General features: G+C 48.4%; 3 protein-coding genes across 4 annotated transcripts; 2 read left to right on the top strand and 1 right to left on the bottom strand.

Annotated features, from left to right (window-relative positions):
- The first annotated feature begins 1,324 nt into the window (after window positions 1–1,324).
- Window positions 1,325–12,543, top strand: LOC144938619 (elongation factor 1-alpha 1-like). Its single transcript, XM_078866606.1, has 7 exons — window positions 1,325–1,377; window positions 2,689–2,926; window positions 3,980–4,159; window positions 6,710–7,006; window positions 7,701–7,851; window positions 11,145–11,636; window positions 12,143–12,543. Exons 2-7 carry the CDS (start codon window positions 2,783–2,785, stop codon window positions 12,265–12,267), a joined length of 1,389 nt encoding a protein of 462 aa, XP_078722732.1. The 5' UTR covers window positions 1,325–1,377; window positions 2,689–2,782; the 3' UTR covers window positions 12,268–12,543.
- Window positions 12,544–15,201: 2,658 nt separating this feature from the next.
- LOC144938620 (D-beta-hydroxybutyrate dehydrogenase, mitochondrial-like) lies at window positions 15,202–21,315 on the bottom strand. The gene is made up of 5 exons (XM_078866607.1): window positions 21,054–21,315; window positions 19,305–19,511; window positions 18,712–18,864; window positions 16,791–16,924; window positions 15,202–16,278 (listed from the first exon to the last, which is right to left on the bottom strand). The coding sequence occupies exons 1-5, from the start codon at window positions 21,313–21,315 to the stop codon at window positions 15,880–15,882; spliced, it is 1,155 nt and encodes a 384-aa protein (XP_078722733.1). The 3' UTR covers window positions 15,202–15,879.
- Window positions 21,316–29,668: 8,353 nt separating this feature from the next.
- On the top strand, window positions 29,669–53,335 carry VCPIP1 (valosin containing protein interacting protein 1). 2 transcript variants are annotated; one of them, XM_078866369.1, is made up of 10 exons: window positions 29,669–30,065; window positions 39,154–39,471; window positions 40,455–40,607; window positions 41,051–41,294; window positions 43,245–44,865; window positions 45,883–46,184; window positions 47,555–47,641; window positions 48,590–48,782; window positions 49,129–49,409; window positions 49,875–53,335. In XM_078866369.1, the coding sequence occupies exons 1-10, from the start codon at window positions 29,886–29,888 to the stop codon at window positions 50,585–50,587; spliced, it is 4,092 nt and encodes a 1,363-aa protein (XP_078722495.1). In that variant the 5' UTR covers window positions 29,669–29,885; the 3' UTR covers window positions 50,588–53,335. The 2 variants fall into 2 exon arrangements, with proteins under 2 accessions (XP_078722495.1, XP_078722494.1); XM_078866368.1 differs by having other exon boundaries at window positions 29,670–30,065; window positions 39,151–39,471.
- Window positions 53,336–68,234: the final 14,899 nt, after the last annotated feature.

Genomic DNA, 68,234 nt, shown 5'->3' on the forward strand with positions numbered 1-68,234 from the left:
TCTCTTGATTCTAAATATCTTGATTCTAAATCTCTTGATTCTAAATCTCTTGATTCTAAATCTCTTGATTTTAAATCTCTTGATTCTAAATCTCTCGATTCTAAATCTCTCGATTCTAAATCTCTCGATTTTAAATCTCTATTCTAAATCTCTAGATTATAAAGCTCTCGATTATAAATCTCTATTCAAAATCTACTTATTTCCCTCATTAAAATGCAAATCAATTTATAACATTTTTGACATGCGTTTTTCTGGATTTTTTTGTTGCTATTCTGTCTCTCACTGTTCAAATAAACCTACCATTAAAATTATAGACTGATCATTTCTTTGTCAGTGGGCAAACGTACAAAATCAGCAGTAGATTAAATTATTGTTTCCCTCACTGTAGTAATGTGTAGTAGTGTATAGTAGTGTATAGTGTAGTGTATAGTGTAGTAGTGTATAGTGTAGTGTATAGTAATGTGTAGTAGTGTATAGTAATGTATAGTAGTATAGTGTAGTACTGCTGGAGTCTGTAGCCAGGTAAATGGAGGTGTGGGACCGCCACTACTCAACTCCCTGCCGCCGCAACCCTCCCCAGGACAAAGCGGACCGAGTCGCGAACGCACCGAACGTGCCGAGTCTACGAGCCCCGCGTGTGCGCGCGCAGGCGCGTGAACCAGTTGACAATCAGCCCAACAAAGCGACAAACAATGACGCTAAACAATGAAGCTAGACAATGAAATCGAGACAGGTGAAATGACCCCCACCCGCCCCCTCCTCCACAATCGTACCCAATCAATCCATCCAATCGCCGCGGGGTGGCGAATGCCCAACACGCACAATGCGTCTGCAGAAAGCGCCAATTGCGTAACTCTACTTGTCATTCATCGTTATGGAGGCAAGTTGTTGAACTTCTTTCGCACCGTACGTAGCCAACCGCGCCGATCGGAGGGTGCTGGATCATCATCAATCATTAGTAGCACACAGAGACAAATATCCCCCATCCCCCACCCGTATAGCCCTAACATACTGTTGGGGCAAGTGCTGTGAGCGAACACGTATTTAGGACCGGTACAGCATGCCCGAGTGGCGACGTTTACACAACGCACCAGGTACTTATTTGAGGCTGAGTCGACCTAGTGGAGGCCCAAGACCTGTTCAGATAGTCGTCACCGGCGTTGGTCGTGAGCGTAACCACTGCGCCAATGCTCCCCACAAACGCACACGTGCTTTCACAATTAAGTAAAAATTACCAGCAACGTGGTCTCGTGACGTCGCTCATTAACTCGTTAGGCGGGCGCTGTCCGTGATTGTTAACAGGTGAGGATTTCTATTTAAGAGTCCAGGGACCGCGGCAGAGTGAGGTTTGTGCCGGAAACCTCTCTGCGCTGAAAGGTGAGTGGGCTTTTTTTTGGAGGGGGTGTGAGGTTTACGCCGCTTGTGTTGTTCTGAGTGCAGTAGTAAGGTCTTCCTAGCTACACCTTAAATCATAATCGTGGACATTTCTACGGCAACTAATTTCAAGGCAAGCCATTTCAAGAAATATACATTTTTAGCACAATAAATACAACCGGTCCCACTCGCTATTCATTGTTGCATGGCTGATGGAGATGAACAACCCATGGTCTTTCGTTTTAGAGGTGTTTGAGCCAGGCGATTGCGGTAGTAGTAGCGGCGTCACGATGCCTTTCCTTTGTACGACGCTGGTAGTATCGGAGTCGTTGTTCCCACGGTCAATTCTAGGTGACCGCAGACGCACGAGTTTGATTATTTTCCATTCGTGCATCAAGTCCCACCTGGAGACGGTATGATTTTTTTTACTTGTCTATTTTCTAATCGATTAAAAACGAGCACTGGGATTTCATCCGAAATCGCCTGGAACTCTGCATCGGCAAGGCCACATCCATCCCAGAAGCCGACAACGATAGTCCCTTATCTTCACCTTTACAAACCTCCTCCGTAGGCTTCTAGGCAAGACGTGGTACAATTTTAATGTACCGTAGCGTTATTTAACGTGTGCGCTGATAAAAACACATTAAGCAAGCCGATAGCAGCGTTCCGAAAAACATCCGGGTGAGAAATTAAGCCACCACACCCTACCTTTGGACGCAGCAATGTAACGAGGATGTACTCGTTGTTATTCGTGTGAGATGCGTTTATTTTTCCTGCTCGCAGATTTCTGACTTGGTCGATTGTGTTGGGGCTTTCCCGTGTGGCGGATTTTCTTTACCCAGAAGGACATGCACCTCCCATGCTGCACACTTGTGTATTTTTTTTAAGTGCTAAAGTGGTTTAAGATTACTATTATCCATCTTCGATCACTGTAATCTATAGATTATTAACTTTTCCCGGAAATTTTAAATAATAAGGCAACGGAGTAGCAGACTCGTTAGCCATGGTCGAGCCACTGCTAGATGTCTCAATGGGCTGTCCCCGTCTGCAACCGTGTTGCGTTCCTTTCGTGCTGCTCTAAATGGACTTCTTGGATGTGCGCGCACACACGTAATGCGATCACTTTAACACTGCAGTCTTTAAAGGAACAAAATGTAACAGGCGACGTTTCTGGCATTGGCCCTTCATGTGCTATGAAGAATAATCCATTGCCTGAAACGTCAACTATCATATGTATATTTTAAAAATACGGCCACAGTCTTATTCACGAATGTTGTTGTCATTCCAAATGTTTCGCCAAATAACTCTGAAAAGAGCCCTCCATCCATAGCGAGTCGTAGCTACTACACCCGCCGGGAGCAGCAAGTAAACCCCTTTCTGTGAAACGTTCGATTGACCTGACCGAGCGATGGGGAAGGAAAAGATTCACATCAACATCGTGGTGATCGGCCACGTGGACTCGGGCAAGTCCACGAGCACCGGTCACCTGATCTACAAATGCGGAGGCATTGACAAGAGGACCATTGAGAAGTTTGAAAAGGAGGCTGCGGAGGTGAGCAAAGGAGCCACTCGCTACGCATTTGTGTTGGTTCGTCCTCTGCTTTAAGTCGGAGGGGTGGCTGTGTATGTACGGTGAACGTGTTTATGCGCGCACCGTACAGAGCCAACCTCGCTAATCGAAGGTGCGGGGGGGGGGGAAGGACAAAAAAACTAAACGCAAAGCAGGTATAACTTCGATTTAAAGCTTTCGTGACGGCAGGGATTCATCATCTTGGTTCTTTCGGTAAAGTCACGTAGAAGGGAAATAATAAAATAATAAAATAAAACATAATAAAATAATCTAAAATAATAAAATAATGTAATTTTAGATTGTATTGTTATATTTTTATTATTATTAAAATAATAATATGAAATAATTAAATAATATACTTATACATTTTATTGTGTTTTATTTTTATTATTTTATTATTTCCCTTCTACGTGACTTTACCGAAAGAACCAAGAAGACAGGTGTAACTTTTTTTAAGTGCTTATCTCCAGTGGCGCGATTGCGCAAGAGGAACGCTCGCAACAATGAATGGAGCGCGGTGCGACTTAAACACGGCACTGTGGCACTGGGGAGCACGGGTGGTGCATCTGTCGGTCCACACGTGTGACCGGTTCTGTCCCGTGACGACTTCCTTTGTCGGCAAGAACTCCACCATTTGAAGTTGGTTATGATCGCCGGCGTTAACGGCGTACTGATACTGTAGATGTTTTGGGTTCACTCGCAAACGCCCACAAGCGGGGTATGCTGTAATAAATAATTGGCACGTTTTGTCTACGTGACAAACCGCATTTATTAGCTGTGTATGGTGGCGGTGGTTATATTTACGCGACCTAACCCCAAAAAAACCGCTTGCTAATATTAATCACGAAATCCGCCTACATTTTTAAACCGCGCAATCCACACTTCATAGTCGCACGCTACCACCACGACGTTGTGTTACCTGGTGCGGCGTGTACGATTTTAATGGTACACACAGCGGTGGCTTTGAGGCTTGGAATTTGGGTGGGGCCCTGATGAATGAACAAGCCCCCCCCCCATGCCCTGCTGATGTGGCAGATGGGCAAGGGCTCGTTCAAGTACGCGTGGGTGCTGGACAAGCTGAAGGCGGAGCGCGAGCGTGGCATCACCATCGACATCTCCCTCTGGAAGTTCGAGACGTCCAAATATTACGTGACCATCATCGACGCCCCGGGTCACCGCGACTTCATCAAAAACATGATCACCGGCACCTCGCAGGTGCGCTGCCACGGGATGGAATCGCTACGATGCATTAAATCCACCTGTGCGGCGTTTTAAATAGTCTGGTCTTGTCCACGTGGAGGTTTCTCCAGGCACACTCGGTGTTTCTCTGGCATGCCAGTTCATGGTATTTGGCTAAATCATCCCAACGCAGAGTTCCCTTGCTTGGACGCATTGATGAGGGCATGACTATTTCTGACTTAAGTGGTTGGTGTTCATAGCCATATGTGGTGCTGGCTACCCACAACCCGCGTGTGACGTGCCGGCCTTCGTACGTGTTCGTTAACAGCACCTTGCCCCAACAGTCTGGTAAAAGTCTATTGGGGCTATTGGGTATCTCTTTGCCGTCTGTCACAAAAATACAACTGGCATAATGCCCCCCCCCCCCACAACGAGCCTGTTAATCAATGACGCGAAAGTGGAGGTTTTGACGCATTGCCTCGTCTCGCTGCAGTTTAAACCCAACGACCTAATGTTTCCTTGGCCTCACGTGAGTGATGGGTGAACTGGTTTTGGCTACCTCTATAACCCCCCGCCCCTCCTTCAGAAACTCTTGCTGAACAGCATGGTCAAGTATGGTCAAACCACCTCTAATAGGCTAGCTTTAGGGGGATGGGAGGGAGGAGCCCTTAATTTGTAAGTTTTTCAATTTACAATTTCATTATTAATCGTACAAGATTCCGTAGCCCGAACAGGCTACACAGCCCTGTGACCTATGAATGAAAGGTGATTTGTAAGTATAAATTATAATGTATTTCTAGAGGGCCCATGAGCCAAGTCTACTACCTAGGGTGTCGCCAAAGGCAGTGTCTTACCAGGGGCAAAAACAACTTCATCATTTTGTAAGCTTCATATTTATCACCACTTCCTTGGATGTTTCCTAAAACATAAATTTCTCGCAAAACTCCATTAACCAGCAATGTTACTACCATTACGCTTAGTCGATCTTTTCTATTAAAGGGCTACAACGGTCACGGCTATCGTACATATTGCTAGTTTAGAGACCAAATGTAAAAAAAATATATTTACATTTTTGGGATTCGCCAACGTGTTTTTTAGGCCAATGGCTCAGAACCAAGTGGTAGTCTGTCTTTAAAGGCCATGCTTCTACCTCTGCAAGGGATCCGCGTTTTAACTTTATGAGAAGCGTGGACTAACTGGCTCGAGACGGATGTGATTTCTGAGAGGAGAACCTCCTTCACCAGAACTTTGCTTCATGCCGTGCCACTCACAATCGAACCGTGAATGTACAACCCTCTTGGCGGTGGAAAGTAGGAGCTAAAAAAACTGGGCTTTTTACCTTGTGAGATGAGAAAAAAGTTGGGTATTTAGCAATTTGTTTTACCTTCCCAATACTATGCACTCCCTTTGTGGTGCCGTTATAAGTTGTAATGTGCTGACCCGCCCCTACTGGACATCTGAGAAAAGGGCTTCATAACTAATTGGATTCCTCCTCCCGGTTACAAATAGTGTAATTTGTATCGGTCTTCAATCAAGTATTTATTTCTAGAGCACTCTTGTGCAAAAGATGCAATTCAGTGCTGTACAAATAAACTAAAACATGGTTAAAAGACTAGGTCGGAGCAACAATTAAAGAAATTTCCATACAAAACAGAAGTGCATTATAATAAATTGTTCATACAGGGGTTTTTGATTAGATCGCATAAATAGATGTGTCGTTAAATCCGCTGACACGTAACTAGTAAGGGTTGTCACGTAAACGGAACGTGACCAATTCATCACTAGTACAGCACTAACTGGTGTGTTGGAGTGCCAAGCCACAACATTTACAATCAGAGTGGTTTAGCCATGTTTAAGTACAGAGTTGGCCTGATAACTTTAATCTAAATTGTCTTATGGTTGTTATTGTTTGCCTTGCATACCACTGCGATTTTTGCGCACAGCGTTGATATACAGTTTTCTGGAAGACCTTGCTGTTTTTTCTTGAATTTTTCAGTTGCACGTCGTCACTAAGATGCTCTTTATTCGTGTGTTTTGTTGCGGTTGCACCCGAGTCAAGAGCCACATAGCTCACGTGGCTATACCTAAATGAGTACGACGTTTCGCCAGCAGTTACAAAAAGCTTCATCAGGCGACAGGCATGTGTGGATAATTCCACCCGATTCGTTCCAAATCTAATAAATTGCTATCGAATGCATATTTTTAAAAAAACGCACTAAAGAATCTTAAGTAAAAGCAAGTTTTTTTTTATTAATTTCGCTTGCTTACGACCGTGCACATCTTTCGGACGTTTTTTAATCCACTTCCCGTGATCCAATCGAGCTGACATTGTGCACACACTCGTTGTGCGTGACAATTAATGTAAAAATAATTATATGTAATTACCAATTGCTTAATGGTGGCAGGCAATCATCTGACCCATAGGTGGCAGCCATCTCAAGCCAGAGGACGAGAGGACTCTAGCCGCCACGCATATAAAGGATTTATAATGAAAAACTTTGTTTTTACGGGTTTACTTATTTTAAGTACGTTTATTAGATTTGACCAAAAATTGCTCGCGGTGCGTGCGCTCTCGCGAGGCGGCAGGCGGACTGTGCGGTGCTCGTTGTGGCTGCCGGCGTGGGCGAGTTCGAGGCGGGCATCTCCAAGAACGGTCAGACTCGCGAGCACGCGCTGCTCGCCTTCACGCTCGGGGTGAAGCAGCTGATCGTGGGCGTCAACAAGATGGACTCGACGGAGCCGCCGTTCAGCAGCGGGCGCTTCGACGAGATCGTCAAGGAAGTGAGCTCGTACATCAAGAAGATCGGCTACAACCCGGCGGCGGTCGCCTTCGTGCCCATCTCCGGCTGGCACGGCGACAACATGCTGGAGTCGAGCAAGAACGTACGTCGTGGGGGGGGGGGGGGGGATGGGTGGGGAGCCGTTTTGTGGAGGGAGGTAGTGGTGGTACTGTGGCGGACCAATGGGGGGGCCTTAACGGCAATTGAAATTAAGTGTTTTTTAGGGGGCAAAATGGAAGGAACCAGAAACAGGAAAACCGAACCGATTGGCTTGACTTGTATAAGAGACTGATCACAGGAAGGATGTTCACGACTTGAGCATATTGGCATCAGACATGCAGACTTTTGATTCCTTGCAGAAGATTTCTAATTTGGTGTTTGGAACATCTTAACACCTATTTTACCTCCAGAAAGGGGTAAACCCTATCCGAATGAAAATAATAATTTAACTTTACAAAGTGCCCTTCAACAATCCTTCTCGGAGCGCTATGCATGTCAATGTGGAAAATGGTGACCAACCAATGAAAGAATTGACACTAATACCTGAAAATAGCCATGTTTTAAACGGGTACGTTTTTAGTCGCGATTTAAAGATTTGTAAGTCTCGAAGGGCAAAGAGTTCCAGAGTTTAGGTGCCGCAATTGCGAAGGTGGCACGATTGACCCCGAGCGTGAAGCCCCAGACCGTGGCACGGTGAGCAATGCACAATGTGAAGATCTTAATGATCTTGACGGCAAAGGTGCCCCTCCCCACCCCTCTTACCCCCTGGTGTCTGCCCATCACCGGCTTGCGCGCAGATGCCCTGGTTCAAGGGCTGGAAGGTGACGCGCAAGGAGGGCAACGCGACCGGCACCACCCTGCTGGAAGCCCTCGACTCCATCCTGCCCCCGTCGCGTCCCACCGACAAACCTCTGCGCCTACCGCTGCAGGACGTCTACAAGATCGGCGGTGGGTGGCGTGGGTTTATTTGGGAGATCGGGCGAGTTGGGTTGGGAGAGAGGTGTGGTGAACTCGCTTGTACGTATGGGAGTGTTCATTCGTCGTCTGTAACCTCAAGTAATTATTCTAACTGGTGTAGTGTCAGCACTGGGGAGACGAAGGTGAAGATGCGATGTTGCCCCCCTGCCCACCATCGCCACCTCGTGTACCGTGCATACCTTCATAGGTGTTTGCTAACAGCACTTTCCCCAAAAGTCTCCGGCTATATGGGAGATACTGTTTGGTTCTTTCGGTAAAGTCACGTAGATAGAATAATAAAAAATTAAATAACAAATCACGACGCTTCGATCGCAACACAAGCGGTCGTCCTCGGGTGGAAAAAAATTATCCAGCATTGGAACTGCTTCCTGGTTCAGCATTTATTATTTTCTTTTTCTACCTACGTGACTTGACCATAACCAAACGGCATGGATTCCTGAAGTCACGAAAGCTTCAAATCAAGATTATATGGGAGATCTTTGTCTTTCTAATTAGTCATGAGCATTGAGGTGAGATTTGAAGTTGCGTTGTGGTGATGAGATTGCAAGAGGTGAACCTTGGCAGCACTGGCGGAGCCAGTGGGGGGGGGTGGCACGTGCCCCCCCCAATGATCTGATCAAAATCCCTAATTTCGATCGGATCATTGGCGTTTCTTAGTAATAAATCGGCATTTTGCGACCCCCCCACCCCCCACTGCCACTGTAGCATTATTATGTGCCAGGGACTGAGATGGGACAATAGTCTAAGTCCATAATTGGCAATAAGTAACGGCAAGGCAGTTATAAGTGACTCAGAATTCTGCGCAGTTGCGTAAATGGCACACGACTTCCCCGAAGGCATTCCCCTTCAGCGAGCGCGATGCCGATCGCACAGCGCGGTTCGAATTCGACCCTCGATTGATGGCTGCACCATGACCGCACACGCGTCGAATAAAAAGCAAGGGACAACTCCTTACTTGCTAACAACTCCGTACTAACAACTATCATTTTTCATTGCTGGAGGGGTTGCCCCCCCCTCTACATGAAAATCCTGGCTCCGCCATTGCTTGGCGGTCATGGTAATTGGCACCATTAAGATTATTGGTTCCACGAACTTTGCACCTTTTACTCGGCAAATGTCCAAGAAGTTCGATGAGACTGCTGATTTTACGCTTGACCCACTGCTCATTGTGCTAGTAGGAGTGGGGGGGGGCGTGAGTGACCGTAACTTCACGCTGGTCAGTGGGTCGTAATGGGCTTGCCGAAATCTACTTAATTGCTCTCGCCACTGTCGTCTTGTGTGGCCAATTATTGTTTAATTATAATTCAACTTTCAGATATTCGTGGCGACAACTGCACCAATTTGCCCACTACCCCAATGTTATCTAATGTTGCACAATTCAAGTAGCGTTTTGCCTCTGGTATTTACTGCTCTTGGCTGCTATCCACTTTTTATTGTGCTTTTTTAAGCCTTTATGCTTGGTTTACATTTTTTAAAAGTTGTGAAACAGCTGTAGTGTTTATCGGTGGATATGGAGAAGGGGGGTGGTGTTGTTTTGACACGCTTGCGCCCGCTCTTAATAGTTACTCGGAAAATGTTTACTACCAATTTGGGAACCTGGTGGTATCGTGGGCCATAGAATTGTCTACTGGTGACTTTTGGGGAGAGACTGCCAGTAGACACAGCCTTGCATCCCTTGGTTTCTCAATTGTAAAAAAAATGTTTCGTGAACAGAAACATACGCTTCATTTAAAGTAGTTGTACTTTCGTACTCGTGCTTAATTTGTTTAGATTTGCCGTCTAAAAATCTTGCGTCTTTCACCCCCCGGAGGGTGCGAGACATGTCGGGTTAAGGGCCCACTGCTCAAAATCCAATCTACGGTGCAACCAAAAAAAATCTAGTTGTAGCCTACTACGCATTGTGTGCGTGTTTTTAAAAACATCCTCTGCACATGTCGGAAAAGTGAGTTGAGACAGGAGGGGGGCCCACCGTTGTCTCGTGCATAGCCCCCCCCCACCACTTCCCGTTGAATTCGGTCGTGCCCCTGCTGCTACTTGGGGCCACTTGAGCAACTTTCATCGTCCTAGAAATATTCTTAGGTTTTTTCGGTAAAGTCACGTAGGTAAAACATTAAAATTAATAAAAGTAAAATAAAATAAAAATCACGACGTTTCGGAGGCAACACAAGCCTCCATCTTCAGGTGGAACCGTCACAGCCACGACAGCTGTATCAAGTAAAAATGTGGCTGTGACGGTTCCACCTGAAGACGGAAGCTTGTGTTGCCTCCGAAACGTCGAGATTTTTATTTTATTTTACTTTTATTAATTTTAATGTTTTACCTACGTGACTTTACCAAAAAAACCTAAGAATATGAATCCTTGCAGTCACGAAAGCTTCAAATCTAGAATTAACGTCCTAGAAATGATGGCGGTTTGGGTTGCGGGGGGGGGGAGCTTGTTCCAGTAAATAAGTGTTCCGACGTTGGGCATTAACTTTAAAATTTGAAATCTTAAGAGTCGTCGGGACCACTCGATTATCTTACACGACCTTAAGAGCTTTATGCCAACTATGATGCATTGGACTTTTCTTCCTGGCATGTGATTGGCTGACCCAGTCAATGCTTGATCTCACGGTAAGCATTTTTTTACTATACTGTTATTTAACTGTAGTCAGGATCCTACACTAAATTGTGTTGCCCGACGTTGTGATAAACAACACGTGGTGTTTATCGGCGCGTAGCTTTTCCCCATCGGCTTCATGATGCATTTTAAAATGCCTCCGGTTCACTCATATCTCCCGCTTTTTCTTGCATGGCCATCGTCACCCCGGGCCACTCGACCCTTGTAATAAAATACATCCCATGTTCATCTTCTTGGTTCTTTCGGTAACGTCGCGTAGAAGGGAAATAATAAAACTAACATAATACAATTCTCACGACGTTTCGGCCACAACGCAAGCAGCAGTCCTCGGGTGAGGAACAGGTCTGTTGGAAAGACGGCGTCAGACGCTAAACATCAGACGCTGTCTTTCCGGCAGACCTGTTCTTCACCTGAGGACGGCTGCTTACGTTGTGGCCGAAACGTCGTGAGAATTGTATTTTATTATGTTTTATTATTTTATTATTTCCCTTCTACGTGACTTTACCGAAACAACCAAGAAGATGAATCCCTGCAGTCACGAAAGCTTCAAATCGAAACATCCCATGTTGTGCAAGGCTCGAGCACTTCTCGTCTGAAGAAATATTAAAACTCCTCTCCACTCCTGGGTTCCCCTCCGCCCCAGGTATCGGCACCGTGCCCGTGGGCCGCGTGGAGACCGGCATCCTCAAGCCCGGCATGGTGGTGACGTTCGCACCGACCACCCTGACCACGGAGGTCAAGTCCGTGGAAATGCACCACGAGGCCCTGACCGAGGCCTTCCCCGGCGACAACGTGGGCTTCAACGTGAAGAACGTCTCCGTTAAAGAAATCCGACGCGGCAACGTCGCTGGTGACAGCAAGACCGACCCGCCGCGCGGCTGCGACAGCTTCACTGCGCAGGTGATCGTCCTCAACCACCCGGGCCAGATCCAGGCCGGCTATTCGCCCGTCGTCGACTGCCACACGGCGCACATCGCCTGCAAGTTCTCGGAGCTCAAGGAGAAGATCGACCGTCGCTCGGGCAAGAAGCTCGAGGACTCTCCCAAGTTCCTCAAGTCTGGGGACGCGGCGATGATCGAGATGATGCCCGGCAAGCCGATGTGTGTGGAGAGCTTCTCGCAGTACCCACCGCTCGGTGAGTTACTGTGGCAGGGAGCGAAAGTAGCTACACGTGCTACGGGGCCCAGCTTTAAATGCTTTCAAGCTACCAATTCCGGTTCGGTGATTCTGCACTTGCTCTAGTATAGTACTATACCGCCGTCAACTTTAATGACAGCGATTTGTCGTTTTTTTATCTGGCCGTATAGCAAATAAGAATACAATTACTTTACTATGCAAGTAAAAAAGTTTGTGTTTAAATATTTATGATTTTCTTTTTTAAATTTAGAACCTCTTTTTATAACACCCAAAAGGCCCCGCACTAACTTAATCCGGCACTGCTTGCACCCCAGGAAAAAATGCATCTCGCACCCCATGTTAAGAATCGCCTGGTCGAAGTGATGCATTCGCCAATCTCAAGTCCCCCACTCTCTGCCAACTGACCACTCGCTGACATGAAGGGGGCAACTGAATAAAATGCGTGTGGTGGCTTATGCATCTGCAAGCTCATAAGCTATTGTCACCCCCCCTCCCTCCCCCCAGGGCGCTTTGCGGTGCGGGACATGAGGCAGACGGTGGCTGTGGGCGTCATCAAGGCCGTGACCAAGAAGGTGGGCGAGTCGGCCAAGGTGACCAAGTCTGCAAGCAAGGCCATGAAGGGCAAGTGAGGGGGGAGGAGGAGAGCGGACGGGAGGGTGTCGCTTACTTGTCTCCGACGACGGACGGAGGTGGCCTTGCGTTTGCTCTCCCATCAACGTCGGTGCTGACGTGAATCCCACCCCCCACCCCCCCCCCCGGCGCCTCCTGTACTGTCAGTGCCGTTATTGAGTTGTGTGAAAAGTTAACACATTTTGTGGGATGGGGTTTTTGGTTTGGTTTTTGCTAAAGTGGTTTTATTTTTCCCTTGTGACGCAAGTGTAAGATGACTCCCGAATAAAGATTACTGCTGCAATTTTTTCCTGCTTTCTTTTTAATGAATGTGCAAGTGCTTCTGGTGTCTAATTTAAACAAACCTTGTAATCTGTGGTGTAGAGAATGCTAAGCGGTTTTTTCAGGATGGGGAGGGGGGGGTGACTAAACGAACCTGGACTTTTCAATGAATAGGAAGGGGGGCTTTATTTAAATTACCTGCTCTAAGCCATGAAGAGGACGGACAACCCGAGCTTGCCGTGTGCTTCAACGCCACCTGCGTTGTCTCCACGCGTCCCGAAACAACTTTGGTCTCGCTCTGGTTTTAATGAACCATTTAAACCGACTGGCTGATTCTGCATGTGACATTGGTGAAACTTCCCTGGATGAAAATTGTCATGAACCCGGATAAAAATTGTAATGAATAATTAGGGATGCTGGGAGGACACTACCTAGACCCGTCGGGCACTACCGTTTGACCACCTTGCTTGCCCCATTGCGCTACAACTCCTGATGGTCACCCCAAGTTACGAACCAGCGGGAAGCCCTGCCGCGCTGCTGCAATCTGGAGATTGGGTGCACTTTGTGGTGGTTGCTGGTGGTCACGGCAAATGTTTATTTGCTTGGTTGCACGGATACAATGGTGCTTGTTTGCCGCACTAAACGCTGGTTGTGGCAAAGGTCGGCGGGATGGGTGCATTTGGGGGTCAAGGCTACCCCCACCCTGCTTGGTTTGAACATCTGGCACGGCCTTGGCAGTGGTCCTCGTTTCAACCCGCCACGTGTCTACTACACGCCAGCCCACACTCAATGCCGCATTCGTCGTTCATGGCGTCGTGTGGTGGACGCGTGCAAGAAGGTATGCTACAAATAACAGCTCGGAAGTTCTCCGGCAGGGGTCGAACCTTTGTTTTGACGGCAGGGGTGTATTTAATAGAGCTGATCTGCGCGTCTTGGTTCTTTCGGTAAAGTCACGTAGAATGAAAATAAAAAAATAATAAAAATAAAACCTAATAAAATTAATTCTCACGACGTTTCGGCCACAACGCAAGCAGCCAAGACGGTCTGTCTTCTCGACAGACCTGTTCTTCACCTGAGGACGGCTGCTTGCGTTGTGGCCGAAACGTCGTGAGAATTTATTTTATGTTTTTTATTATTTCCATTCTACGTGACTTTACGGAAATAACCAAGAAGATGAATCCCTGCAGTCATGAAAGCTTTAAATCGAAGTTTGATCTGCGCGTGTTCATCACTAATGCCCACGGTATCGGCTGAAACGCTGACAAGTACGTTATTAATGGACAACATTTTGGCTAGTTGAAATGTGTGCAGGGTCACCCGAATTCACCTATTGGGACACGTGCATATTCCAGTTCGTTCCAACGTCTGCGCCAATTGTGCTGGTGCTACACTTTGTTTTACGGATGGGCCCGTAAAGCAGTTTTTTACAAGGGTGCTCTGTGGTGCATGAGCACAGGAGACGGACAAGCGGAACCTATTTTAATGGCGGTATCTGCCAGGTGGGTACCGCTGAGGTCATGGGTCCAAATCCAGTCGAGCCGCCTGTCAACCCTGGGTTCTCTTGATTGCTGCAATCACCAATTACTTAACCCAGCAGGTTGTCGCTGAAACCTTGTCGGATGGAGGGGGGGAGACGCCGGTGTAGATACTGGATTTGGGAGGGGGGCATGTGACAAAAGTTGAACAGCTGTTTTTTTCTAGAAAATGTTCAAGTGGTGTTCTGATGGTCCCACGAATGGAAGCGACGTTGCCTTCTTGGCTGTTCCCTTAAAAAAACCGCAAGTGCCGCAATCTACTTTACAACCTCGACTCCTGTAAAACAACGTTGCGCCTACCACGCTATGCAAGCTCGCGACCCGGGAACTAAAGTTCATGTAACGTGTTTGCACCCGGCTGTTAACGATTAACCAACCCCACGGCATGTCGCAACGCGCAGCATCTGCAATCGACTTGCACAGTGTTCACGTTGTGGGTTGTCTTTAAAAGTCGACGCAACTTTCTAAAACGTTTCGTCGAATTGTTGAACTTTTTTGTTACAATGCAGTCACATTCACATTGCCCCCATAGACCGCAGAGTCGAACACAAAATTACCAGCGGTCCCATTTCATCAACTTGTAAAACGGCAACGTTGTTGGCCTTGTAGAACCGGTGTTTGCATCGGCAGCAACATTTGTGAAAGCAAGACGCCATTCTGGACTGGTTGACCTTTTGGAGTCTCCATCGGCAAGTTGAGACCCGTTAAAGAAATTCAACTTCGCTGGATGTTTGTGGTAAAAAGTTTCTGCAACTGCTTAAGTAACCCACATGGAGAGCAACATTCTAGCATGTGAAATAAAGCGTTATTGTAAGCGGCCAAATGGACTTGTGTTGCAATCGACCCAGACGACACATTATGTACAAATGTTTTATTGGTGCGGTGTGTGCCCATAGGCAGGAACTACAGCGCAATTTCCAAGAAAAACGCGAACCGACTAAGTGGCCTACATTTGGAGAAACCGTGGTCAACAAAAAAATATTTGTCAAACGTAGGCGATGGGGTGTGGGATTGATGGACGTACACCAACATTCACGAAATGTGCTCCAGGATGCGAGTTGTGGGTATAAACAATAATGCTTAAGAGGTTTCACAAAGTGAGATTGCACCCGACATAATTTTCTCAGGCCTCGGGTATCGATCTTTGGTCTTCCTGGAGGAATCTGAGCTAAGAAGCTCACATCCAGGAGTTATCCAGAAGTTTTCACAGCTGAATCTCGAGTATATGTTTGAGCCTGGAAAGGGCTATCATGGGTGACCACCCAGGCATGGCAGGTTGGTAGGCTGAGAGGCTACGATATTGCTAGTGGAGTCTAGCAACATCATTTATTGGACTACTTTAATACACGTCTATGCACCTCCATCTCACATTTAATCTCTGAATTATGATACAACATCTATGACTGGCTCTGCATGGGTAGGCCTTCAACATTCGAATAATAAATGGCTGTAAAATTATATAAGGCATGTGGAATGTCCACCTGGTGCAATGCTGTGAAGTTTTATTACCCGAATAAACTGCCACTGAGCTATGCCGCTCTTGTCAATGCCCGAGTAGCCAGCAGACGGACTTTGCAGCAGAGTACAGAGAAGATGTGTGTGAGTCCTTGCACGAGTTGGAAAGCACCAATTCTTTGTTTTGCGATGTACTTTGAATAATAAATGGAGGCCTCGTGATTACTGTGTAAAAGATGAGTGCGTACTTATAATTGTGCTTGCGACCCAGACTCAAATCTTCACGACAAGGTCCCTTCCTCTCGCCAATGTCCCATTTCTTTCTCTCAAGACAGCCTCGCCGCAGTCAACGCCGCGCCTTTACTTCCCCCCTCCTCCACCTTGCTTGAGCAGGTCCGGAATAATTCTCTGCGGACCCCCGGCCCTCGCCGGGCTCGTGAACAGCCGGTCGGCGACAACCGCCGGCAGCGCGGAAAAGAGCGCCACGGCGAAGCGCTCTGAGCGCGAGGCCGGGAGGTAGCGGCGTCGCGGCCACCTGGACGTCACCGCGTGGCGCAGGGAGCCGACGACTGGGCTCACATCGGTGCTGCTGTTGCGCTCGAGGTTGAGCCGCAGCTGAGACGCGAACGCGGCCACGTACTCGCGGCCGTAGTCGCGCTGCAGCGGCTCGGGCAGCGCGTTCCAGAAGCGGTCCACGCCGGACGTGTCGCCCACCAGGTTGGTGTGCAGGGTGTAGTTGCCCGGCTCGATGAGGCTTACCTGCGGGCGTTGCAGGGTGGGTGGGAAGTTGGAAGGGATGTTCACGAAGCGGCACGTGCAATGTTGTTAGGCCAACGTGGGCATGTGGTTGACACCAGTTGGCCAATGTTCTGGGGGGGAGGGGGGAGGGGGGGGGTTTCTGGGCTATGGTTTGGGTCGAGGAGGGTCACCAGAGTCTGCGGGTTGTGGATTGAGGATTACGATGCAGCGAGTGGTGACGTGGCCTGACTGAGGGTCCCTGTGAAGTTGAGTGGGACCACCCGACCTCCGTGACACGTGAAGCGGATGAAATGTAATGAGTCGTAGAAAAATGGACAAGATGGGGTTGGATGAGAAGTACAGACAAAATATTGAAATGCGAGATTTTGAAACAGATTTTGGCCGTTTTATGTTCGTTCAGATTTGCATTTGAGCTGATCTGCCATCGCCTGCCTGTCGCAGCTGTTAGTGGTGACACCAGTAGTTCGTGTTGGTGGTGTTGGGGGTAGTGTTGGTGTTGCGTTTGCCCGTACCTGCACGCCCCACTTGTGCATCTCCAGGCGCAGGGCATCCGAGAAGCTCTCCAGAGCCACCTTGGTGATGGCGTAGGCACAATTGTTGAAGCTCGAGGTGCGTGCGGCGATGCTGGACATGTTGACGATGCGCCCTGAACGCACGCACACGAAGAGCCCCCATATAGCCTTTAACAGACTGTTGGGGCAAGTGCTGCTAGCCGGCACAGCACGGCATGGCACACGAGGAGGTGAGTGACCAGCACCATGCCTGGCCGCCTTTGTCTCCCATAGTAGCGATGTTTACACACTGCACCAGGTACTCATTTGAGCCTGAGTCGACCTCGGGGAGGCCCCTGACCAGTTCAGATAATCGTCAGCGGCGTTGGCCCGTGAGCGGGAATCGAACTCGGGTCGCCGAGTTCGTAGCGCAGTGCGCTAACCAGTGCGATAACCAGTGCGCTAATCAGTGCGCTAATCAGTGCGCTAACCAGTGCGCCGTACACGCACACACACACACACAAGCAGTACGTCGGGGATGAGTTTCGGATTCGCGGATTTCAGATTGTTGAGAACAATTTCGGATTTTTTTGTCCAAGTTTTGCATCGCTTGCGCAGACGTGACGGAATAAAAGTGGTGTGATTTCGCGTGCAGTCATACTTTCTGATGAATCCAATATTTTCAGTTATTTCCGAAAAGTGCATATCTGGGTTAGATTTATTGTTTTGGATTTAATATGAAGATGGGGAACGTAACCCTGCACGGTTATGTACAGATAGAATAACTTTATTTGTAACAAGGCAATAACCCAATGAGATGAAAGTGTGTGTTTTTTTTTTCTCGAAAAGATCTTCATCCTGACAAGAGGGCTGAAAATGAATGAATGAGATAGAAATTTGAGACGGGTTGCATTGTGAAGTGTTGCCAATTAGGTCTTCCTGCTCAATCGATGACATTGGCTGAATCCACACGCTATATACACACACATACACATTGCATTAAACGCCACCACATTTCAGATGGAATGCCCTGGTGTGTGCAATACCAATGCATAATATACTTTAGCAAGCGTATATATCAAATAAAACCTCTTGGAGCCTCATAACGCGAGTTAGGCACATTTTGGTGGACACATGCAGATGGCTACCAAGCGAAAGAAAATCCAATAAAACATGGACAGGTGGCCTCCCTGATTACTAAACTAAAACTAACCAATTGTTTTATTTTACCAGATAAGGTCCACTGAGCTGTATAGCTCTTTTTCAGAAGCAAGCCTGGCCACAAATGATAGCCCAATGAAGTGGTGTATCATATGGAAATGCATAGCGGCCAAATATTCTTAAACCTCACGTTTCTAAATGCGGAGGGAAAATCCGGAGGACCCGGAGAAAAATCCTCACGACCATGAGAAGAGAGAACATTGCAACGCTCCAAATATACAGCAGCAAGCCACGACCTCCTGTATACCAGGCGAGGCAGTTAACATCTCGCCACCGCAGTGGTATGGCATAGCAGCTGCCGTTGCTGCTGCTTTTTAAATTCTTTATATTAAGTTCACTTGCTTGCTTGCGCGCTTACGACCGTGCAAATCTTTCGGTCGTTTTTTAACCCACTTCCCGTGATCCAATCGAGCTGACATTTTGCACACAGACTCGTTGTGCGTGACAATTTATTTTCGTGAAAATTTTCAACATTTTAGGAATATTTTTTTATATTTAATTACCAATTGCTTAAAAGGTGGCAGGCAATCATCTGACCCATAGGTGGCAGCCATCTCAAGCCAGAGGACGAGAGGACTCTAGCCGCCCGTTTCAAAGACCAATGTGGGCTGGGTTGTGGCCCATTGAACACGTACTGTAATTTATTTGCCACGCATATAAAGGATTTATAGTGAAAAACTTTGTTTTTACGGGGTTAATTTTTTGCCGTCAAAGGCGTCACCTCTGGAGCGGCGCAGGAGCGGTAGGAAGGCTTTGGTGATGCGCACTGCACCCCACAGGTTCACCTCAGCGACCATCCTGAAGGAGCTCATGCTCGTCCACTCGATCTCGCCCATGCAGCCCAGGCCCGCGTTGTTCACGACGCACCACAGCTCTGCGGGGAGAGGCAAAGAAGAATACGAGTCGTGATGTCCATTTTATCAACAACTTTTGTTTTGTACGGTGTTATTTAAACGTGCCTTTTTAACGGTGTCGCATTTTTTTTTTTTATCGCCGAGCGGGTCTATGGGGAATGATAACGTGGTACATCGCAGTCAAAGGGCTTCCGCGGCCGTCTGGAACGCTCTTCCTACCGATATTAGGAAGCCACGGAAGCTATGCACTTTCCAATCTAGATTGAAAACTCATTCTTTAGAACTGCTTTTTTGTGTTTAATTTATCGTTCTTCAACCCGCACCGCCGATTAGCACGTTCGGCTACGTACGATGCCTTCTCAGCAAAAGCAAAGCAAGAGATCTTTTGTTGTTGTTGTTTGTTGTTGTTTTTGATGATGATGATGGTGGTGGTGGTCGGTTCGACCTCGTGGTAACTCACCGAGCCCATTGTCAGTGACGATTCCTCGTGCCACTCGGAGCACCTCCTCAACATTCTCGTCGCTCGTCACGTCCAGCGCCAGCACGTGCATGTGGGGCGAGTTGAGTGCGGCCAGTTCGCTTGCCCCAGGACTCTTGGTCTGCAGGCAGCCGGCCAGCACCGTCATGCCCAGCCCGTGCAGCTCGCGTGCGAACTGCAGTCCGAAGCCTGCGTTGAAAAGAGTTGGCGTAAGCGTGACCGTGTGTGCCTGTGGGTGAGGTGTGGCGAGCCGTAGGGTAGCGGTTAGCGCACTGCGACGAACTCGCCAACACTAGTTTGATGCCCGCTCGTGGCCAACACCAGTGACGGTTATCTGAACCGGTCATGGGCCTCCCCTAGGTCGACTCAGCCTCAAATGAGTACCTGGTGCGTTGTGTTAGCATCGCCTACTGGAGAGACAAAGGTGGCCCGGCGTGGTGTTGGCCACTCACCCCCTCGTGTGCCGTGCAGGACTTCATAGGTGCTCGCTAACAGCACTTGTCCCGTTGCAACTGGAACAAACTCCCACTCCACATCAGACTCTCACCCTCGCATTCCACCTTTCGCTTCTTCTCTTCCACTGCCTCCACCACACTCAAGAGGCAACCACCTCTCTCTAACCTACTCCCAGCCCCCCCCCGCCCCCCCCCCAGTCGTCTTCCTCCGACGACCCTAATTCCTGTCTGTGTGCACCTGGCCAGATCTCTTCCCCAGCCCTCCACTGCGCTCCTCCATCAGCTCAACTTCACGGCCACCAGACCTCTGCCCCCTACCACCCTCCACCAATTCTCATCCGTGCCCATTTCACAACTTCATGCGTTCGGACGCTGTCTTTCCGACAGCCCTGTTCTTCACCTGAGGACGGCTGCTTGCGTTGTGGCCGAAACGTCGTGAGAATGTTATTTTATTGTTATTTTTTATTATTTCCCTTCTACGTGACTTTACCGAAAGAACCAAGAAAAACTTCACGCGTGACGCCGCCGTTGACCCTGGCCATTGACCGAGCAACCCAACGTTCCTACCAGCTCCCTCCGCAGGAATGTGTTAGATCACGTTTCGATCGCAACGCAAGCAATCGTCATCAGGCGATTGCTTGCATTGCGATCGAAACGTTGTGATCTATTATTTTTTCTACCTACGTGACTTCACCGAACGAACCAAAGAGTATGGATTCCTGCAGTCACGAAAGCTTCAAATCAAGAATGTTTACAATTATCGATTAATTGTTCTTGTTCGTGGTAAGCGCGCTGCGCTACGAACCCAGCGAGCCGAGTTCGATTCCCGCTCAAAGGCCAACATCGTTGACGAATATCTGAACCGGTCCTTGGCCTCCCCTAGGTCGACTCAGCCTTAAATGAGAACTTGTTGTTACGTGCACAAATCTACCCTGGGGGAGACAAATACGGCCGGATGTGGTGCTGGCCACCCAGTGACAGACAATGCCATCAAGCAGAAAGTTAACCGCAGTTATCAGAATGATCAAATATCATCGTGATGAGTTATTAAGCACCCATTAATGCCGGAACGGCACACGAGGGGGTGGTTGCCCATTGGCGATGTTTACACACCGTTCTAAGCACTCATTTGAGGCTGAGTCGACCTAGGGGAGGGCCAGAACCGATTCAAATAATCGACACCGGTGCTGTCCGGATTCGTAGCTCGGCGCGCTAACCACTACACCACCACACACAGTACACACGCACACACAGAGAGAGAGAGAAGCCAACGCACCTGAGTCACAGCCCGTGACGAGCACAGCCTTCTTGTGCAGCGCGTCCACTCGCTTGGTGTCCTCCTGCCACGACTGCAGGTAGAGCACCGTGAGGCCGAGCAGTGTCCCCAGGGCCCCTACGAGTCCAGCGAAGCTCATAAGAGACCCCAGGAGCCCCCAGCTCATCCGGAGCAAGGATCCGGGGTAGACGAACAGGGCGAGCCCCAACACCAGCGCCAGCAGACACATCAGCTGAGCTCTACCGCCCATCGTCGAAGTCATCGCTAACTCTCAATAATGTGGGCGAAAGCAGTTGAGGCAGCCTCCCAATATAGAACGGACTCGCAACCTTTACACTCACAGACCTACGGTCTAACTCGGTGACTGACACCTGACGGCACGTGCCCGCGTAAAATGATTATCTTTGCTCCTGTTCACTGGCGGTGAGCTGAATTCCCAGCAGCTCGAGTGACCCTTATATACCCGGAGAGCAATATACGGTCACAGCCGCCCACCCGACCTTATCCGAGTTGACAAGCAACCACTTCCTGTGTGTATGCAACGTGAAACGGAGAGCTTTGACCCACCCTCTGCCTCACCGCAGAATGAAGTCACGTCTGATGACTCAAGTGGCCTGTATCCCTCTGGGTAATCTGACGAAACACCTCAATTTATAAATCTATTTCTCTGTCATAAAAAAATTAAAAAAATTTTTTTACACAACTCAACGGTCCCTTTAACACTTCTCGGAGATGATAGTTTCAGCAGCATTGCTTCAATACAAGCAAACTCTGGACTGGTTTTGACCACAGTGTCTCATCAGCAAAGTCGGGTTTGCTTGAACCACTGCCGGCAAAACTGCTAGATGTCATAGGCGAGCACCCTCTCTGTTAGATATGAGTCCTGTTTTAAAGCAAAATTATAAGATAACACATCATCGGCGTCGTTGTGAGCAGCATGATATATTTTTTAAACGTAGAGCAGCAGACCATACCTTTTAATATTTTTATTATTTTGTGTTATGAATGTAGAGTGTATACCTACGGGCTATCTGCCTATGGATCGTGATGATAATGGTGATCACTGTGACTTTGTCTGTATTCAGTGTACCGGAGTCTCCATTGCGGTTGGCCTCTTCGTGATGCAAAGGGTACATTACCAAGAAAGGGTATCGCTCAACAGTTCTATACCCAAGTTCTGCAGTCCTCTATATATTAAGGCGGTTTCGGCAGATTATATATCATTACGTTACCTTAAACATAATTTCAAGTGATTGTTCACGTCAAACATAAACTTACACGCATAACACACGACGCATAACACACGACTTACATGTACGCATAACACACGACTGTGGGTTCTGCATGTAAGTGAATGGAAAGCACTCCCAGGGTCAATGACATTTCACTCATTGAGACTGTGAGTCAGATCAAACAGAGCCTTATGGACGCCATAAAAACAGAGGTTGCGCTATTACTGTCTGGAACATTGGGTATCTTGACCCTGATGAGCTTTTGTGTAAGTAAAACATGAAATCAATCTACATTTGAAGTTTTCGTGACTTGATTTTTATTTTTAAATGTATTTTATTTTATACGTGACTTCACCGAAAGAACCAAAGAGATAAAACATGAAACCCTATCACTTGGCTAGCATCACTTCACATGAGCGATGCTTGTAATAGACTTGTGTGTAATAGCTGTGGTACCAGGCACTGCTCACATCTGAGATTTATTATTTGATTATGCTGCAGTTTGATGTTGAGAAATTCCTCCTTATATCATAAATATTCAGCCATTACTTCACAAGAGGGGGAGGGGGGGGCTTTCTCAAGCGATCCGCCTGGTGCAGCCAGCGGTGGCGTGGGCAAGAAATTGCAGGGCTGCGCTTTTACTTTTGTTTTATTTAGCAAATAGATCTGATAAGTTTGTTTCAACAGCTGGACCCGCTGCGTTCATGACGTCCATCTCGTTCAGCGTTTCCTTTAAGAACCTCCTCTTCATCTGAACAATCACTTGTGTCCTGCAGTGTTTAATTACTTATTTTGCATCTTCTTGGTTCTTTCGGTAAAGTCACGTAGAAGGGAAATAATAAAATAATAAAAAATTCAACATAATAAATTAATTCTCACGACGTTTCGGCCACAACGCAAGCAGCCGTCGTCAGGTGAAGAACAGGCCTGTCGGAAAGACAGCGTCTGAATGAAACACCATCAGGCTTGGAGCGTATATTTAAGCTGGGTTGGAGGGGGAAGAGCGCCTTGACAAAATAATTTGCATATCAAGAGGAGTTTAGCATATTTATGGAAAATGCACGATATGGGATTAGTCATTACTTGTGGAATGCGTAGGAGGTTGGCAGGGGGGTTTCAAAGTCATAATATGTTTAAGAGATCTGCACAATGTTCTATTATTATCCATTACATTGTCTGGTTTACCCGGGGAAAGCCTTGCTGAGTCTCGTGACTCTTTCAAGAGAGTGCTCTCAAGTTTTGACAGCAGGGGGCGATGTTGCCCCTCCGTGTAATCCCAATTGAGTAACTTGGAAATATCCTTGTGCGTTGGCATGTTTGGCCAAGACCAGTTACATTGTGTCACGTTTTTAGCTCTGGGGGAAACTGGAGAACCCAGACGACACAGACATACAGTGTCTCATTGGCAGACGGCTTTGATTGTCGGGCGCCACGGTGCCAAGATGTTAACTACCTCGCCTGGTATACAGGAGGTCGTGAGTTCGCCGAGCCCTACGCCTGCTGTATATTTGGAGTTTGCGTGTCTCTCTCTCTCTCCCCGTGATGGTGTGGATTTTTCTCTGGGTCCTCCGGCTTTTCCCTCCACAATTAGAAACAGCATTTCGAGTATTTGGCTGATATACATTTCCACGTAATAAGCCACTTCGTTGAGCTATCATTTGTGGCCGGGTCGCTTCTGAAAAAGAGAGAAATAGCTCAGTGAGCCTTACCTGGCGAAATAAAATAAATCTTCACGAGTTTAGTTTTTAGCAAGAATAAATGCTCGTGAATTATGCACTTCCAGAAGGCTGTGCTGCAGATGGGATGTATAAAATACGTGTTTTGTTTTAATGTGGAAAGACAGATATACGAAGGGGACGTATTGTCTGCCTATATATTTTGTTCGTGATATTCCGTTCAACTTATCTTCCCAATGAACTTCATTAACTCACACCCTCGTCACATTTTTGGTCTGCAAAAACCAACCCTTTACAAGCAGCCATATTTGGTCGTTTCGCAGAATAGCGGAAATTGAGCCAGAACAGACATTACGAGACACACCATGAAAAAAATTAACCCGTAAAAACAACGTTTTTCACTATAAATCATTTATATGCGTGCCATCCCACATTGGTCTTTGAAACGGGCGGCTAGAGTCCTCTCGTCCTATGGCTTGAGATGGCTGCCACCTATGGGTCAGATGATTGCCTGCCACCATTAAGCAATTGGTAATTAAATATAAAAATGTTTTTCTAAAATGTAGAAAATTTTGGAAAAAATATTTCACGAAAATAAATTGTCACGCACAACGAGTCTGCGTGCAAAATGTCAGCTCGATTGGATCACGGGAAGTGGATAAAAAACGACCGAAAGATTTGCACGGTCGTAAAAATTAACCCGTAAAAACAAAGCAAGCAAGCGAGTTAACTTAATATAAAGGATTAAAAAAAACTACATTTCAGTGCCATTACTTGACATTCTAGATTCATACGGATACGAGTTTAAAGCTTCAGATAAAAAAAATGCCACATTTTGGTTTCTCATTCAAGGACTCAAAGGCTGCTGTAATGTTGAGGTTTTTAAAATCTGTTGTAAAATATTATTCGGAAAAAGTTTTATTTTTCGGACTATGCTCTCCACTCTGGCAAATGTGGAAGTCTGGGGATCTTCAATTTAGTGGTTTGGGAAGCAACGACAAAAATAATGCCGGCAGTCCCGCAAAGCACGATGTTTTGAAACCTCCTGGTTACACCAGCCCACATGGGATTATTGTGTCCGTCGTGCAAGTAGGGGCTGGGTGGGGAGGGTGGGGAGGGGCTGGATGGGGAGGGTGGGGCTGGGTGGGGTGGGGAGAGTGGGGAGAGTGGGGAGGGGCTGGGTGGGGAGGGTGGGGGGGTTGGGGAGGGGCTGGGTGGGGAGGGGCTGGTCACCTCGTGGTGCCCTTATAAAACTCAACGTTTAACCTACTCACGCCGGCTTGTGTCCGCCCTCAGTCGGGCATATTTGCGGAATACACCACGCCGCCGTTGACCCTGGCCATTGACCGAGAAACCCAACGTTCCTACCAGCTCCCTCCGCAGGAATGTATTGCTGGGTACTCTACTGACATCTAGTGATTAAACAACGTAAGTGGAATATATTGCAACCATTCCAATCACGCAGTTCAAACTAATTATATTTATACTACATCGCAACTAGTCGAGAACCCGCGTGTATTGTGAGTTTTTTTATATATTGTCGGATTTAAAGAATGTTCTGGCGAAAATATGATATTAACAGAAGCAGAAATTGAAACGTTCGAGCAGTTTTAAATGAACTGTGACAGTCTTCTGTGTTCGTTACTCTTCGGTGTCGCTATCAGAAGCCAGACAGGAAACGCGATGCGAAGATTCGTTTTAAGAGTGGCACACAGTGGCGGAGTAACGCCATTCTCAGCTCAGGGGGTGCGGACATCGGTCAGGTGGGACCCTCAATATTTGATTTGCGCCACTTGCCGAAGCCGAACGTTACGTGGAACGTCAATGAAAGCATGAGTTGGAACCTCGTTTTAAATGTGCGTTCTTGTTCTCTTACACCAGGGGTGGGGAACGTCCGGCCCGCGGGCCTTTATACGGCCCGCGGGCCGTATAAGGCCCGCAAAATCATTTGGTGTGGCCCTGCCAAGGCAACCGCAGGCGGGACTCGAAATTCAATAAATCTAGGAGCAAACCTGGAAAAGCAGTTGCGAGTAGCAACATCATCAATACCAGCTAACGTCACACGCCTCGCAAAAGAGAAGCAGTTCCAGCCATCACATTAGGGGTGAGTTAATTAAATGTTTGACCAAATATAACGGGCTAATTTTTAAGATGATAATTTTGTATGGCCCGCGAATGATGTTATAAATATCCAAATGGCCCTTGGCGGAAAAAAGGCTCCCCACCCCCTGGTTTCCACTGTTGTTGAAAACATCTCACGGTGGTTGTCAAGGGGTCACCAACTCGTAGCTTTGACCACCAGGGGGGTGGAGTGAAGGCACCCCCTGCCCCCACGCTAGTTAATCTCATGGTAGGTAGCATTATACTGGTAGGAACCTCCTGGTTACACCAGCCCACAGGGGATTATTGTGTCCGTCCGTCGTGCAGGGAGGGGTTGGGTGGGGAGGGAGGGGCTGGGTGGGGAGGGTGGTGAGGGGCTGGGGAGGGTGGGGAGCGGTTGGGTGGGGAGGGTGGGGAGGGGCTGGGTGGGGAGGGTGGGACTGGGTGGGGCTGGGTGGGGAGGGGCTGGTCACCCTGTGGTGCTCTTATAAAACTCAACGTTTAACCTACTCACGCCGGCTTGTGCCCGCCCTCACAGTCGGGCATATTTGCGAAATACACCACGCCGCCGTGGACCCTGGCCATTGACCGAGCAACCCAACGTTCCTACCAGCTCCCTCCGCAAGGAATGTGTTACCAACCTTTCTCAATCCTCTGCTTTGATTGAAGGCCGCGTCGTTCTCCAGAACCGGCGTCAGGATCAACGGAGCGGCCACGTGCAGAGCACGCGGCGTGTGGGAAAGTAGGGGCCTAGCTGAGACCAAACGGAAGGGGTGGATAGGCCGGGCTCAGATGCCCTCCCACGGGGCCACTACCACCACGGGGAGCCGAGACGTCCCGGGGTTGACCTGCGGGAAGCACCGAGGAGTCGGGCGAGTCTGGCTCAGACGCTGACACCGTCTGGCTCACAATGCAGTGGATCGATCGCCTCACGAGTGTCCTCGTGCGGTGTGTCGATCATGGTGGGACTTTGAACAGACTTCCCGCTGGCCAATTCAGTTGTCTCTCGCCATTGATGTTGGTCATGTGCAGAAATACAACTCGGATCGTCAGGTGGTTGGTGGGGTTATCCTAACCCACAGAACCACCAGTCCACCGCGAAACATTGACTGAAGCCACTGGCGGAACCAGTGGGGTGGGGGGGGTGGCACGTGCCCCCTCAATGATCCGAACGAAATTCATAATTTCAATCGGATCATTGGGGTTTATTAGTAATACATCGGAATTTAGCGACCCCCACTGCCACTGTGTAGCACATTATTAAGTGCCAGGGACTCTATGAGATGATAGGACAATAGTCTGGGTTCATAATTGGCAATAAGTAACGGCAAAGCAGTTATAAGTGACTCAGAAATGTGCGCAGTTGCGTATACAGTACATGAGCGCGATGCCGATCACACGCGGTTCGAATTCGACCCTCGATCGATGGCTGCGCCATCGCCGCACATGCGTCGAATAAAAAGCAAGGGACAAGTCCTGACTTACTAACAACTCTATCATTTTTCATTGCTGGAGGGGTTGCCCCCCCCTACCTGAAAATCCTGGCTCCGCCATTGACTGATGCCTAATTATAGGTCGGCTTGGAACGTGGTAGGAAAGCGCAGCCGAATATTACGAGATTGTGAAGGATTAGAGAAGGACGGGCTACCGAGACAGACATTGGAGTGGCACCAAGAGGTCGGTAAACGAGGGAAAAAAACCCTCGATTGGTGGTGGTGATGATAGTTAGGAGAACATTTAGCATTTGCGCCATTCTTATATAGTGCAAGGCTCCCATGAAGGCGCTGTTTCACAGACACACTATGTTCAACTTCCTTCGCACCGCACGTAGCCAACCGCGCCAAGCGGAGGTCGACGGGGAAGGGCAACAAACAAACTTAAAACACGAACATCAGTTCTAAAGACATGACGCCGGCACACAATGGCCGACTCCCTTCGCACGAAGCCACGGGACCTGCAACGTTCACTGCGAAGAGGACGACGCGGACGATTGCAGGGATAACCAGGGCTGCCATTCGGAGTCGAACCGCAAAAAGTGCGCTCCCGTTGGGCAATGCCACGACTCCCTAATGGGGCCGTGGGTGCGGTCCGAGGAGGGAGGATGTTCTGCAGATGGTGGAGGAGTTGTGATGGGTGCCAGAAAGCCATGGATGTCAAGGGTATGCGGTGACATCACTGGCATTGTTCATTAAGCCACTGCTTTACCTTTCACTTGTACTGTGAATGGGCCATCAGAATAGTCAATTGCAGGAAAAGTAACATTAATTTTCTTACAATATAAACACACCTTTAAATAAACATTAATATTCTTACAATATAAACACACCTTAAACGAAAAGTGAATATTCTTACAATATAAACTCACCTTAAATAAACTTGAATATTCTTACAAAATAAACACACCTTAAAGAAACATTAATATTATTACAATATAAACACACCTTTAAATAAACGTGAATATTATTACAATATAAATACACCTTAAAATAAAATTAATATTCTTACAATATAAACACACCTTTAAAGAAACGTGAATATTCTTACAATATAAACACACTTTAAATAAACATTCATATTCTTACATGCCCGCATGCCGAGCACCTAGCCTGGCACAACAGTTGCGGCCACATCGGACCAGGTTGACGTCAAAACGTCAAGCTCTTTGTGACGTTACACCCCAGTGCCGCACAAGTCACCGCGATGACGTCCACCTGACGTCACGCCTCATGAATCGCGCTCCCCAACGTTCGAATGAGGTCATCGCGTCGCCGCAGCTGGTTACGTCAAATTCCCGGCAACGCTGACGGAGTCAATCGGAAGGCAAATCGCCAACATCGCGATGACGCATGACGTCATCGCGCGTCGTTTTCCTCGGTTGGCGTCACGCCCGGGGCCTTTCCCCCACCTTCACCACGTGACGTCATCGCGCGTTGGTTCCAGGGTTGACGTCACGCCCGGGGCCTTCTCCCCACCTTCACCGCGAGACGTCATCGCGCGTCGGTTCCAGGGTTGACGTCACGCCCGGGGCCTTCCCCCCACCTTCACAGCGTGACGTCATCGCGCATCTGTTCCAGGGTTGACGTCACGCCCGGGGCCTACCCCCCACCTTCACCGCGTGACGTCATCGCGCATCTGTTCAAGGGTTGACGTCACGCGCCTTCCCCCCACCTTCACCGCGTGACGTCATCGCGCGTCGTTTCCAGGGTTGACGTCACGCCCGGGGCCTTTCCCCCCACCTTCACCGCGTGACGTCATCGCGCGTTGTTTCCAGAATTGACGTCACGCCCGGGGCCTTTCCCCCCCACCTTCACCGCGTGACGTCATCGCGCGTCGGTTCCAGGGTTGACGTCACGCCCGGGCCTTTCCCCCCACCTTCACCGCGTGACGTCATCGCGCGTCGGTTCCAGGGTTGACGTCACGCCCGGGGCCTTTCCCCCCACCTTCACCGCGTGACGTCATCGCGCGTCGGTTCCAGGGTTGACGTCACGCCCGGGGCCTTTCCCCCCACCTTCACCGCGTGACGTCATCGCGCGTTGTTTCCAGAATTGACGTCACGCCCGGGGCCTTTCCCCCCCACCTTCACCGCGTGACGTCATCGCGCGTCGGTTCCAGGGTTGACGTCACGCCCGGGGCCTTTCCCCCCACCTTCACCGCGTGACGTCATCGCGCGTCGGTTCCAGGGTTGACGTCACGCCCGGGGCCTTTCCCGCACCTTCACGGCCGCCGACGCCGCCGCCGCCGCTTCTTGTTACCGCTGCCTCCTCTCGACTGAACCGCGGGAACAACAACAACAATAACAACAACAGCAGCAGCCACAGAGAGCCATGCTGCCCGGCAGCAAGAAGGCCAAGGACGGGCCCAGGCTGCTGTCCGCGAGCTGCCCGGACGAGCGCTGCGGTGCCCGCCTGCTGCTGCCCGCGGCAGGAGGCCCCGCGCAGTGCTCCGCGTGCGGCCGCAGCTTCGAGGTGGAGGCGGCCCGGGGCCCCGCGGGCCTCTCCCGCGAGGTTCGACACGCACAGCAGCAGCAGCAGCAGATCCTTACACTCACTCACACTAACCACCATCCCCTCACGAAAGCATCTCTACCCCCCCCCTCTCTCTCTTCTCTGCGAGTCTCCCGAATTTCTCAAGCGAGGTGCGACACGCGCTGCCCCCCCCACCTCTCGTGCCACCCCCACCTCTCGTGCCCCCCCCCCACCTCTCGTGCCCCCCCCCACCTCTCGTGCCACCCCCACCTCTCGTGCCCCCCCCCCACCTCTCGTGCCCCCCCCACCTCTCGTGCCCCCCCCACCTCTCGTGCCCCCCCCCCACCTCTCATGCCCCCCCCCACCTCTCGTGCCCCCCCCCCACCTCTCGTGCCCCCCCCCCACCTCTCGTGCCCCCCCCCACCTCTCGTGCCCCCCCCCCACCTCTCGTGCCCCCCCCCCACCTCTCGTGCCCCCCCCACCTCTCGTGCCCCCCCCACCTCTCGTGCCCCCCCCACCTCTCGTGCCCCCCCCCCCACCTCTCGTGCCCCCCCCCCCACCTCTCGTGCCCCCCCTCAGTCGCTCAGTCTCTTCGCGTCTTCTCACGCATTGGGCATGGCGTTAGAGCGGCCTCTCGCCCCCCCCCCCCCACCTTAACCCCCCCACCTTAACTCACCCCCCACCTTAACCACCCCCCCCCCACCTTAACCACCCCCCCCCCCCACCTTAACCCCCCCCCACCTTGACCCCCTCCCACCTTGACCCCCCCCCCACCTTGACCCCCCCCCCCCACTTTGACCCCCCCCCCCACTTTGACCCCCCCCAACCTTAACCCCCCCCAACCTTAACCCCCCCCACCTTGACCCGGCTCTTGTGTGTGCCTTGAGCTCGGCTTCGGCACGTTCACTACACGTCGGCGTCCCGTGTGGGGGTGATGGTGGTGCGGGTGTGTGGGTGATGGTGTGTTGCGAGTGTGTGGGTGATGGTGTGGTGTGTAGGTGATGGTGTGGTGTGTGCGTGACGGTGTGGTGCGAGTGTGTGGGTGATGGTGTGGTGTGGGGGTGATGGTGTGGGGGGGGTGATGGTGTGGTGTGGGTGACGGTGTGCTGCGAGTGTGTGGGTGATGGTGTGGTGTGGGGGTGATGGTGTGGTGCGGGTGTGTGGGTGACGGTGTGGTGCGAGTGTGTGGGTAATGGTGTGGTGCGTGTGTGATGGTGTGGGTGTCTCCTCCCTCTCCGTCTCCTGCAGAAGTCTCTCCACACACTCGCAGGGCGTGAGAGCGTCTCACGCGTCGAGGGCGTGAGACTTGTTATTGAGGTTTTGTTTCCGATGTGTGTGTGGGGGGGGTGTGTGTGCGCATACTCGCGCGTTTCCTGTGCGGTGCGTGAGAGGGCGGTACTCTTGTGTATTTCACAAACCCCGTACAGTACACACACACATATATGTACTATAGATGTATTCAGTGGAGCAAAACTATCCATAGCCCACCCCACCCTCCCACCGGTCAACCTGAACACGACGACAATCTTTGTCCAGCTTTCACTCCTCCCGAGTCGCGCCGATGTCGCCCAGCTGCCATTTGCCAACACTATCCACGCCGCAGATGTGTCACTCGCGCGCATTGCCCATCTCACGCACGCGTCGTCGGAGAATTGTCTTCAATGTGTGGAGGAGCAAACTGGGGGGGGGGGGGGGTCATGTAAGCCATGCCTAGTAGTCATGGGGGGGGGGGTTGAGGTTTGGTGCCAAGTCACCAAATGAGAATCATGTCCAGTGTCAGAATTGTTATTTAGACTGGAGGAATCCGATGAGCTATGGACCCTTTTTAAGATGCCCAGTATGGGCGGGTCAGCAAGTAGCCATTGGATCCCACGTCAAGTAGCCATTGGGACCAATATCAAGGTAGTTATGGGGTCTTATATCTTATAGCCAATGGTACCCATGTCACGTAGCTAAGGGAGTTCATATCAAGTTACCAATGAGACAAATATCAAGTAACCAAGATAGTTCTAACTTAAAATCAGAAGGTTGCAAGTGCAAAATCCTTTTTGGCACTCAACTTGGCCCATCATTTCATTGGGGGTAAATAAAAGGAGCATTGTGTGAGATGTCAATAGTGTCTTGTGTTGTGAAAGATTTGCAATGGGAATGTAGATTTTTTCAAAGCTCTGGGCACCCAAATGAGATGTGTGGCCTATCCCCCAGTGCTCGTTTGGTCGGTCTCAATCTACTTGTTGACACTTTGACTTTCATTTTTCAAGCTGTTTCCTTGCTCAAATGAGTTCTGTAAGGTGCTCGTGTCCCTTGACAGCCTTGTGCCAGTATTGCACGTAACTTATTGGTATGGAAAATCATGAATTTTCCAGTTTGATAGGCTGGCTGGTTCATGATGTGTTTTGCCCATAAAATTTCGTGACAAGCGAGACAATGGTGTCTCGTTACATGATGAACCATGCTTATAACAACACGATAAATGCATCGTCTCATCAGTGTTCCTTCATATACTGTAGCATAACGTAGTGTCACTTAAATGTCTTGTTTAGGGACATCTCTAGCAACCCACGCTATTATTACAAAGCACCACAGCCCGTTCTAATATCACCCCACAATTATACCCTTACGTTGCATCACGTAAAGGTCTGCTTGATCTCAAGTGGATCCAAAGCACTTGTGTGGCAGTTTCATGGCATGGCATATATTCCCGTTCAAATGTGCATATAAACAGGGTAAAAGTGATGCGTTCACATTGAGAACTCTTCCTAAAGTTGATTCTGGATTAACAAATCTACTCATCCAAAGTTGAGAGGGCATGCTTTTAAACAAACTGCCATATCACTTTGCAATAAAAACCATACGTATGATTTTCATTAATAATGACCTTTATATAGCCAGGAAAGCCTAATTGATTCCTCTTCTTGACAAGAGCCCTACATTAGGAAGTTCAAATATTTCCATTAGAGTTTGGCACGTGGAGCGAAACCGGAGTACTCAGAAGAAGATCCACGCAAATGAAGGTATAACTCTTAACTGCTCCACACAGATTTAATAATCCATTGCTGTAATGTCATATCCTGGCCACCTCACAGTTCAAGTTTACTAAATGTGTTATTCACACGTAATATCCCATCCCAAGTACCAACCAGCTTAATGCTGTTTAGCTTCTAAGTTATGATGAGATGTGTTTTTATGTGGGCTCAGCTTGATTCAAACTTGCAATTAGGAGGAAAATGTAGTGAATATTTGTCAATGGATTAAGTCATGGTAAATGTGGCTTCATTCACAAACAAGAAATATTACATGGTTAGGAGAGGAAGTGAAATAATTGAATGCATAGTGTGGGTGGGAGGAAGTGATATGTACAGTTCTTCAGCATCAGAGTGCTTGTTTATGATGACTGTAACAAGAGTGGCCAAACCGTGGCTTGCAGGTGACATGTGGCTCCCAGCCAGTTTAAGTGCATGCCACTTTATAGATACGCAGCCGATTTTTCACTTGTCAATTTCGGTTTGTTTAAAACAGCAAATCTCTTTGGAAGAGGGAGCAAGCCCAGAGCACTTTCCCCCTGGCAGCTGAGCCAGCGATGACTACTCCCGAGGTGCTCCTGCAGATTTCAAAATTCGAAAACTCCGCAGCCAAGCAGTCGTATGAACGTCCCACACACGATCAACCCACGTGACCTACTCGGCACATGTCTTGTGCGACTCTCGGCCATATGAGGATTTTGGTGTGTGGCTCATCGGGTGAGGTAGTTAGGTTGCCCCTCATATATAAGGCGCGTTGGCGCTTCATAGACAAAACTTCAATGTTAACCATGGAAATAAAATTGTGATGAGGTGCGACATCGTGAGTGGTGACTGCACAATAGCACCACGCAGGCTCGGATGTTAACGCTAGGTGACATCAGCATCTCTACTCAGGGTGTAACAATGCATATATGAATATTGATTATGCTCGCACTGTATATATACACACACACATCAACCTCATGCTATATATACACACCTGTAAGAATCGGTCTTTCTTCGACTAGTCTATGTTGTATGGGAGGGGCTGGGTGGGGAGGGTGGGGCTGGGTGGGGAGGGTGGGGCTGGGTGGGGAGGGTGGGGCTGGGTGGGGAGGGGCTGGTCACTCCATGGTGCCCTTATAAAACTCAACGTTTAATCTACTCACGCCGGCTTGTGCCCGCCCTCACAGTTGGGCATATTTGCGGAATACACCACGCCGCTGTTGACCCTGGCCATTGACCGAGCAACCCAACGTTCCTACCAGCTCCCTCCGCAGGAATGTGTTTAAAAGAGGAATTGACTCGTGAATAGAATTATGAACTCACTTCATGGAGGTTAACACATCTAGTCTTTACTCGTATGAACCCAGACGTGACAACTAGCTGAATGCATCTGTATACTGACAGTGGGTGTCATGTCGAAGTAAAATATAAAAGGTGGATTAGAGTCAGAATCAGAATATTTAACAGCTGCCCTTGGTACTCTTTGGTTTTTTCGGTAAAGTCACGTAGGTAAAAAATTAAAATAAATTAAATCACGACGTTTCGGGCGCAACACAAGCGTCCTTCTTTTGAAACGTCGTGATTTAATTTATTTTAATTTTTTACCTACGTGACTTTACCTAAAAAAAACAAAGAGTATGAATCCTTGCAGTCACGAAAACTTCAAATCTAGAATTAGCTGCCCTTGGAATGCATTTAACTATATTTTATCCTGACCTTGGCTTTGTATGTTATAGTTGTCTGCCTTGTCCTTCATGAGGGGGCTATGATGCACTGAAGTACTCTACATGGTTATGAATACTTTTGCTTTACTGCGGCTGCCGGGCATCGATTGTTCCTCTTTGAAAGGCAGACCAAGTGCCAACCGTCTTAAATCGCTGTTGATGTGGAAAGAAAATGTCAACTACTCAATCAATGCTATTCACGTATGTATAATTCAGTTTCTTTCCTTACATTTATCGATCTTCAAGGTGCACGTTGTCGACCCTAGTACTAAGCCCTCTGTCCTGTTCCCCAGTCCTCCTCTAGTGGGCTACGGAGGCTGACTGATCTGGCCCTGACAAGCACAGATCTCGGCACCAGCTAAGCCGGCCTTGCCCTGACAAGGGCAGAGGTCCGGGAGCTCTTGGTCCGCGCCGCTGGCTTACCCAGCTCGGCCCTGACAAGGGCAGCGAGACAGGGGAGTCCCAGGGCCTAATCTCCGAGTCTTCGATCTTCACTGGTCAGCTTCGTGTCGAACTGCCTCGAGCTCTCTGGCTCCCCGCCTTTTATAGGGATCCCCTCAGAGGGGCGGGGGCGTGGGGGATAACAGATGCGGACGTCGGTGTGACCACCCGTGTGTGTGTGAGTGCAGACACCCCTGTGTTTCTCGTCCGCCGTTTCTCCCGTAATAACCCCTACAAATGCGCCAATATCGTCAGAGCTCAGAAGTGCATTTGGGCCTGGTTATCACTGAGATGGGTGACCACCGTGGCTTGCCAGGTGTAGTCGGTGTGGGGTTGCGAGGTGGCCAGAGTGTGGGAGTGCCAAGTGTTACCTCCCCTGTTATGCATTTGTGTTCTCTGGGTATCTCCGGTTTGCTCCCACTTAAAAAAAAAACACTCGTCAATAGAATTATCCAAGCATCCCAAGGTAAGGCCTGCCTAAAAAACAGTCTTAAGATTCATTGAGTCTTTCCCTGGGTAAGTAATTGGTAATATTATTTAATTCATAGGAAGACGCATACTAAATACACATTCATGTTTCTGTATAAGCCATGAAATATCAACTTCGGAATCTCACAATACTTTGTGCTTGTACCTTTTTCCTGGAGTGTGAACTTGTTAAGCCTGTTAGAAATTCTGACGTCGTGCCTAGTATGTGTGTTGTGTTTAAGTAGTCTTACCTCCCTCATATAATTTTCAGGAAGGCATCAGTTGCAGGGCCCACCACACATTTGAAACCACTGGGGTTGACAGCATGGTGATGGGTGTTTTAACATTTGTATATTGTCGGGGGCTGCCAGTGGCCAGCAGGCGTTTTATTGAAGGACACTGGTCAAAAATTATTGGCTTTCTGGGAGCTGAAGTTGTTCCCTTCACGAATGTGCAACACAGCAACATGTGTCCATGTGCCACCGAGCACACCAGCACCTCGCTAAAGGTAGTACATGTGAAAAGCAAGGTTACATGTGCGTACACCACATGAATGCTTATTACCTATCCTGTATGTAGTTTTATTTGGTGTATTTTTATTAAATGCTTCTTAGATAAGGCAAGATTATTGAACATCCTCCATTCATTGTGTGTGGAGGATATGACGTTTAGTACAGCTACTAACCCTAATGCGTTGTTTAGTTTAATAAATGTCTTAACCTCCACCACAGCCTGTGTGGAGAATATTACATTTAGTCCAGTTACCAAAACAGGGCTGGAACGGTTTGACTCCCTGATGATTTGATGTATTGTATCCATTCTTGGTTGGCGATTTTACTGTGGAATCCAAAAGGTACTCCCAGTTATGGACAATGGAAACGTTGTTCATAATATGTGATGTTATGATATTCCACCCTCTCATCATCTCGTCTGGATTGAGAGGAGAGTACAGACTTAATATGTGCTTCCTGCTTTTGTAATGTCTTGTTGATACCTTCACCTTCTGTAAATTTTGTCTTTTTTTTTTGGTTACATTTTATTAATCTAATTCTGCGTCCATTACATTATCTCCCTGTGCCATGTCGGTCCATGCAATGCTAAAATTAGAATATCATTAACGTTAGGTTTTGCAGACATTGCATAGCCTAACAGTACATGTTTACGGCAAGCACTTAACTCACGTATTGGTTTGGGTCATATATCGATATTCACCAATGCACAGTTTCATTGTTACAATTCTAATTAACATGCAGTGCCACTTCTGAAGTACTCCCTCATTATATCCTCAGGAAACCAGAGACCAGACCCTAATCCTCCCCTCGTCTTTATACCTTGATGTAATATTAAATGACGCGATGAACACCTGATGTATTAAATCTGTTTGGGTTGTGGTGGTGGGGGTTTTTTATGAGAGTTATCATTTTCTAATTAGTTTTCACTTGCGACACGAATTTTCGAATGTTCGAGAAACCATTTTCTGGCATTGCCAGGTGTCTGGAGTTTTTAAATCCTTTATATTAAGTTCACTTGCTTGCTTGATTGCGCGCTTACGACCGTGCAAATCTTTCGGTCGTTTTTTAACCCACTTCCCGTGATCCAATCGTGCTGACATTTTGCACACAGACTCGTTGTGCGTGACAATTTATTTTCGTGAAATTGTTTTTCTTAACTTTACACTTTTTAGGAAGAAAAAAATGTATATTTAATTACCAATTGCTTAATGGTGGCAGGCAATCATCTGACCCATAGGTGGCAGCCATCTCAAGCCAGAGGACGAGAGGACTCTAGCTGTCCGTTTCAAAGACCAATGTGGGCTGGGTTGTGGCCCATTGAACACTCATATAAATGATTTATTGTGAAAAACTTTGTTTTTACGGGTTAATTTTTTATTCACCCAACCTGTATATAGTCTGGCTCAGTGGCAATCCAGTGGGTTGACTGGATTGCCACTGAGAAGCATTCGAGTCACCTTATATGGGCTTGCCCTGCACATGCTTTTTTGGTATGGATCACATGAGTGAATTATGGCTGCGCTATGTGTGCGTATGTTCCTTCCCCGGCGGAGATGCGCTTGCGTAAGAAGAGCTAATTTTGTGTTTAATCTCAGACTGTTGATGCTAGAAGAAGCTTGCAACAGATCTTTGCAAAAAAAAAAAATATTCACTTTATAACAAGCTACAATACAGTTCTAACCTTTGAGCAGGTGGTCTCCAATTGATGAATGTGTGAATACAAATCCTGGTCAAGTGTTGTCTTGGATCACCACCAACATCATCCTTCTGAGGATGGTAAAATGAGCACCACCTGCTGTTCAGGCTTACACCCCACTCGCATAGAAGTCAACAGTGGCTGTCCCAGGGATAGATTTCGGAATGTAGACTTTGCTCCACTTGTTCATCTCTACCAATGGAGATGAGCACCACTCATTGAGCATTTGAGAATGGAGGCACGGTTAATTTTTCACCCTCATCGTTGTCATCATCATCATCATCAATTTTGAGACTGTGTTCATCACATTCTCTTTTTCCACTTACCAACATCGATACTATTCAATTAATGAACAAAAAACCAAGGGTCATAATTATAATAAAAAAAACAGCAATCATTGTAACCAACGGTTTAGGCTTTTGATCTGACTTTTTTAAGTTTTTCCCTCCATTTGCGAACACTGTCAGCGATTGACAGACAAACAGAAATAAAGGGCCAGTCATCATCATATTCAACAACATCTTTTCCACCAAGCTCCAGTATTACGGCGTTGTGTTCTTCACATATTTTCTGTATATGCCAATTTGGAGAATGACTCAAACAAGCAAATATGAATGGCCAGTCATCATCATCATTCATAGGGTTGCTATGATATTGTTGTTCTTGATTATTTATGAATGTTTATTTCAGGATGATGATGATCACTACATCAGTTTCCCATAACCGTTTATTTAATTGTAAATATTTTTGTATCATTTTTGTGCTTTGTGGGATTACCAGTCATGATCAAGATGACTTAAAACGTTATTCAACTGCAGTTTACTAAATATCTTGTAACCATAAATATTTTGATCATCGCAACTCGACAATCTACAATGCTTATGGTACACATGCTTTTAATAAAGCATTAAACGACTAAGTAATTACAGTGGCTCCTAAAATTAGTATGTCATATAACCACAGTGCCATCAGTTACTCTGAGAGACATTTAAAAAAAAAGACAAATGGCCGATGGAATTTTATTTTGAACTTTCAAGCATGATGCTTTAGTTATTCAATTATTTTGTGTAAGAAACTACAATATTGCAATCATAAAATATATGACAATCCCGATAGTGATATTTTGCAGAACAGCCGATACAGTTATCGTGGATTATATATCGTACGATAAAGCGTAGTACTCTATCTCCATACCGTCGCTGCACCGTTAATTTGTCGTGGCCGCCTTCGACAGGCGACTCGCAATGAACACTCAGTGCCGCTCTCGCTCCACAGCAGGTCACCCTTCAGAACCTCCTCCGCAACTTCCTGCTGACGGGCGGCAGCGGCACGGGCGGGCTCGGCGGCAGGAAGCCCATCGCCCCGCTCGCCCGCGTCGACGGCCTCTGCAACTACCAGTGCAAGCTGCTGTCGCCCATCCTGACGGCGCACGGCATGGACCGCGCGACGGGGCGCGCGCGCCTGCTCAGCGACATGGGCCAGGGCAGCACGTTCGACTGCGCCGTGCTCGGCGACCGCGGCTTCCGGATCGAGGCGGAGAACCTTGCCGTGGAGGGATACGGCAGGGACCGCTCCGGCAGCATGGTGTACCTGCGTGTGCGTTGCCTCCCCCCCCCACCGCCGCCAACACCGTCGCCCCCATCTCGACATCCTCGTAGTTTTCCGCAAGCGTGTGCCTCGTGTTAATGCTCGGACAGAGGTCGCAACCGGGTACCCGATACCCGTACCCTACCCGATACCCGGCTACCCGTACCCGGCTGGGTACGGGTACGGGTAGCCGTTTGCGACCCTGGTGCGGCCGGGTACGGGTACGGGTAGACCGTGAGTCACTGGTGAGTAACCGTTTGTCACTCATTTCCCAACGTCTTGTCTCTTCTCACAATTCAAGTTCCTAGAATCAACCCACCCACGCCTGCAACGTGGCTTCATCCCAGAGGTCGCAATCAGCTACCCGATACCCGTACCCGGCCGGGTACGGGTACCCGTTTGCGACCCTGGTGCGGCCGGGTACGGGTAAGGAATCAAAACCCGTTTGCGACCTCTGTGCACGAGTGCTTGGATGATATTGGTCTGGAAAGTCGATAGGCTGTTGAACTAAAAAACTATATTCTATGATACAGAACTGAGTTCTGCTTCTATATGACTTAATCCATAATGCTTCTCAATATCGCTTGACTTTACATGAAATGTTTTTTAGCATTGATCAGGGCCCCATAGTTTAGATGGTTGCTCGTGCCAATAATAAATTGCAACCGAGAAACGTTTGTTTAGCAAATCTGACTATCGATGAGACCCAGAAGGTTGAAACCGATCCAGAGTTTTCTTGCTTAAACAAATACTGTTGGATAATGTTGGTCTAATAGGGCAATAAATATAACTGTTGGACGAAGTATGTTTTGATTTATACGTGGAGACACAGAAGGGAGTTGTGCTTGTGTAAAGTAGGAGCGTGCTCATTGTAGATGTTAACCACGTAATGATTCACCTCCCTCTGTGAATTCGATAAATCATCACGGTGATAGTTTACGTGTACCTTCTGAGTATACTTTCTAAGAGTGTACCCCCCCCCCCCCTTGCAGGAGACTCTTCGTTTGATCGCTGTTGCTAACGGGGATGAGGAGCGGCTCGTGCCCATCCACGCGGAGATGGACGGACACTGCCTGGTGCACGCAGTGTCACGTGCACTTGTCGGCTGGGAGCTCTTCTGGCACGCGCTTCGGCAGAACCTCAAGGTGAGCGTGCTGCTCTTAATTGTTTCCTCTTCCTATTCCAATTGTGCTGTCAGAATCTTCACCACCCCCCCCCCATCTCTGAAGGCAAAAATACATTTCATATGTTTGCATCTTCAGAAATATGCAATCGAGAGTTGGCACATCCCCAGCTCTCTCAGCCTCCCACTTCCAGCCCCCCTACCCCCCTCCCCTTCCCCCTCCCCCCTCTCTTACCTATATAACCTCTTACCATGGCATCTCTCTCCCACTTCAGCGAAACATTTTCTTGCTGTGGTTTTCTCACCTGATGATTGCTTGTGTTGCAATCGAAACGTCGTGATTACATTTATTTTATTTTATGCCTACGTGACTTTACCGAAAGATCCAAAGAGTATGACTGTAGATTGATACGTTCATGGCGTTATCGCCCGTGACACCACGATGGGATGTGATGCCTCCGACAGGCGCACTTCAGGGACAACCTTGAGCGCTACAAGGAGCTGTTCCGCGAGTTTGTGGACACGTGCGAGTGGCAGGACATCGTGAGCGAGTGCGACCCGGCGTTTGTTCCGCCCGAGGGAGTGCCTCTGGGCCTGCGCAATATCCATATTTTTGGACTCGCAAACGTGTTGCGACGGCCGATACTTCTGCTCGACTCCTGGGAGGGCATGCAGAGCCCCGGGGACTACTCTGCCACCTTCCTGCCCGGTAATGCGTGCTTGCACAACGGCAACAACCACAACAGCCACCGTGCGCCGCCAAGCGACGGTGATGTCACCACAGTGCTTGTGCCAGGCTAGGCACACTTTGAGGCCACGTACAGTGCCGAAGGCTTGTTGGCAGAAGCTCACGGGACAGATGCAGATGTTATGGATTAACTAACTGGCTAAGATGGTTGATGCTCCACATGTGCTCCGCACTAAACTAAACTTTGAACTAAATAATTTTTATTTTACCAGATAACACCCACTGAGCTATATTGCTTTTTTTCAGAAGTAGCCTGGCCACAAATGATAGCTCAACGAAGTGGCTTATCACGTGGAAATTTATGGCAGAGAAATACTCTTAAACGCATGTTTCTAAATGTGGAGGGGAAAAACTGGAGGACCCGGAGAAAAATCCACGCGACCACGGGAAGAACACGCAAACTACACATATACAGGCGTCAGGGTCTGGATCGAAGCTACAACCGCCTGGCGAGGTAGTTAACATCTCACCACCGTGACACACTGTCCCAGCTAGTTGTGTTTTAGCTGCCAGGCACTGTTAGTTGTGAGCATCGCTGCAATGCCAGCCTGCTTCTGGAGGGCAGTGGCATTATCTACGGGCCCCAGTGTCAAATGCAACGTTTTGAACATTAATTAATGGGAGATTGTATCTTTGTTCCTTTTATCATTATTAAAGTAGAAGGATTCATGATAAAAAAAATATATATTGGCTTTTCGACTTATGTCCAAGCTTATAAAATGAACACAATCCCTAACTTCTCATCTTGATACACCAATGCTTGCTCTGACATACATTCCACATGTGGATGTCAGTGGTTACATTAACTTTAATCCCTACTACAAACAATAACACTAGCTTCAGCTTGAGCAGGGATTTTGCAAACACTGCAGTGTTGTGCCTACCGCAGAAAGGTACCTTACTCAAAGATCAAAACTTAAAACTCAACTTCTCATGACTCACAAAGCAAGTGCTGTTGACGAGCACCAGTTGAGACTGGCATGGCACAAGACCGCTTGGTTTGGCTCGGACAATGCCCGTCGACATTTAGTTACACCCTGTACCAGATTCTCATTTAAGGAGCGGTCAGCTTAACCCTAAGGGAGGTGTGAGGTAGGTTTGGATACCCCGTGTCTCTGGTTTCGCCAGTTGTCTTTAAACCCCAGGTCACTAGGGTCTTGTCAACTGGTTCAGAGTGCGGTGCATTAACCAATACACAATTACTCTTCACAATACGCACACAGCTCAAAGATCACACGGTCTGTAGTCATACAGACTCCTAGGGCAAGCGCTGTTAGTGAGCACCTATACTAAGGCACGCAAATTCATGAAACTATTTACACATCGTTGTATTTAAGCTTTGGACCCAGGTTACTGGGTTCAGAGTACAGTGCTGTAAACACTGCTCGACCAACACCCATCACGAGCCCATATATGCACATGCGATAAAGGCATTTAAAAAAATTATTTTATGCTTATTCTATTATCTCTGTTAGATATTCTTTTTTGCCATTCTAGCCAAAGTTGTCATTATATCCATGCCTGTTCCTAACCCACAGGTAGCCAATATTGATGTAGTTCAGTCACTTCCTCATCACTATTTTATTGCTACTGCCGTGGTTTTATTAACTTTATTTCTGGATACTTCCACCCATGTCAATGATGTGGTCTTACATATGTACTGTTTTGTTTTGTCCATGCTATGTTTAACTTTAATGTTTCAGGACGAAACATTCTCTTTTATAGCACAGCTTTAAAAAATACTGTCCATTCCCTCATTTGCCAAGTTTCTATAACCTTGCTTAATTTAAGGTGTTACAGGAGTTTGGGCCTGTGTTTATCAACTTCCAATAATAAAAACACTCCCCCTCCTCCGACCTCAACACTCCACTCTTCCGTCGTCATTGCTCCCTCCCCCCTCTCGTCGTCCAGGCCTCGTCGAAGAGCGGCTGTGCCGTGGCCACGACGGCCGGCTGAACGAGCCGCTGTGCGTGGCGTGGAGCAGCGCCGACCGCAACCACTACATCCCGCTCGTGGGTGTGCTGGGCCGCCCGCCTCCCCGCCTGCCGGGCCTCGTCGTGCCCAAGGCGTGGGGCGTGCCGCAGGCCCTGCTGCGCCGCTACGTCGACTTCGACGAGGACGGCTCGTGCACCGTGGGCGGCAGCCGCCCTCTCCGGGGTCGCTACGTGCGTCGCCTCGTCGTCGCCATGGAGGAGGTGTACGCCAAGCGGCACGGAGGCCTCTGCCCGTCGCTCGTGGCCGACGCACGCCACTACGTGTACCGGCGTCCCGACGAGGCGGACGTGGCAGGAGCGACGGCGCTGGCGCTGCGTGAGCGCCGCCTCTACCGTTGCCTGTCGTGCGAGGCGCTGCTGGAGTTCGACGTCCCCGCCGAGTGGCTGGCGCCCGGCGGGCGGCTGTACGAGCTGGCGCGACGCTCGCACGGGCTGCTGCGCACCGACCGCTCCTACAGCTTTCCGCATTTCGGCGTCGTGTGCTCGTACGTGGACGGGGAGGGGGAGGGCGGCGGCGGCTGCCTGGAAGCCGACTACGGCGAGAGCGAGCTGCCGCGCTGCGCCTGGTGCGGGGCCAGTGCCGTGCGCAAGGTGGTGTCGGGCGACAGTGCGGTGCTCTACAAGAATGGCGACCGCACGCGGACGGCTTCCGGGGGCGGCACCGGCAGCGTGGGCCGCTGCGACTGCGGCTTCAAACACTTCTGGGACGGCGGCGAGTACGACAGGCTGCCCGAGGAGCTGCCCGTGACGCTGGAGTGGGGCGGAAGCACGGTGCACGAGATCGTCTACTGGTTCCAGCATGAGAGTGACGCGTCGCTGAACAGCAACGCCTACGCGGAGGCAACCAAGCTCGTGGCCAAGCACTTTCCCGGCGAGTTCGGCAGCGAGCTGCTCGTGCAGAAGGTTGTCAATGCCATCCTGCGGCAGACCGCCAAGAGGAACGCTGACGGGCAGCGGCGGCAGCCCGTGTCGCTGAGCGATGGCGGTGGTCAACGCAGCTGCGGGGCGGTGGGCGATGTCGGAGTGGAACGGACTGAGGATGGGCAGCCCGAGGAGGGCAGCATGGCCGTCAGCTGCGAGAGCCCTAGAGTGCAAGCGGACGCGGAGCAAGCACCGCCATCCAAGATCATCCTGACGGGGCCGAAGGGGCGGACGCTGCACCGGGAGGAGCTGACGATGAGCCAAGCGGAGCAGGACGTGGCCAGGAGGATATCGGACAAGGCTCCCTCCGCTCAGCGCAAAGCTACTGACCGTATCAAGCAGCAGCAGCAGCAGCAGCAACAGCAGCAGAAAAGCAAGGAGGTTAAGGAGCCATTGCCCACGGAGGTCACGACCACGGCGGCGCTGGACGAAGCTCCTCATGGCGGTGCGAGTTCCGGAAAGACGGCGGTCCGCCCGGAACCGGAGAAGAAAATCCGGGCGGCCACGGCGGACGGGAGACAAGCGACGCTCACGCTGCTTCCCAGCACCACGTTCGCCGAGCTGCGCGCCAGCGTGGAGCGGGAGTTCGGCATCCCCGTGACGGAGCAGCGCATCCGGTGAGACTCCCAGCGAGGCGGCGTTCAGCTTGAGGAGCACAGATTAAGGAAATGATGGGCATTCTTTGACTGCCTAAGTATCATTCGTAGAATGCCGGTTTATTTCACGGGTGTTTAAAGATTCAAGGGATTCTATATGTGAAGCTTTCGTGACTGCAAGGATTCATATTCTTAGGTTTTTTCGGTAAAGTCACGTAAAGTCATCGTGACTTTACCAAAAAAACCTAAGAATTTTCAAGGGATTCCAAGCATTGCTAAAATGTCACGCTTACCCAGTTGGAAACTTCTTTGAGGGAATGTAAATTTTAACATGGCAATCTGCATCAGAGTGGTGATTCCTGCAGGTGGTGAAATTGTGAGATAAAGTGAATCAACGCCTTAAATGCGCTGGAGCTCATTGCCTCTCGATAGATAACTGGGGTTGAGCCCGATTCGTAAGTGGATGGGTGACCACCAGTGCTTGACAAATGATATAGCTGTGAGGCTGTGAAGAGGGCCAGGAGCTGAAGGTGGTGAGTGTCACTCTCGTATGTGTGGTAGGTTTATAAAAAAATGCATCTATCATTAACACAAACTGGAAGACGTCTATGAAGGCAATACAAATGACAAGCCAACATCCTCTTGAGCTGAATAACAATATGCCAGGCATAGTGGAGCCCACCTGTTAACTATGGCAAAGGATGATGGGTTGTGCAGAACTGTGAACTACCAAACCTTATGCGCCGTGAGCTGGCCAGTGGATGGCAGTATAGCAAGTGGGTTCACAAAAGCCATCCGTGCAGAACTTTACATGCCGAACCATTCGCATGCGTATATCCGCTCAGTTTACTCCAGTTTCCTCCCACGTGACGGGTGCTCATTCGTGGTAATAATCAGACATCCCTCACGCAGAACGCTCCTGAAAGAGCCGGGTAAATAATTATTAACGTGGAAGCGTGATGTTTTTGCAGGAATACACTCGCCAAAAAATGATGACGTTCCCCCCCCCCCCCCTCCCCAATCCGTAACTGACCGCAGATTCGGTTTCCCGCCCCGCGAGCTGAGCGCGCCGGCTCCGGGCGACGAGGACAGGCCGCTGCCGCTGCAGCACGGCGAGCGCATCTCCGTGGAGTCCCTCGCGCCGGCGGGCGACTCGCAGGGCCCCCGGGGCGGCCCCGTCGGGCAGGCCGAGCGGCGCGACGTCACCGCGGGAGGGGGCCCCGCTCGCCCGCCCTCGCCGGCCGGCAGGGCCAGGCCGGCTGCGTCGGCCGATGAGCTCGACGATCAGGAAAACATCGACCTGGAAATGTCGTCGTTGCACCTCCTCGTCACCCTCACCGGTGAGCTCCTGCGAGTTTTGCGGCGGCCACCAAAAGTGAAAAGGCCAACGAAAGTGAAAAGGGTGGACAAAGCGAAGGGCCAGATGTGGGGCCAGTGGGATCATGAAGTTACGGGTAGGGTTTTGTTCTGATTAACGAGTATGGTAAGGAGTAGGACTGGCAATTGGGTCTGGTTGGCTTGTATGGTTATTTAGTTAGGACTTGCGGTAGGAATAGGGTCTGCTTGGCTAGTTTGGTTATGAGTAGGACTGGTATCTCTTCTGCCAGTGCGGTTGGGGTTACGAGTTTGGTTGGCTGATGTATTCAGTTGTTTCGAGTCAGGGGTCAGGATAGTGTCTGGTTGACTAGTTTTGTTCGGGTTATGAATTTGGCAGGACACAAGACTTAGAAAGGTGATGATGGCTGATGGACGAGACTGGTGATGTAATGTCAGCCAAAGAAGAGAACACGCCTTAGGGAGAGACGAGATGAGACCATGTTCAGGAGCGATGTCGATTGCGGCATTACAAGACCATTATGGATGGTGATGGCATGGCGAGGACTTCATCAAATGTGTGAGAGATAATTCTTGATTTTAAGCTTTCGTCACTGCAGGAATCCATACACTGGTTCTTTCGGTAAAGGCACGTAGATTGAAAACATAATAAAAGAACACGACGTTTCGGTCGCAACACAAGCGTCCGTCATTACCTGATGACGGACGCTTGTGTTGCGACCAAAACGTCTACGTGACTTTACCAAAAGAACCAGAGAGTGTGTGGGAGATCATGATTGAGGATGATGATTAATAGGAGTAGTGTCTGTTCGGCCAATGAGGTTGCTCATCAGGCTATGGTTGAAGTTAGTGGGTAGGGTCTGTTCGGCTAATGTGGTTAGAATAAGAGGTGAGACTAGTGTTTGGTTGATGTGCTTTGGTTAGGGTGTTGGATATAGCTCACGTTTGACTGGCTAGTGTGACCATGGTTTTACGTCTACTTGTTTTATTTTCAAATAGGGCTGGTGTGGTTTGGTTTGCTGTGTGCTCTGCCCTCTTTCTGTTTATTGAACCGCAGCCATTCCCAAGTATGTCATTCTCACATTCTCACTTTCCTTTATCTTTTCACTTCTGGTGTGTGCGGTACTGTGTAGATGAACCCCGTGGTCATGAACTCAGCGTCACTCCTTCTTTGCTGCTGAAACTCTTCCCCACCCCGGTCATCCACACTGCCGACTCCCCCTACCTCTGCACACATTGTCTTTCATTCTATCCTCCCCCTCCAAAAAAAATCATTTTCGTATTTAAATTGCCGAACATGGTTGGCGGGACATGTGCATTTACGCAATAATTGTGCTGCTGCCTCTGCTGCTGCGGTTGCTGCTTTGTTTTACAGGCCAGGACATGTGGTCGTACGTGAAGAAGATGCCTTACCTCTTTCAGCAAGGAGGGGTTTTCTACAAGAAAGTGCGGATTGACATTGGTGCGTGCCCTGGTTGCCTGTGGCTGTTGTGCAGTCACGCACTGCAGTGGGAACGTGAATGTATAAGCTTAGTGATGTAACAAAGACGCTATCAGAATCTGAATATTTATACTGGAGGAATATGATGTGCTTGAATGCTCTTTTTCACAGATCTCCAGTAGGGGTGGGTAAGAACGATACAACAACAAACAATACAAAAAACATGATAGTAGTACAGAGTACAAGAAGGGTAAACAAATCACCCAAATACATCAAATAAAACCAAACCATCATACTACCACGCAAAGTGGCAATGTCATGGTTAGTGGAGTGTGCCGTGAATCTGGTGACAGAGTTGGATTCCCAGCCAGGGTTAATGTCAGTGGAAAATTATTTCTGAACTGATCCCCGGACCCCCGCACCCTCTGCAAACCAACACTGACCAGTGTAGTGAAGTATGGTCAAACAATCCTTATGCAGAATGCGGCATGAGGAGGCCTTTATCTGGCAGTGCATTAACTAAGGGCTACTCGTGTTTTTCAGGGGTATCCATAGCAACTGCGAAATCAGCCCTTTTTAATGATTTTCAAAGAAATTTGAAAGCGCTAATGCATTTTCTCTGTCCGAATGTTTGTCTGTAACATGGATTCCCGATTACTTTCGTAAAAGATGAGCCAAAATGAATTACACGTTAGCATTAAGGTGCGTCGTTGTTATGGACCTGCCCTTTTGAAAACCAGACAAATCCAATGCACTGTTCATTTTAATTCAATTAAAATCGATTCAGCGGTTGTGCTTTGATTAATTTGGCTGCCGTGCAACTCGAAAGGTAACATTTATTTTCGCTAATTAAACACCTTCGAGGACAAATGCACCCTGGGAATTCACACGTCCGTACGGGTTGTATTCCTCCCTTTTGGGGGCGGGAGTATGATGAACCCTTGACGTGAGCGGCGATAATGGCAACAGGGCTGGTCGATGGCAAGCACGTGACGCTGCCCGAGCTGCCGGGGCGGACCCTCGTGTACAACGGCGACGCCGACCGCCTGGAGCTATGCCTGGAGCCCGGCGGCCACTTCCCCGTGGGGCCCGAGCTGGATCGTGACGTCGCGGCCGCCCTGGAGACGCGAGCGCGCCACGACCGCACGCCCACTTGGAGCAGGCACGTTGCGCACCCCTCTGCGTGCCGCAACACATGGGGCACGATTGAGCGACGCGATTGACGATGCCCGGTTCTCACCCATACGAATTTGCTTGCAAGGTGGGAAGACAGAGACCTACATCATGACCTAGCAACATCATATGGAACTACATTTCTACGTGCAATCTGGTTTCCTTCCACACGGACAAATTATCACAAAGGAATTGACACGATAAATGTTATCAGCCGATAATGTGACACTCGCAGTGCCAGCTATTGTCTTCAAAGTCTTAACACCGCCTCCTCAACCCCCAATCTGTCCCACCCTCTGTCCAACACCGTGCAACTTCCTGTCACGAACCCTCAGGAGTCGCGAGGGTAGCCCTTCGCATCACGGAGGACAGGGCGGCGGGAGTAGCGGCGGCGGCGGCGGCATGAAGCTTGGCAGCGGCGGAGCCATCGTTCGCCGCTCAGAGCAGCAGCACAACGTGCATGCGTTCCACGGCAAGGGGCACAGCCTGGTGTCGGGACCGGCGCATTCTCCCCCAGAGCGGTCGGGCACGACGCACCAAGCGTCCGGCGCGTCGTCGCCCAGAGCGACCGGCAGTGGGGGGGGCCCCTCATCCTCGTCATCGTCGCCCGCGCGAGGTTTGTTTGGGACGATGCCGGGTGGCACGGGATGCTAATATTGTGGCGGACCACGGAGCAGTAGCCGGCACGTCTGAGACTCTCGGTATTAATTCAGGCATCGGCTCTTATTAAAAACTTGACTCTCAGGTGTCGCGATTGATGATCAAAACACAATCATGAGTCACTGTACAATATAAAATATACGTTGCAATTTGATTAATTATGCCTATATCTATTTGTGAGGACCAAACATTTTGGTTTGATTGACATGTAACGAACAATCCGGATACAAATGATAATTGTTCTGCGAGTGCTGCTTCTGCGGGCCATTCTCTAATGCAGGGGAAATATCACCGCTTTCCGTATATACTTTGTTACATCATATGAAGCTGATATTGCACAATTGCAGTCAGGTTATGAAACGACAGCAAGAGGTATTGCTGAATTAATTCCACGCTTTTGTATTTTGTGTTTGTCGTTCAGCCCCAAGGGAGTCGGAGGGGCGCGCGGTCCGGGTCGGCCCAGGGTTCACAACGCACCACACCGACGCGACCTCACAAGCGGACGGTAGCGCCACGACCGGCAGCTCCATCTCCCAGGCCGCCATCGGCGAGCAGCGGCAGCGCCTGCTCGAGATGGTCTCCGCGATCCAGGCGTCGGTAGAGAAGCACATGATGAACAGGGACGAGCAAATTCCACCGGGCTCTCGGCGGTCATCCTCTCCTCGTTCTCCGGCTCAGGCTAGCGTGACCGGCGCTCCCCTCGGCAACAGCAGCGGCGGCGGTGGCGGCACGAGCGTGCGGCAGGAGCGCACGGAGCGAAAATCAGGAAATCTCGCCCAGCCGGAAGTTCTCAACAAACTGTCGGAGCCTTTGGGAAAAGCAGCCACTCAAGTTGGTGACGATGAGGACGACCACGACGATAACGACGACGAAGTTACTGAAGTTGAAAGCGATGGTAAATGTTGCAGCGATGGGCGAGACGGCGAAAGTTCGCTCGCCGGCGTAGCGGTGGAGACTCCGATGGAGGTGATGGACCCTCACCCGACGGTGGCGGTGGCAGAGGAGGAGGAGGAGGAGGTGGTGACAAGACCCAGGCAGACAGATCGGAAGATGGAGGCGGATGAGGAACCGGAGGAGATGGAGAGCCAGGAAGCAGGCAGTGCCGCTGTGCCAACGCACATGGAATTCACGTAAAAACGGAACACAAGCGAGCGACACGCATTATATATCTCTCTACTATACATATGCTATATATATGGAAAACAAAATTACAGCGCACGAGTGTGTGAGGTGGCTGGCGTGTTGGATGCTGTTAACAAGCGTGTATAGTGCAGTGAGTGCCTTCTGCATGACTTTTAAGCTTCCCGAGAATCTTGAGGATCAGAACCGTGCAGCTGGATAGCCATAGACTTCGATGCATTTCATAATTTCCGAACGAGGCTTAAATACCACGACGAGACTAGACCCGTCGCTGCTTGACTGACCGCTTCACTACCATTAAATCTCATTTAAATTTTGTAAATTAAGTATTATTTTGGTTCACATAAATAAACTTGTATTTTTTTTTCATTACGTTTCTTTTTCCCCCGATTGGTTTACTTTTGAATCACTAACTTATTTTGAGCTCTATCGTCCGATTTAGGAACTTGCACGGGAAAGTTGCTATTCGTTACGTTCCCAGCACTGCAGTGTGTTGGCGTGTCTCGTCATTTGGCGAGTTACAGGGTATGTGCGATTATCCCCCCCACCCTCCCCTGCCTCCTCCCCAATCCTTCCCCCCCATTCCTGCGCTTTGAATGCAAACGTTGCGGATGTTGCACATTATTTAAACGATCCGAAGTGCGCACTTTCACCCAAGCTTGCGTCGTGGTGCTCCGGACACAGTTTGTGCGCGATCTCTCCCGACATTGTTTTCTGCCGATTGTTTCACGTTTGGCCGCACGGGTTCTCACGTGATGCACGTTTGGACAGCCTCGGGCCAGCTTTCACGACACAGGTTCTGGGATGAGACGTTGCAATCGGAAGGTTACCCGTGAAGTCATCATCATAGCCATCGACGTTTATAAATGACACCTTGGTAACGTGTTGGAATTGAATTGCACACGCACGCTGATGCTATTCACTAAGTCCGTTTTTTTGCCCAATTCGAAGTTTCTTCTCATCTCCCATTTACAGTGCTGAGTTGGTGGTGGAAATTACACATCCCTATGTCAGGGGCAAGTCTATCCATAGGGCAACCACTGTCTATCCATAGGGCAACCACTCCGGGTTTTCCCTCCACATTTAGAAACATGCCTTTAGAATATTTGGCTGCTATACATTTCCACGTGATAAGCCACTTCGTTGAGCTATCATTTGTGGCCAGGTCACGTCTGAAAAAGCTATATAGCTCGGTGGGCTTCATCTCGTAAAAGAAAAACAATGTTGTTTTTACTGTTGACTTCATCACTAAGTGCATAGCTATTGTTTTGATCCTGGGAGGACGATGGGCTGAGCCAACTGCTCACTAAGATTTGAACTCACAACCTTCCGATTGCAAGCCACTCGTATATCCGCATGGCCATCTGGCCAACTTCACTGAGCAAATTTTTTGTAACCAAAACCATTTTCAATATTAGTTGTACGTTGGCTGAGAGAAGTAATAGCTTCCACCCTTGTGGCATGCCTCGTAATCATGGTCCAATTTGGACCTGCCAAAAGAAAATCTGCTTGCGTTAAACTGGCTTGGCCGTGCGAACCCCAAAAATGCCAAAATGTGTTGGTGTGCGACTTATTCTAACGAGTGTAATAAAGCGAAACTAAATGGAATAGCATATAATAAAATTGAATAACTGTAATTGCATACTTCTAGCACTTAATATTGCTGTTAAGGTGTTTTTGCTATTTACACTGAGTCATGCTCATCTGGGACAAGCGACTTCCACCTAGCCACATGACAAACCGGTGCAATGCATTGTCACGTGCTTATTTTTTTACCACATACGGGCTCTGGGATTTTTATTTTTGTGGACGTGCGACTTCCTATCGAACTTACCTTTTTTAAACGCTAAAATAATTCCCCAGAAACTTTCCCCGTTGTCATTAACGAGTAAATGTTTAAAGCTCAAGTAGTTGAAGCTTCCGGAAACATTTTGGTGTCTTGAGTTTAGAATATTATATTAAATATTTCCCAAACAGTTTATTGAGTGACTTCTGTGCCCATAAAAAAACAACACGCAATGAAATGGGGGATAAGCACCAAGCAGTGGAATAATAACGATTGAGTTCTGAAGTATTAGGATGGTAAGACACATGTCAATCGTGAAACAAAAGCAGCGTTTTGCAATTGATGCAGGGTCGATGTGGCTAACTGTGATTGCCGCTTGTCTGGGAGTAGATTTAAGCCGGTGTTGGTACGTGAAAATGAAGGCCATCAGTCTCGCCAACATGTCACGCACTCATTTTCAAGGCAGCTCCCAAAAGATTTCCTCATTTGTGTCATTAAAAAAGTCTCATTTTCCCCCCTGGTCCACCCATGACAACACTTTTCAAGTCTTCCAACCTTTTTGTGCGCCAGATTTTGCAAAGTTACCTTTAATTTTGGTCGACCTGATGAGACACATTTGCATGAACCGCAGGAAAATTTCATTTTCTCGTGAACTGAAGTGGCTGATCGCAAATCCAACTGTCACCCAAGTGTTTCTTTTTTGGTGCCTTCCAGAAGAGGGAGCCATTCATGAGGATAAACCTGGAGGAACTTTTCACTTCGCTGCCACATAGGCAAAAGTGACAAAGTTGTTCATGGCACAGCGTGGCAGATTTTTTTTAAAAGAGTGTACGGGACCGGTGGCATCGCGCGCACGCTGACTTGTGGAATACGATCGCTGGCACGAACTCTGCTTAAATGGAGTCGTCGGTGGTGGACACATTCAGTCTTCTCTGACATTAAAACTAAAAAAACAATGCTCACGGATGCGACGATGCTTTACTCCTTGCTGGCTCCTTGTGCGTGATTTCAAAAGGCATGGTGTTTTCACAGCTACGCTTGTGCTTTGTCGGTGATTCTCCAATGTACTGTATCTCACTGTACTGTATATGCAATAAGAGGGTACATTTACCCCTTACTAAAATCTGAAAAGTTTGCGTGGGAGAGTGCTGAAATTACTTTGCCATGCGAGGAAATGTAAAAAAATGCAGTGATATAACATTGTCTGTAAAAGTGATCATTTATTTGCAAAATGCACTGGGTTATTAATTTGAAACGATCAGAATACACACTGGTTTATCGGTGCCCGGAAGCAGCATTTGGCTGTATGACCAGATTGGTTCTATGTGAGATGCATGTTGTAACTTTCTCCGTTTGTCCACAGAATCTGTTTTACTAAGTGTGTACATAAATTATGCCCTGCCAAGATTTGTTCAAAGCTTTGTGATTAAGGATTATTATTGAACTGTCCGAACTTAAAGTCAATTAACACACGTGATACCATATGTAGCAAAGGCAACTTCATTGGGTCTACTCTTAAGCGATGCAAACAATACGCTTTTATTGCATTGCTAAATAAGCAATGGATTCAATGCAATATATCTGTACATTTTGGCATTGAGAGCATCTGCAGTTGAAGCAAATCTAACATTGGAGGTGCACATTTGGTTTAAATCGAGAAAAGATCACCTTAGTTTCAGGTTGTTTTATATAATATGTTAACACAGCCATATAAGTGTGTTCAATATAAATATATGTACTGTACTGCATTATCATCACTGCACCTTCCAGTTCTATGGTATTTAAACACCATGAAACGCAGCTCCATTCCACCCTGGTGGTGCACTCATCCACCTGCTGGTGCTGCTTAAAAAGGGGACCTCCCCTCCTCCTCCCCCTCCTCCTCCCCCTCCTCATCCCCTCCTCCTCCCATCAAACAAAAAGAAAACCAAGAGGCTCTCATCTTGTAGCGACACACTTTGGTGCTGTGTGCCACAGGCAGCCCCATACGAATTGGACGCTTCTTTAATCGAAGGCTTCTTCACAGTTGCAGTCGGCAATGCCTTTGTTGTGCCACTTCACACGCTACGAAATACTTTATTCCACTCCTGTGAGTTTTTGATATTCGCATCGCAGTTCCATGGGAAGGTGCTGGAAAGGGGACGCCTGTACATGTAAACACTCTTTAAATGGTCGAAAACGCCTTAATATGTAGAGTACCGCGGAACTTTGGGGAGGAGGTGAAATTGGCGCTGGCTCGCCGTGTGGCTGCTGCCTTTCCCGCTCGTCTGCGGTTCCTCGTCGCGCCTCATAGTCTTTCTCTCTCTCTGTCTTCGAAAGCGACGAGCAAATTGCTGTGCGGCAGCGCGTTACAAGTTGAAATTATGATGATATTTACAAAATCATGCGGGCCTAAAACATTAATATTGCACGGCAGGGTCCTGCGTAGGTTTTTGTTTTGCAACGTGACTATAATACGTGACAATTACGAAAGTGATGAAAATGACTTGAAATGGGTATGAAATAAAGGGTCACCACGTAGTTCCAACATTCAGGCACAACAAAAAAGTTGATATCTAATTTTGAATCATGTAATAAGACTCTTAATGGCTCCTTAAACACCTGAGCTTTTGGAGTTATAATTGACACAGTACACTGTTCTCTGGATTGTAAGACAACACAAATCTTGTACCGGTGTCAAATCCTAGTCGTACACACGCCTGGATTTTGCGACGTACCCCCTACTTTTGTTTTAAAATATGGATGGGGTGTGGAGGGTGTGTATCTTATAATCCGAAGAATATCGTACATTTTAACTTGTCAATGAAATGGAGCCCCCACCCGCTCAGCACATGCAACCTGGGTATGCGAGTGTGCGCGCATACAAGATGAGAGAGCTATTGGTGTTTGTTGGTGTTGTCTAATCGTGGGGAGCGTGGAAGACGATTTATCTTGGCCGTTGAAACGCGGAGCAAATCCTCCGCTTGTGCCAAGACGCCAGCACGAAAAGGTCTCGACGCAAAGTAAAAACCATCACGATCCCTTGTCCGCCTTCCAATGTCGATGTCAGGCTTTTTCAACCCCCCCGCGGTCTTCACGTCCCGCATTCGGCGAGAAAATGTGCGGTTCAAGCAATTTGACATTTGAGTGAAGGTCACTGGTAACAATTTCAGCCCCGTGGCGTGGTGCATTGTAGGATTAAAAAAACAACAACGTGTCATGAATTCGCAACCCAAATGATGAATAGCTGTAATATTGTAGAGAGACACGCCGAGGCCGTGTTCCCTGGATTTTTCGATACGAGTTTGATGGTTCATTAATGAGAGAAAATAAACAGGAATTCTTAGGATTATTTTTCGTGGCATCACTGGTCCCCTTTTATTTGGTCGTGATTTTATCGTCTTTTTTTTTCCTTACAAATAAAAGCTGCAAACTCTCATAGTACACCTCGTAACGCTGCATTTGTGCGTATCTACACGAGCAGTTTCGTCTAAGACATTCTACATATTGCACGTATTATGCTGATTACCAGCACTACCAATTATACAATTGAACTCGTACCGTAATTTGATCTGGTAAGATTGGAAATGTTGAACTACGCCGTGATGAAAAGAGTCTGGGAATTGAGCCCCACCACGTTTGAGGGTAAGAAAAGCTTTTGATTTGCACATCGTTACACGGGTTGTCGGGGTTTGTTTAATAACCGTGTAACTACTTTTGATGTTTTTTTATTACATTTACATCTTGATTCCTTTATGGAAGTCCATTCGTGCGTTTCATAATTTGAATTGTCGATGCTACTACATTTAGTGTGCCCCCTTATTTCCCTCCTAACAATGCAACTCAACATTCGTCAGTGATATAAACCGTGACCTTGAGCGGAAACGTATAATTTGCGACCGAATACGTAATTTTCCCTTTAAGGCCACGGTGTTATTTATTGATGACCGTGTTGAGATGTAGTTGTTAATTGTGCTTGTGCGCCATTGCCAACGCAGCAGCATCAACAAATAATTCCCCCTATTGGAGTGGATCAGTAGCAGAGTGGTTAGCGCACTGCACTATGAGCCCACCAACTTGAGTTCGATTCCCGAGCCACGGCTAACATCATTGTCGACTGGTGTCCTGAACCTTTCCTGTGCTCGCCCTTTCACAAACGCACACTGGAAGCTGCGTTTCGTGAAATATGGTCAAACAACCCTCGTGTATTTGTGTGACCATGCTTCACTCTCCGCTGCTTTCAGGGGGTTCTGTATACAACATTAAAATCACATTAAAATCATTACATACGTGGCATGGTTTATTGCACCAGCCCCGTACAATGTGCTTTATAACTATACCTCGAGGCGTTCATTAGTTGTAAATGCTCTCCGTGCGGGCGTTAATTAAAATGTATAACCACACGTGCATGGCTACAGTCAGTCGATACACATGACTTGATGAGGGCTAACGATCCGTTCATACGACGCCTTCTGCATAATGTATGCGTGTTGGCTTCGTGATTGGTAAACAACATCACGCTAAGAGATCCACCAACCTGGGTTAGACTCCTGGATGATGGTGCAAAGCCTCCCTGAATATGAATACCTAATCCTTTTTTTATAATAATGATTATGCCCTTAGATTGTTCCTGGGAAGCCATCGTTGCGTTTCAAGACTTGCTTGACACGAGTGCTCTGCATTGGGATGTTAAACTCATCCCATGTCATGCATGTTTGGCATCTAGCGGTGAGCTTCCCCTTAGGTCAACTCAGCCTAAAGTGGGTATGGCTGACGCGGCAGCGGTGGTGGTGTGAACTTCAGCGCTGGGAAGACAAAGGCGGCCATATCTCATCATGGCAAGAACTATGTATTGGATAGCTTATACAGAGTGCTTCAAAAAAATATGTTAACACTTCTGAGAATTTGCAACAACACCACAAGAAATGCGCCTCCGGGCTCTGGAGACCACCTGGAGAAGATTCCAGGCACGTGTTGACAACGATGGCGAACAAATGGAGATTATTTGACTTTTTGAAGCTATTAACATACATTTGTTATCATGTTACAGTATATTATCCGTTCTTTTTCCATTTAAAAAATCGATAGTCCCAAAAAGTGCTAACAATCTTTGAAGCACGCTGTACTACGTAGGTTGTGCTTGGTTGTGCTATGTCGCTCTCCGCTGTGTTTTCGGGTCGTACCACGTGTTGTTCGGCATGTACCACGTGTATGTTGTGGGCATGATATCCGACGTTTCGTTCCAAATGCTTCTTCAGGACCTGACGGGAGCAGATCACAGTTTTCCCACGATTATGTTAATGACATCGCTGTATAAAAGGTGTCGGACAACGTTATGATCACGCGTTATGAAGGTGCTAAAAACAACACGCGGTTACAGCTAAACAAACACACACACACCGAGAGAGCAAGTTGAATCGGTTGTCGAGTTGGTTTCAACAAATCAACTTGCACCAGTCACATGCTTACAAGGTTCTGGGCAACTGCTTTTGCAAACAGTCCTCTGGGGAGCAAGGCTGTGCACGTAGGTTGGTGGGTTTGACACGCGCTTGCGCATGCCTCTGCACGGCAATGTATAATGTAAGTAGTCATTTAAGAAACGCAAAATCATGCTCATATCATCTCCAATGCGCATCGCTGTCCTGTCACACTGTGTTCATTAAATGCATCTTAAGGTTTCTCTTGGAAGTGGTTGGAACTCAAAGTTTTTTGTTCTTGACTTTGGTCTTTCTTATTAGCCCCCACTACTGCTTTCGGGCGTCCCTTTGTGGAATAAACACGCGCACTCACCTGCTTTAAATGAAGGGAAAGTGTTGATATATCGCCTCATGAAGGGCGCTGTGCCCTAGCTCTCATTCCAGCAACCAGGGGAACATTGGAATGGTTCCAGCGCGCATCTGCTGCTCGCATTCCAAAGCAACGCATCGGCACCCACCCTAAGCACGTGGTTATTGTTTTGCTGCTGCTGCTGCTGACCAACCCTCCTCCTCCTCATCCTCCACCTAAAAGCGCTCCCGGCTCCAACCTTCGCGAATCGCAACCACCAGCTTTCCACATCTCCCAATCTCCCCCACATCTCCCCCACATCTCCCAATCTCCCCCACATCTCCCAATCTCCCCCACATCTCCCAATATCCCCCACATCTCCCAATCTCCCCCCATATCCCAATCTCCCCCACATCTCCCAATCTCCCCCACATCTCCCAATCTCCCCCTCATCTCCCAATCCCCCCCTGATCTCCCAATCTCCCCCACATCTCCCAATCTCCCCCACATCTCCCAATCTCCCCCACATCTCCCAATCTCCCCCACATCTCCCAATCTCCTCCCACATCTCCCAATCTCCCCCACATCTCCCAATCTCCCCCACATCTCCCAATCTCATCCCACATCTCCCAATCTCCCCCACATCTCCCAATCTCATCCCACATCTCCCAATCTCCCCCTCATCTCCCAATCTCCCCCACATCTCCCAATCTCCCCCACATCTCCCAATCTCATCCCACATCTCCCAATCTCCCCCACATCTCCCAATCTCCCCCACATCTCCCAATCTGCCCCTCATCTCCCAATCTCCCCCACCACCACGTGAGTGAAGTGTTCCGGCGGGCGGCGCGCTGTTGATTGTGGGTGATTGCGCAACGGGGATGCTTGGGCCATCTGCGTAGGAGACGCTCGTCATCAACAACTGGCCTGAAATTAAAATATATAACGTGGTGACGTTTCGAGCAGTGGTCCTTCTGGATGGCGGGAGAGCTTTGAAGTTTGTTTTGTGTGCTTATGTACCACTCGCTCCACCGCGGTATTTACAATAAATATAAGACCTTTTGTTATGAAACACGTTTTCTCGCGCCTGAATGCACCGGGTTATTTGATTTATGTTTCCCCGAGTAGGTCACTCGCAAAGCATTCGGCTCACGGGTAACAACTCGGGGTTCCGATTATGAGATTGTACCTTCTATAAGCACCCAGGAATGTCCTTAACGCGCGTGACGTCACTCCACGTCGACCAGCCCCCCCCCCCCCCTCATTAATATTCATTAGCAGGTGCCGTCCTGAAAATGGACCCCCCCCCCACCTCTCCTCATTAATAATCATGAACGGCTAACGTCACTCCATATTGGGTACCCCCCCCCCGTCATTAACGATCATTAACGGATGACGTCACTCCACAAGCAGAAATGTAGAGCGGAAACTTAAATTTGTTTAGGCACAAATGCTTCCACTTTGGAGCGACTTTTGCTGCTTTTGTAACGCCAATTCATCCATCTATAGAGATAGTTAACCGTAACATTGATGCAACGTCACATCGCACTGCATTTCCTGGCTTCATTTCCGCTCTTCGCCACGTCTAACAAGAGGCAGGTCTAATTTACACTTCCAAATTACGCTGAAATAATAATGTATGCGAAAATCAACATTTTTCAGCTGAAACACACGTCGGCTTTCGCGACCAATATTGCTCATTCTTCAACACACCGGTGGGCTAAAGTTGTGAACTATTTGTCTTTTGTAAACGTGACACATTGTTTACTGTTTGGCCGTGTCGGGTGGTGGAGGGTTACGACACATTTATAAATAACGGGATCTAACCCTAAACACCTTTATTATGGATTTTTCAGCTGATTTGTGGCTATCGACTCCAATTATAATTATTTGCAACTCCGGCGAGCTAAAGCAGAACACCACGCCGTCTCATAGCACTGCACCTCAACGCTTTGAGCGTCCGTTCAATGCAGTGGCACAGCGGCATTGCGTCAGCTGTTCGATCACATTGTTGCGTGCAACAATCACTGCCATCACTGCAGTGCTGCAGTCAAATTCGCTGCTACATTAACTCACATTAATTCAGTGCTACAGTTACATGCATTAAGGTGTTTTATGGATTTTTTTTTTGCCAATATTCCCCGCAATTACATTCAGCTAATTTTTCATCGTTAACGACTAACGTCAATCCGCAAGGAGAAACGTGGAGCGGAAATGAGAATTTGTTAAGGCACAAATTACATTTTTAAACGTGCATTGTCCCCTCTTTATCGAGAGCTAACCAGACAATTCCACGCCACATCCCACTGCATTTTCTGCCTTCATTTATTTATTTCTTCGCCACGTCAAACTGAAGCAGGGTCAACTTTACGCTTGCACATTATGCTAACATAAACATTCCTCTGCTGTTTGGCCACCATTGCCTTCGATTCAAATTGTTTGCTACTCCGGCGAGCTACAGCACACCGTAAGTCTCATCAGGTGAGTCTTCAGGTGAGACCGTTGCTTGTGTGGCGATCGAAACGTCGTGGTCTATTATTGTTTCCTACCTATGTGACTTCACCGAAAAAACTAAAGAGTTATGAATTCCTGCAGTCACGAAAGCTTCAAATCAAGATTCATTCATTCTGTACGCGTAATGTACAGCCCAGGAAAGCCTCGGTAAGTCCCAAGAGCCGTTTTCAGGAGGCTCCTGCCGCAATGCGATGATTAGCCAACACCAATCTCGCATCGTAAATAGTTTGTTTTCTTAGTCACGGGAGGAAACCGGAGAAGACCACAACGGCGCCCGAGTCAAGCTTCGCACACAGCTCCTGCTACGCATTTCACAAGTAGTACTAGTCGCATATCTGCATTTCCCATAAATATGCTAAAATTCCTCTTGATATGCAAATTATTTTTGTCAAGGCGCTCTTCCTCCTCCCTCCCAGCTTAAATAGACGCTCCAAGCCCAGGGACGTGTCATTCAGACTCTGTCTTATCGACAGACCTGTTCTCCACCTGAGGACGGCTGCTTGCGTTGTGGCCGAAACGTCGTGAGAATTATTTTATTATGTTTTATTTTAATTATTTTATTACTTCCATTCTACGTGACTTTACCGAAAGAACCAAGAAGATGAATCCCTGCAGTCACGAAAGCTTTAAATCGAAATTTGTTCATTCAGAGATTGTCTTTCCGACAGACCTGTTCTTCACCTGAGGACGGCTGCTTGCGTTGTGGCCGAAACGTCGTGAGAATTATTTAATTATGTTTTATTTTTATTATTTTATTATTTCCCTTCCACGTGACTTTACCGACAGACCTGTTCTCCACCTGAGGACGGCTGCTTGCGTTGTGGCCGAAACGTCATGAGAATTATTTTATTATGTTTTATTTTTATTATTTTATTATGTTTTATTTTTATTATTTTATTACTTCCATTCTACGTGACTTTACCGAAAGAACCAAGAAGAAAACAGCTCCTCCTTGCTGTGAGGCACGAGCCTTGAGCCGCTGCACCACCCTGCAACCACTCGGACATAGACAGCCGCGCAACGTTGCAGTGTTTGTCTTGCTGGAAATTAGCCCGGGGGGGGGGGGGGGCCCTCTTTGTGTGTGCCCCTCGTGTCTCCACGCGAGAGGCTGGGGAATGAGAGAGCGAGACCCTGGTGACGGAGTTGGCATCTGCAGCTGCAGCATCAGCAGTCGCTGACAGCGGCGTTTGTCCCGCAGTGATGCCCGGCGCTGTTGTTCCTCGACTTTTCCCACCGCTCCTGTGATTGCCCGTGCAAGGCATATATTTGCCATCACTCCTGGGGCTGTCTGCCTACATGTGGTGGAGGTGAAGGTGCAGCCCTGCAATTGCTTGATCTCGACACTGCTGGAGGAAGGGCCTTCATTAGCTCCCCTCTTGAGAGTCTAGAGCAGCGTTCTCCATCGCAAGGCCATCGGGGGCCTTTAGCGCGGCCCATTGGTGACATGCGGCCCCCAACAATACACAAATGGTGAAATTATCCATCATCTCGATTTAAAGCTTTCGTGACTGCAGGGATTCATCTTCTTGGTTCTTTCGGTAAAGTCACGTAGAAGGGAAATAATAAAATAATAATAAAACATAATGTAATAATTATTTTATTATGCTTTATTATTATTAGTCATGTAGAAGGGAAATAATAAAAAAAAACATAATAAAATAATTATTGTATTATGCTTTATTTTTCTTATTTTATTATTTCCCTTTTATTATGTTTTATTTTTATTATTTTATTATTTCCCTTCTACGTGACTTTACCGAAAGAACCAAAAGATTACCCATCATCATCATCGTGCTGCTGTCAAACGCCCCGATGGTTTCAAATGTTTAGCGGCCCTTACACGCATGATCAGGGTACGAGTGAAGAACACTGGTCTAGATTATATTTTGGCCTCCTCTTCCACGCCGGAGAGACTCGTTAGACGAGGTGGGATTCACCCACACTTTACCCACCACAAGCAAACTGCCGATCGATTGAATACGACGTTACCCATCTCTACTGCAGGGTGGACAGGTGAGGAGGGTGGTGGGGGCAAGGGGCGGATGAGGACGTTTGCAGCATTGTTTTAACTTCCGCCCCGGGAGATCGAACCGGCGAAAGGCGGGATTGCCATTCGTGGTGGAAATATTAGCATGTCTAGGTGTGAGTGAGCCCGTGTGTGCGTATGAATTTCTCAATGAGTCATTTGTGTATTTTTCACGTAAAATGTGTCATACGGAAAATATTGCATGCTCACAAATAAACGCTAGCAGTGTGTGCGCAGTGTGTGTGTGTGAACATGTAGCCTGCATGCCCAGCCACCGCGTGCCCAAGCAGCTGCTGTATGGCCTGGATAGCAGAAGCTCAATTTGCGCGGCATGGGCGAGAGAAGCGATGGACAGATGCGGTACAGAAGGACGTGGAGATGGTTGAACTTGAAGATGACCGGTACCAGTGGTGTTGAGATCGGCCTCTATGGAGGAGGCTCGGGAAGGATGCCAGTGGAGAGTTTGAGGCAGTCGCCCTCCAACAACAACGTCGGGCAAGAGAGATCGACGCTCACAACAACGAGCGGAGCCCCGGGCGGCTAAATTTTAGAAAGCACAGTATGGAGCACGGGTGGTGCATCGAACCGTCGTCTCATATCACCTGAGTCTGTCTTGTGTTGTGTCAGAGAGCCTTGGACACGTCACGTGGCACAGAATTGCAGCTAGCTTGGCACAAGCGCAGTGGTGAGATCACTGCCACGTTAGTCGCGAACTTTCTGCTGTTGTTGCTTGAACAGCACTTTCCCCGACAGTCTGTATGGACAGCTGGGGCATCTGAGTGGTTGGTTACATCGCATAGATTGCAGCCACATTGTTATTGACGAATGTGTTAAGTTGTGTTTATAAAAAAAAAAACCCCACCTTGAACTGAGACACAATATGCTTACGGTGCTATTATTGCGAGTCACAAAGAAGCCGCAAGCCCTTATGAAATCTGTTCTTTTTTCAGTCCACATCAAATAGGGCTACGTTATTGAATTCTCATGCCATCAATAATGCAACATTTCTCCTTGTATCTAATATTTTGACTCGGCTGCATGGCAAAAAAAACGCTTATGCCAGCCATAATATATACTATAAGGAGCGTTAGCGAGAACCTATTAGTTAGGATTGCTGTTTCATAGCATTTCACTGTTGCTGTATCACAAACTAAATTGAGTTTTAGCTGAAAATGAGATTCGGGGCAGTGCACATCTCCCGTTTAAAACGCGAGTGATGGAAGTTCCACATTTATATGACGGGGGTGAGTCTTACCATAGGCCAGCCACTGATGACTTCACCAAAAAGTGGTATCAATTGTATCGACCCTTGCACAGTGATGGGCCGAGTCAACTCCCCAACCAGGAATTGAACTCGTAGTATAATGTAAAGTGCTTTGCATTTAAACGTTTGAGTGAAAAATACAAATCCTTATTTCGAGTTGGAGGGAGCCGTGGTGCAGCGATTAACACGATGCACATGTTTATTCGGCCACCTCACTCCGATTCTTGGACTCGGCTAACATCAATGATGATTAACGGGTAGGAGCTGCCCTTTGTGTAATGACTCCAGCACCTGTAATAGAGGTTCGCCGGTTCGATTCCATCTCCCGGCATGGCATTTGAAACAAACGCGGCAAGTTGATGAAATCTCCACCCCTCCCTCCCTCCCTCCCCCACCTCCCGTCTCTATCCACCCAGGGGTATAAAGGGATACATTTAATACTTTTTGGTTCTTTCGCTAAAGTCACGTAGGTAGAAAAGAATAGATCACGACGTTTCGATCGCAACACAAGCCACCGTCATCAGGCGAGACAATCACAGCAGGGAAACTGCTGAAGGTCATCAGGTGAGGCAATCACAGCAGGGAAACTGCTTTAGCAGTTCTTTAGCATATTCTTGGTTCTTTCGGTAAAATCACGTAGAAGGGAAATAATAAAATAATAAAAATAAAACAATAAAATTCTCACGACGTTTCGATTGCAACACAAGCAATCATCATCAGGTGTGAAACCCACAGCAAGAAATGTGCGGTTGCACCCGAATTAAGAGCCGAATGGCTCACAGGGTAAAACCAAATAAATGAAACTGAACTGAACTGAACCAAGAATATGAATCCCTGCAGTCACGAAAGCTTTAAATCGAAAAAATTATTTAGAAGTCCCCCTGCTGACGGTCGCTTGCGTTGCGATCGAAACGTCGTGATCTATTAATTTTCTACCTGCGTGACTTTACCGAAAGAACCAAAGAGTATGGATCCCTGCGGTGACGAAAGCTTCAAATCAAGAGTGGATACATTTCAACCTAGTCGAGCGGCAAGTCGCGTGCGGTGGGGTAAAGCTCCCGCACCGCCACTCCCGAAGCGTCTGAACTGCGTTGAAGACGAGGGGCCGACTCGCATCGAGAGCTGCTTCTCTACAGCTCCCTCTGGTGGTGGCCGTATTCTGCCAGCAGTGCCGTGAGCGGGCCATTGCAGGGGCTGCGCTTTCACCTTTCACAGCAAGAGCAATTACTCAAGGCGCCAGGCATTCGCGTAATTGCTCTCGATTCGCTTCGGCGCATTCCGCCTGGAGTTTGCCGCGTGTGGTAATGTGTGCAAGTTGACGCAAAGATACCAAAAAAAATAACCAAAGAATTGCCTTCTGTGGTGGCTATGCGACGAAGTGTTGGTGGATCACGCTGAGATGGATCATGTTTTCCGAGACAACGGAATTATAATCTTGAAAAGAAAAAAACGTACGCCCTGTAATAATTCGCTGGCCCTTTTCTATCCACTGCTGGCTGCAGTGCTTCCACACCCCGTGTCTGCTCATGGTGGCTGTTCGTACGGGATTAATGAAGCTCGGACCGTTGCAGATATCACCGGCGATTGATACCGTATTCTTACGATTATAAGATGCCCACGATATCAGACGCACCCGAAAGTGTCCGTAAAGTGACTCAAATATCTGGCCTCTCACACAAAAGACAAAGTTCCCCCCGTATTAACCTTAACAGATGATTGGGGCAAGTGTTGTGAAGGCGATGTCCGTGAGCGGGAACGAACTTGGGTATCTCAGGTTTGCAGCGCAACGCGCTCACCACTGCACTACCACTCCTCGTCTCTCTCTCACACACGCACGAAACAAAGACAAAGATCCCCGTATAGCCTGCAACAGACTTTTGAGGCAAGTGCTGATAGCGAGCGCCTATGAAGTCCGGCACTGTGGCACAGGAGGGGGTTGGTTGGCCAGCACAACGCCCGACCGCCTTTGTCTCCCCAGTGGCGATGTTTACACACCGCACCGGTACTCATTTTAGGCTGAGTCGACCTAGGGGAGGCCCAGGACCGGTTCAGATAATCGTTACTGGTGTTGGCCGTGAGCGGGAATCGAACCCGGGTCGCCAGGTTCATAGCGCAGCGTAGCGCTAACCGCTACACTACCTTTTATTTGACTTTTATTAATAATAAAAAAAATTACCTACGTGACCGAAAAAACCTACGAATATGAATCTTTGCAGTCACGAAAGCTTCAAATCTAGAATTAATACGCTACACTACCGCCCCCCACACAGACACACACATAGACACACACATAAACACACACAGACACACACAGACACACAGACACACACAACAACAACAACCGCCATTCGCCACTAAGTGGCGGTGACGTCACCACGACACTTGTGCCAGGCCAAGTGCACCTTGAGGCCACGTGAAGTGTCGACACACACAGACACACTCACACAGACACACACACAGACACACACACAGACACACACACACACTCACACAGACACGCACACACTCACACACACAGACACACAGACACCAACATTCATACAGCCACTCGATTATTACGACGCACCGGTGGGTAATGTCCCCTCCACTGCGTCACAAAGCCAGTGATAATCGTATGCCAATTGTTTGCCCAGCAAAGCCTCACGGAGTCGCGCGACTCATTTTCAGCATGTAATATGATTTATAATTAGTTCATTTTGGGTTAGATTGTGTGGGTATAATGTCATTTTATTTAAACCAACACTCTTTAACCCGAAATGAAACAATTACTAAAAGCACATTGCTCGCGTAAGCCGAAGTATCGAATTATCCGGATAATGAATAACAAAAAAAAACATTCCAAGCGAATAAGCCTGCTCTGTTGTTGTTTTTTATCACGACGTAACGGACAAACCAATATCGCGATAATCGTCACATCGTGGAATAAATGTCACATCGCGCGACCGTTATCGTATCGTGGAGCAACGACATAGCGGCAAACCCTGGAGCCGGTGTGGTGGTGAGCAAAACCAAACCCTAGGGAGCCGCTCGACCTCGCTCCGTACAGAACCAACCCCGACAGTCTCGCTACTGCCCCCCCCCTACCCCGTCTCTCTCCCTCCCTATCTCTCTCTCTCTCTCCGCTGCTTGTGGGATACAGATCATTCGCGCACGGAGCTCCGTCTCAAGCTTGTGTTGCCTTCCGAAACGTCGTGATTTTTATTTTATTTTAATTTTACTTTTATTAATTTTAATTCTTTTACCTACGTGACTTTTACCGAAAAAACCTAAGAATATGTCCCTTCTAAGTTGAGTTTTTTTTTTGTTGATGAACTGTGGACCCCGATGAAGACGATGCGGTGACACGGGACGCTCCTGCAAACCGACCGGCTCCGGGCGACGCGAGTCGCGTTTTCACACCGAGGCAAATCTTCACGCGGGCCACCTTTCTCTGATGGGAAGCTGTTCGCTTGCTGCCGGAGAGCTGTGAGTTTCCCCGCTACTAGCGCGCAGATCAGCGACTTCGCGGTTCTGTGCGGTGAAGGCAAATTGCTCGTGGTGCATCGACTTTCTCGCGCGCGCGTGTTAAGTCACTGCGCTGCCGGCACGCGCGCTCCGCATTGCCCTGGGAAGGATGTGCTTACTTAATAGGCGATGGTGTTTCGGCTAACGGGCGCTTTCTCTGACATGAATAAGGGCCGTTAGCCGAAACGTCAATTTCAGGTATTGTGTAAATTTCGATTTAAAGCTTTCGTGACTGCAAGGATTCATCTTCTTGGTTCTTTCGGTAAAGTCACGTAGAAGGGAAGTAATAAAATAATAAAAATAAAACATAATAAAATTAAATTCTGACAGCCCTGTTCTTCACCTGAGGACGGCTGCTTGCGTTGTGGCCGAAACGTCGTGAGAATTGTATTTTATTATGTTTTATTGTGTAAATGTTGCTTACATCGCCATCATCATCAGAGCAATTGCCCTTCTTCTCTGCTACGAAGAAGCGTCATTGCCCGAAACGCCATCTATTAATGAAATATATACGCTTCTGTTACGCCAGTGTTATTGATAAATGTGTTACGTGTATCTGTTGGTATTTGTGCGTTTGCACCACTGCCAACTCAGCATCACACACGTGTTTTTTTTTTATTTCATTGTAAGAAAATGTTCAGTATCCAATTAATCTATGGGAATTGGACACAAACTCGCAGAAAATAGGTGGGAGTGGGGGAGGGGATTCAGGGACAATTTTAAGACTGACTAAATATTAGCCCGTGTTTGCCACCGATGTGGTTTAATTGTTGTGTTATTCGTATCATCGATAATCGCCAAG

Source organism: Lampetra fluviatilis, chromosome 22, assembly GCF_964198595.1.
Source record: "Lampetra fluviatilis chromosome 22, kcLamFluv1.1, whole genome shotgun sequence".
NCBI classification, from domain to species: Eukaryota; Metazoa; Chordata; class Hyperoartia; order Petromyzontiformes; family Petromyzontidae; genus Lampetra; species Lampetra fluviatilis.

Excerpts from the sequence above, each read along its gene's own strand:
- LOC144938619 (XM_078866606.1), top strand. The coding sequence starts at position 2,783 with ATGGGGAAGGAAAAGATTCACATCAACATCGTGGTGATCGGCCACGTG. Across the intron at positions 4,160-6,709 it reads TGATCACCGGCACCTCGCAG|GCGGACTGTGCGGTGCTCGT; the intron begins GTGCGCTGCCAC and ends GCGAGGCGGCAG. Across the intron at positions 11,637-12,142 it reads CTCGCAGTACCCACCGCTCG|GGCGCTTTGCGGTGCGGGAC; the intron begins GTGAGTTACTGT and ends CCCTCCCCCCAG.
- LOC144938620 (XM_078866607.1), bottom strand. The coding sequence starts at position 21,315 with ATGACTTCGACGATGGGCGGTAGAGCTCAGCTGATGTGTCTGCTGGCG. Across the intron at positions 19,512-21,053 it reads CGTCACGGGCTGTGACTCAG|GCTTCGGACTGCAGTTCGCA; the intron begins GTGCGTTGGCTT and ends TTTTCAACGCAG. Across the intron at positions 16,925-18,711 it reads GCTCCTGCGCCGCTCCAGAG|GGCGCATCGTCAACATGTCC; the intron begins GTGACGCCTTTG and ends GCGTGCGTTCAG.
- VCPIP1 (XM_078866368.1), top strand. The coding sequence starts at position 29,886 with ATGCTGCCCGGCAGCAAGAAGGCCAAGGACGGGCCCAGGCTGCTGTCC. Across the intron at positions 40,608-41,050 it reads CGCTTCGGCAGAACCTCAAG|GCGCACTTCAGGGACAACCT; the intron begins GTGAGCGTGCTG and ends TGCCTCCGACAG. Across the intron at positions 44,866-45,882 it reads GTGACGGAGCAGCGCATCCG|ATTCGGTTTCCCGCCCCGCG; the intron begins GTGAGACTCCCA and ends AACTGACCGCAG.